At 39.6% G+C, this 72089-nt stretch overlaps 2 protein-coding genes across 2 annotated transcripts; one reads left to right on the top strand and one right to left on the bottom strand.

The window, feature by feature from the left end:
• Positions 1–19085: 19085 nt before the first annotated feature.
• spast (spastin) lies at positions 19086–32936 on the bottom strand. Its single transcript, XM_034184436.1, has 16 exons — positions 32611–32936; positions 32382–32465; positions 32225–32308; positions 26612–26763; positions 26393–26526; positions 26220–26313; positions 26050–26124; positions 25871–25942; positions 25676–25751; positions 25454–25545; positions 25249–25328; positions 25103–25145; positions 20050–20129; positions 19890–19960; positions 19765–19805; positions 19086–19675 (listed from the first exon to the last, which is right to left on the bottom strand). The coding sequence occupies exons 1-16, from the start codon at positions 32711–32713 to the stop codon at positions 19550–19552; spliced, it is 1407 nt and encodes a 468-aa protein (XP_034040327.1). The 5' UTR covers positions 32714–32936; the 3' UTR covers positions 19086–19549.
• A 4254-nt stretch (positions 32937–37190) lies between these two features.
• memo1 (mediator of cell motility 1) lies at positions 37191–63670 on the top strand. The gene is made up of 9 exons (XM_034184437.1): positions 37191–37606; positions 48260–48341; positions 48435–48503; positions 48662–48774; positions 51828–51939; positions 58194–58336; positions 58443–58519; positions 59460–59564; positions 62637–63670. Exons 1-9 carry the CDS (start codon positions 37546–37548, stop codon positions 62766–62768), a joined length of 894 nt encoding a protein of 297 aa, XP_034040328.1. The 5' UTR covers positions 37191–37545; the 3' UTR covers positions 62769–63670.
• The last annotated feature ends 8419 nt before the right edge of the window (positions 63671–72089 follow it).

The following is a 72089-nucleotide window of genomic DNA, read 5'->3' as shown; positions in this document are numbered from 1 at the left end:
AGATCCTCGGTCAAGTGATCTCCTGCATACCACACAGAGCCGGTGTTCTGTCGAGATGAGGTTCGCCACCTTTCGACACTCTGAGCTGTGACGTACCTTCGTGTTGTCCAATAGGAACGACGCGTCGGACCAAAACACGGAAGACTCGTGGCAGAAACCACTGATCTGTACAAAATGGAATGGACCAGTCCGATTGGTGCAGAAACCACTGATCTGTACAAAATGGATTGGACCAGTCCGATTGGTGCAGAAACCACTTATCTGTACAAAATGGATTGGACCAATCTGATTGGTGTAGAAACCACTTATCTGTACAAAACATTAATGTGTGACAGGACTAAATGTTTTTTTGTTGTTGTTTGTTACCTCAAAATTTCTGATTACTGTTAAAAAAAAGTTTAGAACACTTGTAATTAAAATAGCTAAATAAATCAATAAATGGTTCTTTAGAAACCTTTCATCTGTAAATTAAAACCACCTGTTATTTCATATTAGATAATTTCTTGTTTAACATAAGGAACCTCAGACATTTATTTTTAGACAAATAAAATAACATGGAAACTTGTGTATTTTTTAAGTCTGGTAGATTATTTATATCTCATTTCAACCAGAAAAACAAACACTAAATAAATACAAATGTTTATTATAAATGCAAAAGGAAATAATTTAACAATGACTGCAGTGTGATTGTAAAGTAGGATTTCTGTGACATAAACCTCATGATGAATTTTTTTATAGTCATTTAAACTTGTAATTTCGTCAAAATATGTAATTGCCTTTAATGTTATCAGGACAGAGTCATTTCTAAAATATGAATTTGAGCACAATAAGTGGAGAGCTTCTACTTGTGCAAATGTCTTTTGACTTTGATTTGTGGACATTTTTAACAATCTGTTCATTTATTGTTAAAATATAAAATGAAACAGCTTTTTTAAAAATAATAAAATAGTTGCTGTTCAAAGAGCCTTTTATTTAGAAGCAGGTGATGTTCTGCTGGATTCTCGGGACCAGATGAAGGTCTCTTCTGCAGCTTTGAACTCTGGTGGTGTTGCTGAAGAGCAGAGATGTTTTCTTTCGACTGGACTTCATGGTGTTCAGCTCATCAATGGAAGTTTGGTTGTCTGCACAGCAAATGTTCCTGATTGGGACAAATAAAAATATTTCTTTAAATATAAAGAAACACTAAACAGTTTATACATAAAAAAAGGGGGGGAAACGGCAAAAAAAAAAAAAAAAAAGATGGAAAAAACGCCCGAAAAAATAAAATAAAATAAAAAAGACTGAACCATTTACAAATTAAAGCGTTCACTCAGATCAACTGTGCTAAAAAGCTAAGCTAACGTTAGCCGATCATTAAACCTTCACAGTTCAGTAAACGTCACGTTTTATTTTTACATTATTCTCACCTCAGTAAAGCTGCAGAACTAAACTCCGCTGGGCAAACTGGGACTTCGCATATGAGGTATATTAGATAAAAAACCGACACTTTTATTTTTTTTTTTAACTATATGGATTTGAATGACGTACGATTACACCAATCATGCTTGAACCCTCGTGCGCATGCGTGAGTTTTTTCAGTTTTTTCCCACGGAGCAGGACGTCGTGCAGCGCTTCCAGGTGCCGTCGTCGGCCTGTTTCGAGCTGAAAACATCCTAATTTAAGGCTTAATTCACCCAAGACGTCGTGAGAGAACAGAGAAGATTCAGAAGAGGCCGGCATGAGGACTTTATGCGGACATTCCAGTGTTTAAACGACTCGGCGAATTTGCCACTCCTCACTCAAAGACTGCCCACAGGCGAATGACGTAACCGAGGCATGAAAAAAACCCTCGCATGCCCACGAGGGTTCAAGCATGTCTGATGTAATCACACGTGATTCAAATCCATATGGTTTTTGAAAAAAATAATAAGGTCGGATACTTTTCTAATAGACCTCGTATATCCAAAAAGTGGGAGATTTCGGACTGAGTGGGTTTGCTCCATCACCCCGGCGGCCTCTGCCCAGTGATGACGCCTGAAGGCCGGCTTCTCCGTGCGGGTCGGCCTGCTGTCGCGGTTCGATTGATATCCCACCAAGACGTCAGTCCTCCCTCAGTCGGCGTCACTCCGAAAAGTAGCTGAAAAAAGCTTCTCCCAGCAGGGTGAGAATCATTCTACTGCTGTTTTTTAAAGGTTTTTTTGTGGTTCAGGCGATGCAAATTCAAGATGGTGATCGCTGAACTTTATTCAGGTTGTGGAAACAGCCAGAGTGTGACGTAGCAATCTCCGCCCCCTTGCCGCTTCCGAAGCGACGCATCTGCATCTGCATCTGGAAATGCACCGCCCTCTGCCGCACTGACAAGCGCAACCCTCAACCTATCAAATCCCTTGAACACAGACACACGCCATATCCATTTGTTTTAAAATTAATTACTTTAGTTAATTAATTTGGTTTATTTGTTAAATACGTGATATTATTGAATAACTAATATTTTGCTATATTTTCCAGTATTTCTTTTTCTTTCTTTTTAATTTTTTTGATTAACATCCGAGGGGGCGAGGTTGATGACGTGAGGGGGCGTCGCCCCCAAATGCCCCCTCGTGGCGCCGGCTATGCTGCGAGGTGCTGCAGGACACAAAGAGATGAAAGTGCTCAAGGCCTCTTCATAGGCATGAGGCCAGTAAGGCCTGCTGCTCTGAAACAGCAGCGTGAAATTTAACCTCGCTGCAGGTGTGTTTCACCAGAATGTCTCTGACAGATTTGAATCTCTTGTACATGGATACTAATGTGTGATTTTCACGCACATTTGTCAAATACATGACGACACCTTTACCACAGACTGTTGCATGCAGTATGATAACTTGACCTGTTGTCCAGAAAGCTCTGCTAAGACATAAGAAATTATAACTTTGTTATAAACAGTAGAGTATTTCTGCTGATAAAAGAGCTGACAGAGGGTCCGAGATGGAAAGGATGTGGAGCAGATTAAGGTGATAAAGGATGCAGAGCAAATTTATATTTTATGTTACAGGTTACCATAAAATACCCCATAAAATAATATTGATAACCTTATGAGCCTTCTCGTACCCTGCGGTCACAGGGTGTAGGACTGCTTTGTGTTCCCAGGGTTAACAAGAAATTGCCTTGCTACAGAGACTTGGCCTACTGTGCACCTACATTTTGGAACAGTTTGCCAGCCGACATTAGGAACTCGACTTCAGCTGAGTGAAATTTATTTTCTACTTCTTAAAATTAGTTTTTATGTTGTTTTTTTTTTTTTTATCTTTTTCGTATATTTGCTGGTTTGTATGGTGTACTTGCAGTTCATGTTCAACTGTATTTGTTCTTATGAATGTGTAATATTTTATTCTGTTTGATGATCTATTATGTACAGCGCTTTGTAACTTTTCTGCCTGAATGTACTACATAATTTATGTGTGTGTTATTGTCATTGTAATCATTATTATTATTAGTAGTAGTAGTAGTAGTAGTAGTAGTAGTAGTAGTAGTAGTTGTGGTATGGAAATGTGCTGACAAGTAAGGAGGGTGCAATGAGGTGGAGAGAGCATTTTGAGGAGCTGAAGAATGAAGGAAATGAGAGATCAAGAATGAGAAAGTGCAAGGCATTAATGGGTGATTCTTAGACTATGGGCACTTATTATGTCCTTTGACCATATTGTACGAAAAACAGAAAAAGGGGAAATTTCACACTTTTATAGTTATCTTTACAATGAAAGTGTGTTAAGAAATTTGTTCTAGTAGTCTATTGATGACTTTTTCACCCTTTTTCAGCATCATTATATGCAAATATTGCCGTTTTGTGCTTGTCCCACACCCAGACTTTTGATCTTCAATGATAAAAATGAATGGTAAAGAAACGTTTTTTCTAATGTTTTAAAATATCTCTGAATAAAATATCAGTAAAATAATCAAAACATAATTGGGGTATTCAATGTCATACAACTGTTGTGATTTTTTTAAACAAAATGTAGTTGTCCCACACTATTGCCGTAATTTCCACCACAACACTGTAATGTCCCTTTAAACAGTTTGTATGAAAGATTGTTTGGGTAGTTTCTATGGAGATAAACAGTGACATCAGAGCACATGTATATAGCGCCAAATCACAACAAACAGTTGCCCCAAGGCGCTTTATATTGTAAGGCAATGGTGTGGTGGAAATTACATTTACAAGGCCAATAGTGCCCGTAGTTAAAGAATCACCCTAATATGGATGAATTGAGGACAGCCATGAAGAGGATAAAGAGTCTAAAGGCAGTTGGTCTAGCTGACATACCAGTGACGGCGTGGGGATAGATAGATAGAAAGATAGAGACAGAGATCTTTATTGTCATTATGCAACGAAATCCCTTTCGGAAGCCTTCACTATGTGTATGCATAACGACAATAAATGACAATATTTAGGAGCAATAGTAGTGGAGCTTTTAACAAGATCGCTTCATAAAATTATGGAACGTCAGAGGATTCTTCAGGAGTAGAAAAGTGGACAGGTTCTGCTTTTTAAGAACAAAAGTCATGAGCAGAGTTAGTAACCACAGAGGCATAAAGTTGATCATCCACAGCATGAAGTTATGGGAAAGAGCAGTGGAAGCTTGACTTAAAAAAGAAGTGAAAATATGCAGGCAGCAATGTGGTTTTATGTGGAGAAAGAGCACCATGATGCAATATTTGCACTGAGCATGGTGATATGATGGAGAAGTATAGAGAATGCTGGAAGGAGTTGTGTTTGTGGATTTAGAGAAAGCGTACGACAGGGTGCCAAGAGTTGTGACATTGTATGAGGAATTCTGGAGTGGCAGAGAAGTATGCAAGGGTGGTGCAGGATATGTTTAAAGTCTGTGTGCTAGCTATGAGACACAGAGTAGGAATGACAGATGCATTTAAGTTCGAGGTGAGATTACACCAAGGATCGGCATTGAGCCCTGACTGGTTTGCATTTGTGATGGACAAGTTGACTAAATAAATCAGTCAGGAGTCTCCATGGACTATGATATTTGCAGATGACATTGCGATCTGTAGTGAGAGTACAGAACAGGTTGAGTCTAGCCTGGAGAAATGCTCTGGAGAGAAGGAGAATGAAAGTCATTAAGAGCAAGACTGAGTACACGTGTGAATGAGAGGGAGCCGAGTGTAACAGTGGAATAGTTATGAAACCATGAGTGAAACCTCAGAAAAAAAAAGTTTCACTCATGGTTTCATTCATTCAAACAAAACTATTTCTGAACAGTTTATTGATATTAACAGCAACTCTGTCATTTTTACATAGTGAAAATATCGCACATATCTTTTAAGGTGATATGCTAATTGTGAAGGTTTGAGCGTTAACCAACACATGCACCAAAAAGCATTATGGGAAATGAGTCTCCTCTCATCACTCCCCCCACCCCGTCAAAATGCATAGAACACTGCCATCTTCTGGATGGGAGTGTGAATAGTGACCAACATATTTGTGAATCTCAAATGCAGTTTTGCACTCAGAATGTCTCAGTATTGCGTAACTGAGCAATGTGATGAATGTGTGTGATCGGTGACTGACAAATGCTGAGTCACACTTCACAAACAGAATTTTCAGTTTTACAAATGCCCTTTTTTTTTTTTTTTTTTTACAAATGAAAATTATATATTTACAAATACACATTTATTTGTAAAAACCAACACACAAGTTACAAATCAGAAATTTGTGTTGGTGGATCGAAAAACACGTGTGCAAATCAAGGACTATTTGTAGATCACCCTCTGTGCATTTGCAGGTATTAATGAGACAACTTTTACTTCATACCTATTGCTGTATTTTTATGTAAAGACAAAATTTACGTGGGTTTTCTTCCTTCGGTGGGAAGCTCATGATTAGGTGTAGATTTTACCAGTCACATTGAACGCAACATGGGTGAGCCGCTGCAATACATTATGGGAGTTCGCGGTTTGGTTTTTTTTTTATTATTATTATTATTTATTATTGTTATTATTATTATTGTAGTACATGTTGGTTAGCAGTGCTGTTTGTGTTATAGATTTGTTGTGTGAAAAGTATGTCACTTCTTTGCAGCAGCTGGCAGCTGCCCCTTCTGCTGACGGAGAGTTGAGCTCCTCACGCGGCCTTACTGTTGCAAGACACACAACAGACAAGAACTAACATGCATGATTTTAGGATTTACAAACATTTTTGCCCATTCGGCTTTAATCACTATGCCAGCAAAAATGTTAGTTGACTGAAAGTTATCAGAACTAAATTTAGCGGAAGCTAATTGGGCCGCTGATGGTTTTCAAAGTTAGCTGAAAAGTTAATCTGCTAATGAAAAAGTTAGCTTTGTTCATTAGCAGTTAGCGGAACTGTGCCCACCACTGATGAAACTTTGACATTTGGTAAGGATCTTGAGGCTAATCTCAAATAGAAACAAGAGCAATCAGAGATTTCTGACGTCTGTCTTTCATGCCCTAATATCTATCTGTAGTGCAAATTTGGTGAGAATCCATGAATTACTTTTGACATAATCCTTCAAAGTGTATATAAAGTGAAATCGTGATCCGGAATCTGGATCCAGATCAAAATAGGGTTTGCTTTATTTGTGACTATGCTTTCATGACATGAGGGTTCCATTATGGCAAGAAGCAAGCAGAGCATGTCAGCTGTTCTGCTCTGCAAACTATGACTGTGCAACGTGTTTCAGTCCTCTCGGGTAAATGCCAGGGCAGGAATGCCAGGCTTTTGTCTAATGCTCTTATTATCTGCCAAAGCAAATCATATCCAAAAGTCTGGCATGTGTATTACATAACTTTGAAAAGAGAGGGCTGTGAAGGTAGTTCTGTGATCTCAATATCAAAGTGAAAGGCAGAAATTACACACACAAATAATGATGATGATAACAATATAAACACAACTTACAAATTATTTTATCAAGAAGAACAAGCTTGTGTTTGCTTATCTTTCATTCCTTATACCCCCATCAGACTAGAGCATGAATGGTGTACGAACTGACATTCAAACAACATTTGTGCAATTCGTGCTGCATTTGAGCTGTACTCGAATGCCTCGTACAGTATTCCTACAGTAGTTGGCACATTCGTGTGTCGCTTGTGGTGGAAGACATGCGAACAGCGGTGGAGTCAGTCGTACCGCATTATTGCTGCTGTAGGAATGGACAAATGTCATTTGTGCAATTTGACCTGCAGCACTAAATACATGAATGTCGTACGAACTGACATTCAAACGGCATTCGTGCATTTAGTGCTGCATTTGAATTCCTCAGACAGCATTAGTGTGGCACTTAGGGAAATACGCCAAATTGGCAGGCCAGCACGAACGTAGAGAAGAGGCACACTACTGACGTGCTGCATTCGAACTGGGGAATACAACCCCTGGCAAAAATTATGGAATCACCGGCCTCAGAGGATGTTCATTTAGTTGTTTAATTTTGTAGAAAAAAAGCAGATCACAGACATGACACAAAACTAAAGTCATTTCAAATGGCAACTTTCTGGCTTTAAGAAACACTATAAGAAATCAGGGGAAAAAAAAATGTGGCAGTGAGTAACGGTTACTTTTTTAGACCAAGCAGAGAGAAAAAAATATGGACTCACTCAATTCTGAGGAAAAAATTATGAAATCACCCTGTAAATTTTCATCCCCAAAACTAACACCTGCATCAAATCAGATCTGCTCGTTAGTCTGCATCTAAAAAGGAGTGATCACACCTTGGAGAGCTGTTGCACCAAGTGGACTGACATGAATCATGGCTCCAACACGAGAGATGTCAATTGAAACAAAGGAGAGGATTATCAAACTCTTAAAAGAGGGTAAATCATCACACAGTGTTGCAAAAGATGTTGGTTGTTCACAATCAGCTGTGTCTAAACTCTGGAACAAATACAAACAACATGGGAAGGTTGTTAAAGGCAAACATACTGGTAGACCAAGGAAGACATCAAAGCATCAAGAAAAATCTTAAAGCAATATGTCTCAAAAATCAAAAATGCACAACAAAACAAATGAGGAACAAATGGGAGGAAACTGGAGTCAACGTCTGTGACCGAACTGTAAGAAACCGCCTAAAGGAAATGGGATTTACATACAGAAAAGCTAAATGAAAGCCATCATTAACACCTAAACAGAAAAAAACAAGGTTACAATGGGCTAAGGAAAAGCAATCGTGGACTGTGGATGACTGGATGAAAGTCATATTCAGTGATGAATCTCAAATCTGCATTGGGCAAGGTGATGATGCTGGAACTTTTGTTTGGTGCCGTTCCAATGAGATTTATAAAGATGACTGCCTGAAGAGAACATGTAAATTTCCACAGTCATTGATGATATGGGGCTGCATGTCAGGTAAAGGCACTGGGGAGATGGCTGTCATTACATCATCAATAAATGCACAAGTTTACGTTGATATTTTGGACACTTTTCTTATCCCATCAATTGAAAGGATGTTTGGGGATGATGAAATCATTTTTAAACATGATAATGCATCTTGCCATAGAGCAAAAACTGTGAAAACATTCCTTGCAAAAAGATACATAGGGTCAATGTCATGGCCTGCAAATAGTCCGGATCTTAATCCAATTGAAAATCTTTGGTGGAAGTTGAAGAAAATGGTCCATGACAAGGCTCCAACCTGCAAAGCTGATCTGGCAACAGCAATCAGAGAAAGTTGGAGCCAGATTGATGAAGAGTACTGTTTGTCACTCATTAAGTCCATGCCTCAGAGACTGCAAGCTGTTATAAAAGCCAGAGGTGGTGCAACAAAATACTAGTGATGTGTTGGAGCGTTCTTTTGTTTTTCATGATTCCATAATTTTTTTCCTCAAAATTGAGTGATTCCATATTTTTTTTTCCCTCTGCTTGGTCTAAAAAAGTAACCGTTACTGACTGCCACAATTTTTTTTCCTGATTTCTTATAGTGTTTCTTAAAGCCAGAAAGTTGCCATTTGAAATGACTTTAGTTTTGTGTCATGTCCCCCACCTCCTCTGGGGGAACCCCAAGGCGTTCCCAAGCCAGCCAAGAGACGTAGTCCCTCCAGTGTGTCCTGGGTCTTCCCCGGGGCCTCCTCCCTATGGGACGTGCCCGGAACACCTCTCCAGCGAGGCGTCCAGGGGGCATCCAGAAAAGATGCCCGAGCCACCTCAACTGGCTCCTTTCGACATGGAGGAGCAGTGGCTCGACTCCGAGCTCCTCCCGAGTGACCCGAACTGAAATGAGGCGTGTCGTGTTTAAAATATTTGTTTATAGCAGCGGAGTTTGTACATGCACAGATGAATTGTGAAACTTTTCAGATGTTTCATATGAAATCTCAGTCCTATTAATCTGCACACAGCAGATGATTTAGCCCAAGCAGACCCCTTTAATTTTAGATCTGTTGACGTGACTCAGTTCTCCTCACTGATCTGAGCAAAACCGAGCCTGATTGTTAAAGTGCAGACAACTTCATTGTTTATAGATTGTGTATATTTTGGATGTCTATATACAGTAGTGTTCAGAATAATAGTAGTGCTATGTGACTAAAAAGATTAATCCAGGTTTTGAGTATATTTCTTATTGTTACATGGGAAACAAGGTACCATTAAATTCAGTAGATTCTCACAAATCCAACAAGACCAAGCATTCATGATATGCACACTCTTAAGGCTATGAAATTGGGCTATTAGTAAAAAAAGTAAAAAAGGGGGTGTTCATAATAATAGTAGCATCTGCTGTTGACGCTACAAACTAAACACTATTATGTTCAAACTGCTTTTTTAGCAATCCTGTGAATCACTAAACTAGTATTTAGTTGTATAACCACAGTTTTTCATGATTTCTTCACATCTGCGAGGCATTAATTTTGTTGGTTTGGAACCAAGATTTTGCCCGTTTACTAGTGTGCTTGGGGTCATTGTCTTGTTGAAACACCCATTTCAAGGGCATGACCTCTTCAAGTATTTTGACATATCCATACTGACCCATGTTTCCTGGTATGCAATATATAGGCCCAACACCATAGTAGGAGAAACATGCCCATATCATGATGCTTGTACCACCATGCTTCACTGTCTTCACTGTAAACTGTGGCTTGAATTCAGAGTTTGGGGGTCGTCTCACAAACTGTCTGCGGCCCTTGGACCCAAAAAGAACAATTTTACTCTCATCAGTCCACAAAGTACTTCTCCATTTCTCTTTAGGCCAGTTGATGTGTTCTTTGGCAAATTGTAACCTCTTCTAAACATCTTTTATTTAATAGAAGGACTTTGCGGGGGATTCTTGCAAATAAATTAGCTTTGCACAGGCGTCTTCTAACTGTCACAGCACTTACAGGTAACTCCAGACCGTCTTTGATCATCCTGGAGCTCTTGCAAACGAATAGCCAGAATGGCAAAGGTGAGCCTTTGCCATTCTGGCTATTCTTCTATCCATTTTGATGGTTGTTTTCCATTTTCTTCCACGTGTCTGGGTTTTTTTTTTGTTTTGTTTTTTTTGTCCATTTTAAAGCATTGGAGATCATTGTAGATGAACAGCCTATAATTTTTTGCACCTGCGTATAGGTTTTCCCCTCTCCAATCAACTTTTTAATTAAACTATGCTGTTCTTCTGAACAATGTCTTGAACATCCCATTTTCCTCAGGCTTTCAAAGAGAAAAGCATGTTCAACAGGTGCTGGCTTCATCCTTAAATAGGGGATACCTGATTCACACCTGTTTGTTCCACAAAATTGACAAACTCACTGACTGAATGCCACACTACTATTATTGTGAACACCCCCTTTTCTACTCTTTTGTACTAATAGCCCAATTTCATAGCCTTAAGAGTGTGCATATCATGAATGCTTGGTCTTGTTGGATTTGTGAGAATCTACTGGTACCTTGTTTCAAATGTAACAATAAGAAATATACTCAAAACCTGGATTAATCTTTTTAGTCACATAGCACTACTATTATGCTGAACACTACTGTAACACCCAATCCTTACCCGGTCACACTCTCAGACACAAATAAATCAAGACGAGGAAAAGCACATTTCCTCATAAAAGACAGATGATGCTATTGGATACAAAGAGAGAACGGCAGCAATCTCAAAGGAAATTAAGTTAAATTTTTGTGTGCAGACTAATGGAACAATAATAGTGCTGGAATGTGAACTGAAGACTGACCATTGTGTAAAATGAAATGAGGGCCAGATCCAACAATTACAGAAAACCCTTCAGCACCAGGTCATTTTACAATGGACAGTCTTCAGCTTTTGTTAAAAACAGTGAAACTCACATTAAACTCTGTTTTTATTTTGGACTATCTAAGGCACTACAGCTGTAATCTGACTTCACGCTACAGATGAAGTGTGCGACATTTACAGTTACCTCCAAAAATGGCTTCCTGCTGCTCCAGCAGTCTTTTGCTTTAATAATGGAGCCACTTGAAGAAGCCCTTATGGACTGTTTGTTCAGCGAGTGTGAAATCCTCAGTTTCTACCCGCTGCAGGGTGGGCCGTCTCACTGCACATATCAAATGATCACTTATTCCCTTTTCCCCTGAGTGGATGTCGTGGTCACAGCATTAGTGAGCTACTGTGGAGCTCCAATGCACACAGGAAACGCCGTCAATCATGCTGCAGCTCAATAATACTTTGTCTAAAAATCCTGACAAAGTGCCAGCTGCAGGAACGAAGCTGCGCGAAGATTAAACAATGCCAACGAAAGTCCAAATTTCTTGTTTCGTCAGGGCTTCGTTGCCCTTCGTTAAGTGCCATGTGACTGGGCCATTAGAAAATTTGAAGAAATTCTGTTTCAAGCAAATGATTAATTAGGGAGACCATGATGGGGAACCACAGAATCTCGTCTCTGCTGTTTGCGGACGATGTGGTTCTGTTGGCTTCGTCAAATCAGGACCTTCAGCGTGCACTGGGGCGGTTTGCAGCCGAGTGTGAGGCGTCCGGGATGAAAATCAGCACCTGCAAATCCGAGGCCATGGTTCTCGACCGGAAAAAGGTGCTTTTCCCTCTTCAGGTCGGTGGAGTGTCCTTGCTTCAAGTGGAGGAGTTTAAGTATCTCGGGGTCTTACTCACGAGTGAGGGACGGATGGAGCGTGAGATCGATAGATGGATCGGTGCAGCATCTGCAGTGATGCGGTCGCTGTATCGGACCGTCGTGGTGAAGAGCGAGCTGAGTAGGGGGACAAAGCTCTCGATTTACCGATCAATCTACGTTCTGATCCTCACCTATGGTTATGAGATTTGGCTCATGACCGAAAGAACGAGATCGCGGGTACAAGCGGCCGAGATGAGTTTCCTCTGCAGGGTGGCTGGGCGCTCCCTTAGAGATAGGGTGAGGAGCTCGGTCACTCGGGAGGAGCTCGGAGTCGAGCCGCTGCTCCTCCACGTCGAAAGGAGTCAGTTGAGGTGGCTTGGGCATCTTTTCAGGATGTCCCCTGGACGCCTCGCTGGAGAGGTGTTCCGGGCACGTCCCATTGGGAGGAGGCCCCGGGGAAGACCCAGGACACGCTGGAAGGATTACATCTCTCGGCTGGCTTGGGAACGCCTTGGGGTTTCCCCGGAGGAGCTGGGGGAGGTGTGTGTGGATCGGGAGGTCTGGGCGGCTTTGCTTGAGCTGCTGCCTCTGCGACCCGACTCTGGATAAAGCGGAAGAAAATGGATGGATGGACGGATGGATGGTGGGGACCATCATGGTCCATTTCACTGTGCAGTTTTTTTTTTTTTTAATTTTCAAAAAATTTAAAAATCTTTTTTCAAATTGTACTTCTGGATGTTATGAGTAGAATTGTGAGGGGTAAAATGAATTTAATCCATTTTGGAATAAGGCTGGAACATAACAAAATGTGGAAAAGTTTAGCGCTGCAAATACTTTCCGGATGAATACTTTCACTGTACATGTATACCATAAAATGTACTTAGGATGTAAACTTGAGGATTACTTATATTTTGGGAGTATGAGCCATTGTTTTGTTTTTTCTTACTAGTTTGTGAGGTCCTGCAACTTGTACCCAGGTGCGACTTTTATTCCTAAAAATGTTAATATTGACTATTTATAGGGCTTTTCCTGGAAGCAAAGCACTCAACAAAATAAACTCTAATAATAAAAGAGCAAATGCCAATAATTTAAAGTACACTGCAACACCGTACAAATAACCCAATTAATGAGCTGATAATATAAAGATGTGTGACATACGAGTATATGGGCTTTTTTTCTCTTCAAGATGCTTTAAAAACAAACAAAAAAGAAACAGGTGTGACTTACACTCCAGAATATAGTTTATACTTCAGAAATTATAGTTTATTTAACATAATACTTTTTTGGGAAGGAAGGGGGGCACCATTGATGAACCTAGTGGCCAGAGAAGGCAGAGGGGATGCCCATGTTTCACCTGGCTGCAGCAGATAGATGTAGGTGGTTACTTTTCAAAAGGTGGGGATGGACTGGTTACCTGCACTTGGGGAATGCCACACAGGACCATTATGTCATGATTCCACACCTAAAATCCATTCAGTATTTTACAGTATTAACAACAGATCTGAATACACACCAAAGGTCCATCTAGCTTTTTTCTTCTTTGTGAGAAAAGAAACATGTTCATGAAAATTGGTCCCATATCAGGGAAATGGGACGTAACAACCAACCACCTCCTTAGAGAGTTGTTTAAAAAATTAAAAATAAAGAAATAATATAATAAAAATAATACTGTTTACTTGTGACATTTGTTTAAACATCACATATTAAGTGTCACAGTGGGTAAAGGTTGTCAAGATGCAAACAAAAGTTAAGAGAGACAGAGAAACAGTTAAGAGTGAACAGCTAACACTCTCCATTCCTGTCTGCCATCATGAAAGAAGTTCTTGAGTCACAAGTTCAAAAACACCCTCCTTCCAAAATCTGTCCCCTGAGGTGAGACACTAATCTGAGGTGTGGTAGCAGCTCTGTGAGCTGTGCATTTTGTGCCTTCTCCCCCAACCCCCCGGGCTCTCAGAGGAAAATTTTAAGCAATACGGAAAGAAAAATCTGAGGAGAACCATAAAAACAAAATTCATTTCAGGGGAAGGTTTGCATTTCCTTGGATGATAAACATCTGCAGGAAGAGACGATACAGCTGTTGAGCCACACAAACCACAAGCACTACCACCAGCTGACCAGAGGAAGGACCTTTGGGACAGTGGTGGGATTTGGCTCGAATTTTCAGTGAAAGAGTTTCGATTGCCCTGAAATTAAGGTTATGACTGACCTCAAGTATTTATTAAACCCAGTCATCTGCCACCTCCATTCACACTCAGTGCTGTTACGGAGCAACTTAAAGAAGTTATGCCGTGACCTTTCCTCTGAAGCACTTGTACATGCATGTAAGTACCCAAACACACCTAGACTCCTATACATGTTAAACCTGAAAACTTAATCCAGATCGTCACGCTGACAGAGCACACAGTGGAACACGGCCTCAGCTTTCATTAAAAGTACTTTACTGCATTCCACGCATCTACAACTGAAGGGAAAAACATCACATTCACTCCAGATACAGCTCCAGGCCACAAAAAGGATATGTATAATGAAAAGAAAAAGGAGTGTTGTTGAATGTTAAAAAAAAGGCAATAGCTCCACCTAATTTTTTTTTAAGCAAAAGGACCGTAACGTGTGTACTGTTTCTGTAATGTTGTCAGTAACCGATTTCAACAAAAAGAAGCTCATCACTGAAATCAAAATGATAATCTTCTTAAGTATATTTATTGTTGCACAGAGGAATTGGGATGAAATTACAATTATGCTCTACGAGACAGTAATCAAAAACTATTCTGCATGACTGACCTAGTATTTTTAAGCAAAAGTCAATTGTCTGTACATGCATTATTATAGATACCTTCCAATGTTCACAGCAACAAAACAGACACTTCTACAAATACTGTTCCAAATATTACCATTGCTGTAGGCGTCAAATATACTGATCACAAACTAACCTGATGTGAAAATGGAGCAGAACCAGACATTTTCAGACACGTGCTGCCCTCTTGTGGCTACAGATAGTTCAGTACAAATTGCACCAAAACGTTACTGAACTATAAATAAATGTTGAAGGTGCCTTAAATGACTTTTTTTTCCTGACACCAGATGTTCAGTTACATCTACAACCCCTGGCAAAAATTATGGAATCACCGGCCTTGGAGGATGTTCATTCAGTTGTTTAATTTTGTAGAAAAAACGCAGATCACAGACATGACACAAAACTAAAGTCATTTCAAATGGCAACTTTCTGGCTTTAAGAAACACTATAAGAAATTAAGAAAAAAAGATTGTGGCAGTCAGTAACAGTTACTTTTTTAGACCAAGCAGAGGAAAAAAATATGGAATCACTCAATTCTGAGGAATAAATTATGGAATCACCCTATAAATTTCCATCCCCAAAACTAACACCTGCATGAAATCACATCTGCTCGTTAGTCTGCATCTAAAAAGGAGTGATCACACCTTGGAGAGCTGTTGCACCAAGTGGACTGACATGAATCATGGCTCCAACGCGAGAGATGTCAATTGAAACAAAGGAGAGGATTATCAAACTCTTAAAAGAGGGTAAATCATCATGCAGTGTTGCCAAAGATGTTGGTTGTTCACAGTCAGCTGTGTCTAAACTCTGGACCAAATACAAACATGGGAAGGTTGTTAAAGGCAAACATACTGGTAGACCAAGGAAGACATCAAAGCGTCAAGACAGAAAACTTAAAGCAATATGTCTCAAAATATGAAAATGCACAACAAAACAAATGAGGAACGAATGAGAGGAAACTGGAATCAACGTCTGTGACCGAACTGTATGAAACCGCCTAAAGGAAATGGGATTTACATACAGAAAAGCTAAACGAAAGCCATCATTAACACTTAAACAAAAAAAAAAAAAAACAAGGTTACAATGGGCTAAGTAAAAGCAATCGTGGACTGTGGATGACTGGATGAAAGTCATATTCAGTGATGAATCTCGGATCTGCAGTGGGCAAGGTGATGATGCTGGAACTTTTGTTTGGTGCCGTTCCAATGAGATTTATAAAGATGACTGCCTGAAGAGAACATGTAAATTTCCATAGTCATTGATGATATGGGGCTGCATGTCAGGTAAAGGCACTGGGGAGATGGCTGTCATTACATCATCAATAAATGCACAAGTTTACGTTGATATTTTGGACACTTTTCTGATGTTTGGGGATGATGAAATCATTTTTCAAGATGATAATGCATCTTGCCATAAAGCAAAAACTGTGAAAACATTCCTTGCAAAAAGACACATAGGGTCAATGTCAACCAGCAGATGTGATTTGATGCAGGTGTTAGTTTTGGGGATGAAAATTTACAGGGTGATTCCATAATTTGTTCCTCAGAATTGAGCGAGTCCATATTTTTTTCCTCTGCTTGGTCTAAAAAAGTAACCGTTACTGACTGCCACAATCTTTTTTTCTTGATTTCTTATAGTGTTTCTTAAAGCCAAAAAGTTGTCATTTGAAATGACTAGTTCTGCGTCATGTCTGTGATCTGCTTTATCTCTACAAAATTAAACAACTGAATGAACATCCTCCAAGGCCGATGATTCCATAATTTTTGCCAGGGGTTGTAGTTTCAGGACCCTAGTTAAAAAAAACAAACAAACAAAAAAAAAAACAATAACAACAAAAACTGTTTGCTGCTTGTGAAGCTGTTAGGGTGCTGTCCCAGTCTAAATCTGACAACGGTGGGGCACTGAGTGGCTTATATGACTTCACTGTAACAAAATTGTCACAGGCAGAGAGATGTTGGAGGAGAAACATAATTTGGGGCATTGTTAAAGTGAGATTCAATCACCAAATACCATGTGATTTAAAAGAAAAGTTTTTGTGACATCACAATTGAATCACCATTTCTGCAGCGCCCACTGATGGTCACAGCAAAAAAGCAAGAAAGAAAGAAAGAAAGAAAAAAAGACATGTTTGTCACGCCAGTCTGTGGAGACCTCAGACAGGGGCAGCCAGCCTAGGATTAAAACAAAGCTCAACAAACCTTCATTCATTCGCACTGAGCACATGAAACATGCAGTTGGAGCCTTTTAACAGGTCTGACAGTTTCTCTATGTGGGGAAAGCCAGATGTAGGACATATTTCACAAAAGTTACTGAGATCTGCCATCTTGAGAAAAACTAAATAAATGTAAACATGGGAAAGTGTTGTTTCATTCTCTGATAAGGTTGTCATTACAAACACTAATTCTTTGTATAGAACATAGCTGTTGACTGCTACAATGTCTAAAACGTCATTTAGGAGACCTTTAAAACAAAAATCAAAAAGCACCTTCAAGTAGAGCCAAAGTATATTATAGTAAAGAAACCCCGTATACTACAAAGTCTTTCTGTAAAACAGAAAATTTCCCAAATGGGCTTTTAAAAGGCTATTTATACTTTACACTCCAAATTTCAAAATCATCAACAAACAAAAACATTTTTTCTATACTTTCAAAGGCATTTGTGTTGGTTAATATTATGCACACCTTTTACATAATTAGAGCAAATAAAAGAAATCAGTGCTGTACAAAGGTTTGCCAAACGTTTGCGGGATAAAAATGAAGTACAGTAGTGTTCAGAATAATAGTAGTGCTATGTGACTAAAAAGATTAATCCAGGTTTTGAGTATATTTCTTATTGTTACATGGGAAACAAGGTACCAGTAGATTCAGTAGATTCTCACAAACCCAACAAGACCAAGCATTCATGATATGCACACTCTTAAGGCTATAGAATTGGGCTATTAGAAAAAAAAAGTAGAAAAGGGGGTGTTCACAATCATAGTAGTGTGGCATTCAGTCAGTGTGTTTGTTAATTTTGTGGAACAAACAGGTGTGAATCAGGTGTCCCCTATTTAAGGATGAAGCCAGCACCTGTTGAACATGCTTTTCTTTTTGAAAGCCTGAGGAAAATGGGACATTCAAGACACTGTTCAGAAGAACAGCGTAGTTTGATTAAAAAGTTGATTGGAGAGGGGAAAACTTATACACAGGTGCAAAACATTATAGGCTGTTCATCTACAATGATCTCCAATGCTTTAAAATTTACAAAAAAAAACAGAGACGCGTGGAAGAAAATGGAAAACAACCATCAAAATGGATAGAAGAATAACCAGAATGGCAAAGGCTCACCCACTGATTAGCTCCAGGATGATCAAAGACAGTCTGGAGTTACCTGTAAGTACTGTGACAGAAGACGACTGCGTGAAGCTAATTTATTTGCAAGAATCCCCCGCAAAGTCCCTCTGTTAAATAAAAGACGTGCAGAAGAGGTTACAATTTGCCAAAGAACACATGAACTGGCCTAAAGAGAAATGGAGGAATATTTTGTGGACTGATGAGAGTAAAATTGTTCTTTTTGGGTCCAAGGGCCACAGACAGTTTGTGAGACGACCCCCAAACTCTGAATTCAAGCCACAGTTCACAGTGAAGACAGTGAAGCATGGTGGTGCAAGCATCATGATATGGACATGTTTCTCCTACTATGGTGTTGGGCCTATATATCGCATACCAGGTATCATGGATCAGTTTGGATATGTCAAAATACTTGAAGAGGTCATGTTGCCTTATGCTGAAGAGGACATGCCCTTGAAATGGGTGTTTCAACAAGACAATGACCCCAAGCACACTAGTAAACAAGCAAAATCTTGGTTCCAAACCAACAAAATTAATGCCTCGCAGATGTGAAGAAATCATGAAAAACTGTGGTTATACAACTAAATACTAGTTTAGTGATTCACAGATTGCTAAAAAAGCAGTTTGAACATAATAGTTTTGAGTTTGTAGCGTCAACAGCAGATGCTACTATTATTGTGAACACCCCCTTTTCTACTTTTTTTTTTTACTAATAGCCCAATTTCATAGACTTAAGAGTGTGCATATCATGAATGCTTGGTCTTGTTGGATTTGTGAGAATCTACTGAATCTACTGGTACCTTGTTTCCCATGTAACAATAAGAAATATACTCAAAATCTGGATTAATCTTTTTAGTCACATAGCACTACTATTATTCTGAACACTACTGTATGACTAAAATTTACAAATTATAAAGGGGGAAAATGTGTGAGCACTTTTTACCTGTAATAATTACACAATTTATTTTGCATTTGGTTTTGTTGAGGTCTCCTGCAGTACATTAACTGGGTTGTATTTACAGTACTCAGGATTTAACATGTACCATCAATACACCAACAAAGTAAACACGATTGGTTACGATTTTTTGAAGTTGACAATCGAATGTGTAACTTGATAATTGATAAATCCCATCTGAGTTTTCTGATTTTTAGATATGTGAAATTAAATGCTTACACTGAGTTATGTAATGGAACGATGCAAATGAAGGACACAGACTGGTAGTGGTCACAACTGTAACATAACCTCCAGTCTGTTGTCTCCTGTACCACACAACCAGCCGCTGTTCTGTAGTTTCAAAACTAATGAATATGTAATTAATGCAATGAAGTAAAAAAATGAAGAAAATAAATTATGAAAATTCTAGGTTGCCTCAAACATTTGCACGGCACTGTATCCTTTTTTAATATAAACAAATAAAAATGAATGTCTTTATTTTTAAAAAGCAGTCGTGTCACCAAAATCTTTGTTCCATTTGCTATACATATTGAGAGTTGTCGAGTTAACACTGGGCTTAATGCGCTTCAGAGCATCCTCAAAATCTTTCATACCGATATTCCGCATCTGTGAATACACAGAATATTTTGGTAAATATGGGGCATTTAACATGACATGAAGAAAAAAAAGAGTGGACTTCGTGAGCAATAACTCACCTCACTAGCAACCATACTTCGGACTTGTTGTGGTTCAAGCTCTGAAAGTTTAGAAGGAGCACATGAAGAACATCACAGGGAATCCACAATGTGACAAACCACAGAACATCAGGACGTCATGTTACCTCTAATGGGACCGAGTGCAGCATCTTTGGCTAATGACGTGAGGTCACTTCCTGAATACCCTGCAGTCATTCTGTCGAGTCACATATCCAAGAATAACAATTAAAGGTCAACACAGAGAGAAGCTTTAATGGTATTCTGCAAATTAAATGTGAGACTCACTTTGCCAGACGAGACAGGTCATTTCTGCTCAGTGGATTTCCGTGTTTTCCCAAAAGATTTCCCAGCAGCTTGAACCTTGTCTGGATGGACCACAGTTACAGTAGTGTTCAGAATAATAGTAGTGCTATGTGACTAAAAAGATTAATCCAGGTTTTGAGTATATTTCTTATTGTTACATGGGAAACAAGGTACCAGTAGATTCAGTAGATTCTCACAAATCCAATAAGACCAAGCATTCATGATATGCACACTCTTAAGGCTATGAAATTGGGCTATTAGCAAAAAAGTAGAAAAGGGGGTGTTCACAATAATAGTAGCATCTGCTACTGATGCTACAAACTCAAAACTATTATGTTCAAACTGCTTTTTTATCAATCCTGTGAATCACTAAACTAGTATTTAGTTGTATAACCACAGTTTTTCATGATTTCTTCACATCTGCGAGTCATTAATTTTGTTGGTTTGGAACCAAGATTTTGCTCGTTTACTAGTGTGTTTGGGGTCATTGTCTTGTTGAAACACCCATTTCAAGGGCATGTCCTCTTCAGCATAAGGCAACATGACCTCTTCAAGTATTTTGACATATCCAAACTGATCCATGATACCTGGTATGCGATATATAGGCCCAACACCATAGTAGGAGAAAAACGCCCATATCATGATGCTTGCACCACCATGCTTCACTGTCTTCACTGTGAACTGTGGCTTGAATTCAGAGTTTGGGGGTCGTCTCACAAACTGTCTGCGGCCCTTGGACTCAAAAAGAACAATTTTACTCTCATCAGTCCACAAAATATTCCTCCATTTCTCTTTAGGCCAGTTGATGTGTTCTTTGGCAAATTGTAACCTCTTCTGCACGTCTTTTATTTAACAGAGGGACTTTGCGGGGGATTCTTGCCAATAAATTAGCTTCACACAGGCGTTTTCTAACGGTCACAGCACTTACAGGTAACTCCAGACTGTCTTTGATCATCCTGGAGCTGATCAATGGGTGAGCCTTTGCCATTCTGGTTATTCTTCTATCCATTTTGATGGTTGTTTTCCATTTTCTTCCACGCGTCTGTTTTTTTTTTGTCCATTTTAAAGCATTGGAGATCATTGTAGATGAACAGCCTATAATTTTTTGCACCTGCATATAAGTTTTCCCCTCTCCAATCAACTTTTTAATCAAACTACACTGTTCTTCTAAACAATGTCTTGAACGTCCCATTTTCCTCAGGTTTTGTAGTGTGGCAGTGACTGAATGCCACACTACTATTATTTTGAACACCCCCTTTTCTACTTTTTTTTTTTACTAATAGCCCAATTTCATAGCCTTAAGAGTGTGCATATCATGAATGCTTGGTCTTGTTGAATTTGTGAGACTCTACTGAATCTACTGGTACCTTGTTTCCCATGTAACAGTAAGAAATATACTCAAAACCTGGATTAATCTTTTTAGTCACATAGCACTACTATTATTCTGAACACTACTGTACATCCTCAGTGAAGTTATAATAAACAAATTCTGAGGACCGCAGACTTTGTTTTCCTTGTGTTAAAAAGAGGTTAGCAGGCTGGAGAGCATTTTTATTTCATGCTGCTGCCTTGTAAAACAGCCTGTCTGATGATGACAACTTCTTTGTTAAGCCCTGGTCCCACCGAATAATGAAGGATGAATAATGAGCCACATAGCATGTTTTTTTTGGTATGAGTCCAGTTATTCAACAATTGTGTGAGAATAGTGGCTCTGAGAGGCAGAATATTCGGCTAAAGAGGCTCATCTCTGAGCATGACGCTAATTTCAGAAAGTTAAAAATTTGACAACAACAGCGTGGGGCAGATTGTGTACGAGGTACTACAATGACAAACGAGGACTTTAGTGGCATGTCTGTGGTGAGGACGAGGCTGTTAAAAGCCCGGCTACAAGGGCCGGAGAGGCCATTTTGGACAGGCTATTTTGGCTCAGCCCTCTTGTGCACTACAATCCCACCTGCTTTGTGCGCCGAACGCTATATGTAAAATTATTTTGTAGTGGATTAATCATTTTCTGTCAGTTCTGTCACCCTCTAATAGCTTCTGGAATCAGAGGACATTTGGAGCTTTTTCCGCTCTCTGTCTCGTGCACTGAGGTGAAGAACATATTTGGAACAGCCTAAAAGGTAAGTGTTTGTAATGTTTTAATAGCTTGGTAAAACAGTTGCATGTTCATTCCTTCTTTATAAGGAGCTGTAAAAGTATGTTTATGACAGATTTAACATCTTGTTTTAATGGATCAGAGTGCTCTGTGCGCACTGATGCAATGACTCGCACTCAAGACGAGCATTTACACAGAACGGGAGCACGCAAAAGAGTGATTTTGCAGACAATAATGGATGAACACAAACTTGTAAGTTGGATCATGGTGTCAAAATGACTGTAAGCCATGGAACAAATAAAGCCAGTGAGAAGAAGTGCAGAGGCGAGTGTCCAGGAACGCAGAACGCCAGCATGCAAAAGAGTGATTTTGCAGACAATAACAGAGGAACACAAAGTTGTAAGTTGGATCACGGTGTCAAAATGACTGTAAGCCGTGGAAGAAATAAAGCCAGTGAGAGGCAGCACAGAAGTAACTATCCAGGAACTTGTGGTTCGGTTGTAGCTGGTCTGGTTATGCACGTGTTTTGTTTTGTTTTTTTGTTTGTTTGTTTTTTTTGGGGGGGGGGGTGTGATCTACACAGGTGTGGGTGTATATAATTAAAGTGGCCGCTCACTGTGGTGTCTTTTTTTCTTTTTTTTTTGGTCTGGGTGAACATGCAGAACTGCTGCATTTAATGACTCTGGAACTGCAGCCACAGTTCCAACCCGATGCACATCTGTGCACATGTCTTTTTTTGGACTGCGTTTAAAAAAATGTGACATCTTGAATGGATGCTGTGAATTGAATCCTGCACTTTAAAGCGATAAGTGTGGGAGGGCTGGAGGTTTGAACCAAACCCATGCCTAAATGTGCACCGACGCATTACATGGCGCTACGTAGATCATATGTGGCTTGACTTGGATCATACGCAACAACTCGAGCCATTCGAGGCTGGATGGGGCTCAAATGACAGGTCAGTCGTGGCTCATTAGAGGCTGATACCTGGGACATTTGAGGTACTTAGAAGCACATAGAGGCTTCTTTGTAGCAGATACATGATAGATTTATATGTGGACCGTTATTCGAATAGTCAGTGACAAATCCATACGTGGCTCATTATTCATAGCTTTATTATTGGTGGGGCCAAGGCTTAATCTTTTAATGCCAACATCAATACAAATCTATTTTCTACAGTTTACTGTCAGTAATTTCTTTTGGCTTATTTTTTGCTCAGGGTCACCACAGCAGATCCAGTATGGCTCAGGATTTTTGGCACAAGGTTTACACCAGATGCCTTTCCTGATGAAACTCCAAAAGCACACAGAGAATGGGGCACAGGTAGTCTTGAATGGGGAACCTTCATTTTTGAAGCAAACACACTATCTGCTTGTGCCACTGTGCTGCAATAATTGCTGTGCAATAATTTACAAAAAAAAGAACAATAGGTATTAAACACCAAACAAATTACACAATATTCAGTGACTATCCTTTAACTTTAGAACCAAATTATCTTAGGTAAACTAATGGTTTTGCTATAAGATGTTGATACTTCCTTATTTATTTGTTATTATCCTGTATTTGTTGCCTTTGCCACGTATCGGGCTATAAACTTACACGTACAAAGTAATCAGATTTTCTTAATCTGAACATGTCTGTACTGTGTTCTTTCATAACAGACAAATCTATAATATTTCTTTTAAAACTTGGAAGCTTCACATTTGCTCTTTTACTGACAGACTGAAGGAGAAGGGAGACACCTACACTTATACAAGAAACACAAATGTGCAAGACTTTTGCACAGTGGCCAAGCGGTTTGTGTGCCTGTTTTGAGAGCAATCAATCAACATTTATTTATAAAGTCCTTTACAGCAACCAAAATGTGACCAAAGTGCTTTACAGTAAAATAAAATTATCACACACACACACACACACACACACACACACACATATACATATATATATAAAATCACATAAAAGCAAAACGTCATAACGCCACTAGGTATTAAAAGCCATTTTAAATCAACAAATCTTGTGCTTTGATTTAAAAACTGCTAGGTCAGAAATAGTGCATAAATCTGTGGATAACTTGTTCCACAGTTTGGGACTGCAGTAACCGCAAAAGCCTGATCACCCCAAAGCTTGTATTTTGACCTCAGGACTGCTAAATAAATTTGACCAGATGACCGCAATGCTCTGCTGTAACTGCAGAGAGTTAAAATTTCAGACAGATAAGATGGGGCAAAACCATGAATGGCTTTAAAAACCAAACATTATAAAATCTTTGATTGTGTTTATTGAAAAAAGGCTTCACTTTACACAGAAGCTAAAAAAAAAAAAAAAAAAAAATGTGTTTTGACAACAGAGTTTATCTGGTGAGCAAACCTCAAGCAGCTGTCAAATCACTCCCAAATTCTCAACAGCAGGGTTTAAATGGTTAACAATGAAAGGACAGATTGTGCTTAGCTATGAATGACTAAACTCAACATGGACAGTGAAAATAGAATAGGACCAAATGCAGAACCCTGTGGCACTTCACAAGAAAGAGCAGCATTTGATGAGGATAGGCCATCAATTGTAAAAGAAAAGCTCCTATCAGCTAAATAGGCCTTTAACCACTTAACTACAGTCCTATGAATGCCAACAAAATGATATAAATGAGCAACAAGTACTGCATGGTCCACAGTATCAAAAAAAACCTACACTAAAACTTTGTGCCAAATCAACATTCACACTCATATCAGTCAGATCTGCTATGGTGACTCCATGGGAAAGGTAGAAGCTGAAATAAATTATTTTTACTGTACAATTCTGCAAATTATACTGACAGTCATGCAGACAAATGACTCACTGCAATCATATGTCATGACTCACTGCAATCATATGTGATGTATTCCCTCCAACGGGGAGAGAATTATCAACAACACTCAGTCAATATAAAGGGTCAACAATTTTTACCTCCTCATCTGGCAATGTCACATACACCCTTTTTGCAAAGCGCCTAAATGATGAAAACAAAAAAGAAAAATGGTAATCTTTCAAAATCAATCAATCAATAAATAAATAAATAAATAATGTGCAACATGAGGAACTGCATCGGATACCTCAGTACTGCTTCATCGAGCTCCTGAGGCCTGTTGGTCGCTCCCATCACAAGCACTCTGTCATCTCCTCCTGACTGCACCTGAAACATGGCAACAAATACTGTTAAAATAACAGGGGTGGGCTCTCTGGCTAAGAGATTAAGTGTTCTAACAAAGTCACAATCGAATTTGAGAGGTCAAAGTGCGACAGTGTCGCTGCATTTACCCCATCAAACTCAATGAGGAATTCTGTTTTTAATCGACGAGTAGCGTCATGTTCTCCCTCCTTCCTTTCACAAAGCAAGCTGTCAACTTCATCTGAATTTAAAAAAAAAACAAAAAACAAAAAAACAAACAAACGGGTTTATCAAATAGCATGAATGAGAAGTTTAGTTCAAATAAAATAACACTTATGTGTCCACACTTTCGACTGGGACTGTACACAGACCAATGAAGATGACAGACGGCTGTAATTCTCTGGCGACCGCAAACAACGCTCGGACGAGCTTCTCACCCTCACCAACCTGGAGATAATACACACACACATTATTTGTGTGTGTGTGATGCACATATTATTGAAACACACACACACAGCAACAACAACAACAACATCAAAACCAACAACAAATAGCACTTCACTTACATATTTAGAGGTCAAACTAGCAGCAGTGATGTTGAAGAAGTTGGCGTTTGATTCTGCTGCGACAGCTTTAGCCTGGTAAGAGAAAGAAATGCTGATGTGGACTGAAGAGCCATCAGCTGCATCAGTACAGCCTGAGTTTTATGAACTAAAGTCCTGCAATTCAAAGACTCTGTACTCACCAACATGGTTTTCCCATTTCCAGGAGGGCCAAATAAAAGCAAGCCACGTGCTGGTGCTCTCAGGCCAGTGAAGAGCTAAATCCCAAAATGTTGGGGGGGGCGGATACAAGATGATCAAACATGCATGACGTGAGAGATTTGACAGCATTTCAATGTTTCCGAGAGATCACCTCTGGTCTTAAAGCTGGAAGAATGACAATCTCTTGGAGCGCTTGCTTGGCCAAGTCCTGTCCCGCAACATCTTCAAAGGAAACGGACGCCCTGCTACGATACACACAAAAAGACCATTTAACTCCCATTCTGTAAATCTCAACATAAGTTAGCAGTCATTTCATTACAATACCTGTCCACAATTTCATTGAGGATCATGTTGGCCAGTTTGCTGTCTACGTTCTTAAAGTTTTTCATATTCCTCCTTTCAGGCTGTCTCAAAACTGCAGGTCTGCTGTTTTGACCTTTTGCTGCCCGGGGCGTCACCTTATACAGAAAACATCACACAAACAAACAAAATCAGACATTTTAAAAATAAACCGTAACGCTAGAAGTATTTACTTGAAATCACCTTTCCATCAATGGACCGAGGAGGTCTGACTACAGTAGAGGGTTTGGAAATACTGGACACACTCTGACCGACAGGCTGGCTTTTGGGAACAGACTTTGGCTGGTTTGCGGCCGTCTGAGGATCACTGTTCTTTTTAGATGTCAGTGTCGCCTCTGTGAAACAAGAACATCTTTAGCTTCGCTATAGTTTCAGTATTACAGACATCTTTGACGGCTCGACTACAGAACATGTTCTCGCAAAAACCATTTTAACCTTCTTACTTTTACGAATGCAAAACAGTGAAGACATACTGTGATGACGAAGTAACATCTTGGACCATTTTGTGACAGAATGCACAAATGTACAAAACCAGCCAAGAGCATTCTTCTTTAGACTGACTGCTGTTGCACAAACCTTGGTAATGCTGGATTATCACCACCATCAGGGAATCCATACTACCTCATCAAAGAGGAAAACATGCAGGAGCCATTTATCCCAACAGTAAACGACAGGCCAATATTTAACAGTTGAGGTTTCTTCCTCAACATCATTACAGGGAGGTTTTCCTCATCACTGCTGTCTGTGCGCTTGCTCAAAGGGGTTTGAAAAGGTTAGACCTTACTCGTGTGAAGCACCTTGAGGCAGCTTTGTTGTGATTTGGCAATATATAAATAAAATAAATTTAAATTGAACTGAACATGTGCAAACATAGGGGCGGAGAAGTTGCTAGCTGGTATACAAATAATGAACGTTTATGAGTTCAATTGTACGAATATTTCATGAGGTGAAAGCTAATTTTATCTCTCTTGCCATGTTTCATGCTTAAACATTTGTTCCATTGAAAGAATGTAAAAACATTCATTATTTGTTTTACAGTAGTGTTCAGAATAATAGTAGTGCTATGTGACTAAAATGATTAATCCAGGTTTTGAGTATATTTCTTATTGTTACATGGGAAACAAGGTACCAGTAGATTCAGTAGATTCTCACAAATCCAACAAGACCAAGCATTCATGATATGCACACACTTAAGGCTATGAAATTGGGCTATTAGTAAAAAAAAGTAGAAAAGGGGGTGTTCACAATAATAGTAGTGTGGCATTCAGTCAGTGAGTTCATCAATTTTGTGGAACAAACAGGTGTGAATCAGGTGTCCCCTATTTAAGGATGAAGCCAGCACCTGTTGAACATGCTTTTCTCTTTGAAAGCCTGAGGAAAATGGGACGTTAAAGACATTGTTCAGAAGAACAGCATAGTTTGATTAAAAAGTTGATTGGAGAGGGGAAAACTTATATGCAAGTGCAAAAAATTATAGGCTGTTCATCTACAATGATCTCAAATGCTTTAAAATGGACAAAAAAAAAAAAAAAACAGACGCGTGGAAGAAAATGGAAAACAACCATCAAAATGGATAGAAGAATAGCCAGAATGGCAAAGGCTCACCCACTGATCAGCTCCAGGATGATCAAAGACAGTCTGGAGTTACCTGTAAGTGCTGTGACAGTTAGAGATGCCTGTGTGAAGCTAATTTATTTGCAAGAATCCCCCGCAAAGTCCCTCTGTTAAATAAAAGACATGTGCAGAAGAGGTTACAATTTGCCAAAGAACACATCAACTGGCCTAAAGAGAAATGGAGGAATATTTTGTGGACTGATGAGAGTAAAATTGTTCTTTTTGGGTCCAAGGGCCACAGACAGTTTGTGAGACGACCCCCAAACTCTGAATTCAAGCCACAGTTCACAGTGAAGACAGTGAAGCATGGTGGTGCAAGCATCATGATATGGGCATGTTTCTCCTACTATGGTGTTGGGCCTATATATCGCATACCAGGTATCATGGATCAGTTTGGATATGTCAAAATACTTGAAGAGGTCATGTTGCCTTATGCTGAAGAGGACATGCCCTTGAAATGGGTGTTTCGACAAGACAATGACCCCAAGCACACTAGTAAACGAGCAAAATCTTGGTTCCAAACCAACAAAATTAATGCCTCGCACATGTGAAGAAATCATGAAAAACTGTGGTTATACAACTAAATACTAGTTTAGTGATTCACAAGATTGCTAAAAAAGCAGTTTGAACATAATAGTTTTGAGTTTGTAGCGTCAACAGCAGATTCTACTATTATTGTGAACACCCCCTTTTCTACTTTTTTTTATTAATAGCGCAATTTCATAGCCTTAAAAGTGTGCATATCATGAATGCTTGGTCTTGTTGGATTTGTGAGAATCTACTGAATCTGCTGGTACCTTGTTTCCCATGTAACAATAAGAAATATACTCAAAACCTGGATTAATCTTTTTCGTCACATAGCACTACTACTATTCTGAACACTACTGTATATAACAGCTAAAAAATAGATCTTTGTCATTTGATATTTTATTCACTTATAAACAGAAAAGGGACTTACATTTTGGTGTTCCACTGCTGCTAAAGTCCAAATTGTGACGTGTAGTCCAGTGATGCTGTGCGCTGACTTCAGACTTCCATTAAAAAAAACAAAAAAACTTTGTGTTGACCCTCTTTCCAGCCAAAAATCACACCAGCTTTTCATATGAACAGTTCTTCATGCATCCAAGACAGCTTACAGTGGAGTGGATTTTGTTTGTGTGTGTGTGTGTTACAAGAATTAGCAGCGTCAGTTAGCTCAATCAAATCGTCATCTCGGTCAAGTCGTTGTCCCCAACGCATGCGCGCGCGCACACACACACACACACACACTTGCATCCTAAGTGCAAAAAACAAAACAAACAAAAAAAAAATCACGTCAGAAATTAGTCCAGCTTTTCATTCTAACTTCCTGCTGACAGCACAATAGATTTGCTTTGTGTGTGTGCGCGCGTGCATATACGTGCGCAGAGTGCAATTTTACCAAACGCATGGAAACAAATTTGCACTCTAAATGGAACCAAACTGCACTCTAAATGCAATGCAACACAAATGGGACCAATTAATCCATGTCATGTGACACACAAAGCATCAATCAAATGACAAGGATCCACTCAGCCATTATATAATATGCCATACGTCAAGGTGTCACAGCACTGGATCACGTCTAGGAGCATGTGCTGGTGCCACAAATAATACACTATAGAACCAGTCTGAGCCCTGGTTGGCAACCACCCAGGGAAGCCACTGGACCAACACCACCTCTAAAATGTAGCCATCCATCCACTGCACCCAAGAAAAATGTGGTGTCCCCTTGGCCTTTCCCAGTTGCAGAGGTCCTCAACACTGAGGCATCTGTGCACTGTATCATGCAGAGAGAAGCGTGATAATGGGCATAATGTTGCAGCTGACATTCCAACGCATGTGAACTGTGGATTAATTGCAAAGTTTACATAAGTGTGATTTTGTGTCATGGTGACTTGCTTTTAAATTAATAACTGTATCACTTTCAATGCAGTTCCAGTAAAACCACAGTGTGCGTGGAGGATGAAGCAGCTGTACATGCACTTGATGCAATCGCAAACACAGCCTGTTAAAAACAGCCTCGTGCCCCACTTGCTGCAGGCTCAAGACATGTCTGGATCCAAAAACCTGACAAACTCTCCAAAATTAAAGGAACTGGACAAAGTGCCGTTGTCTCTTCCCTGTGCAGCCGTGAGGCCACTGAACAGAGTGTTGTTGTGCTTGAAGTGCATGCAGAGTGGAGCTTGCCAAAACTTGACAGGTCTGGAAAATAAAGAGCATTCTCAACTTTTTCTGAGTGTCTGCTCTGCAGGACCTCTGACCTGGATTACTTCAGATAAGGTGTCCCTTGTAAAAGAGATCTTGATCTCAACAGGACTAACCTGGTTAAATAACAGAATATTTACAGAGGAATCTTTCAAATGGTGAAGCAAGCACCAAACTCGGCACAAAATCCTCCTTAGACATTACTCTTTTGAAAAACCCAAGTGGCCACTGAAATTTTCCAACAGGCGGACGGACAGGTATGGGTCAACTGAAGAATTACACAGAGGACAAAATGTAAAAATGCTCCCATCATATTGAAAACTATCCCACAATATTTGTCCAATCATAAAGATTCCAAAAAAGGTATAGTTTGGACTATCTATGACTGAATTCTATGGACTTACGGGGTAAAAACAGGAAGAATGGCAACAAAGGTCAATTTCAGTTTGTACAGGAGTCAAAAGTTAAATTTGCTCCAATTTTGATTAAAAGTGATGCAAATTATTGGTTGAGTATTAGGCTTTAAAAAGGAATAGTTTACATCATGTGTCATGCTTAGTTATCATGTTACGGGGTAACATATGTCACATATCATAGAAACCAACGGACGTGACGCCTGGCATTCACACCAAAGAGTTCAATCTTTGTCTCATCAGAGCAGAGAATTTTGTTTCTCATGGTCTGAGAGTCCTTCAGGTGCCTTTTGGCAAATTCCTGGTGGGCTGCCATGTGGAGTGACTTCCATCTGCCCACTCTACCATACAGACCTGATTGGTGCAGAGATGGTTGTCCTTCTGGAAGGTTCTCCTCTCCACAGAAGAATACTGGAGCTCTGACAGTGACCATCGAGTTCTTGGTCACCTCCCTGAATAAGGCCCTTCTCCCCCGATTGCTCAGTTTAGACAGGCGACCAGCTCTCGGAAGTCTTGGTGGATCTGAACTTCTTCCATTTACATATGATGGAGGTCAACGTGCTCATTGAGACCTTCAAAGCAGCAGAAAACTTTCTGTACCCTTCCCCAGATTCGTGCCTCAAGACAATCCTGTCTCAGAGGTCTGCAGACAATTCCTTTGATTTTATGCTTGTTTGTGCTTTGACATGCACTTTCAGCTGTCAACTGTGGGATCTCGTGTGTAAACAGGTGTGTGTGCATTTCCAAATCATGTCCAACCAGTTGAATGTACCCCAGGTGGACTCCGATTAAGCTGTAGAAACATCTCACGGATGATCAGGATGAAACAGGATGCACCTGAGCTCGATTTTGAGCTTCATGGCGAAGTCTGTGAATACTTAAGTACATGTGATTTCTTAAGTTTGTTTGTTGAAGGAAAAAATTAATTTAATCCATTTTGGAATAAGGCTGTACCATAACATGTGGAAAAAGTGAAGTGTTGTGAATACTTACTGGATGCACTGTATATGGGCAGCCATTGCTTTTAGTCCCCCTCACACAGAAGGGCTAAACCAGTGTGGGGTGTTAGTGGCAATCAACTCAATGGCATTCACCGCCAATACTGGCGATTGCTGGAAGGGCGCACCATGACCTGTGTGTGTGTGGTGTTCAGTGGTATTTAACATGGCGTGTAAAACTTTAGTATTGTCTGTTGCTTCCTACCCAGTGTTTGATCAACTTATCATCATCATTTTACCATGGATTTTGAGTTTCTGAATGATGTGGTCCTTTCCAGCTTGATCTGATCCAGATCATCTGAATTCATCAAGTAAATAAGTCTCTTCAGCTTCTCTCTTGTTTTTTGAGGGTCACCACAGCAGATCTGAGGTGGATCTGCATGTTGATTTGACAAGTTTTATGCCTGATGCCCTTTTTCACGCAACTCCACATTACATGGATTGCAGGGATGTCCTTGAAAAAGTGCACTTAACCGCTTGTCCACCACCCCTGCCACTGAATTCATCAAGTATTTAGATCCAATTATTGAATAATTGTGACTCACCTAAAATTGACAGCCTCTCCTTAGCCATTGCGAGGTTGTTGACCATTTTTCCTTGAAGCCTCCTCTCCCGATCATACTGCTCACCTGTTCACAAAACATACAGTGAGTATTTTTGGGCAGCACACCTCCAGCAGGTGGACTTTTGGTGTCAAGTGACCTTGTCCTGTTATTTGGACCTTAATGCCGCTCTCCAGAACTGCGATTCCTCTCTGGTACCACTTTACAGCCTCCTCCTTCTCTCCTGATGGCACAAACACACATCAGCAAACAAACAAACAAACAAACAAACACACACACACACACACACACACACACACACACACACACACACACACACACACACACACACACACACACACACACACACACACGCCTACAAAACAAACCTTTGTCGTCCTCGTCGATCTTCAGTGCTTTAGAGAGACACTCAAACGCTCGGTTGTGGTAGTTTTTAACACCTTCGCAGTTGTCTTTACTTTTAAAGCTCATTTTAGCCGTCACCCGTGAGCAGTTTTAGCTCGAAGTTAGCTGCTAATTATCCAGGGCAGACTGACGTTTAGTTCTTAAATGTTCTCATGTCCCGGTTTAGCTGCAAGACGAATTTCATTCACGACGTTTTTGCTACAAATAACGCTTCATCACAAAAGAAAACCTCTGCTCAGTGCGATATAAACATTTGCACGATTCGCACAGCTTACTTCCGCTTTCCGGCCAAGAGTACGTACGTGCGTCGAGAGGAGTGACTGGCGACGTTACGTCTGGTTTCGAGTGCGGCGCATAGAGATAAAAAAATAGACTAGAGTGGACATTGAGCTTCTTTTCCCCATATTTTTATCCGCCATCTTATATGGGGAATTTCTTTGGCGTTTTGGGCATACTCCCACGCGCGCCACTAGCTTAGTTGATAGCAAGCTAAACGTGGATGCTCTCATTATGGCCGAACAACTATTCCGTTTCTGGATATTCTGTGTTAGTACGCGCCCGCGGCCGACGTGTTTCATGAATTCCTACGCAAAAGTAGTTCCTGTGAGATCTCATCTAAATTAATTCTAACATTTACCAGTAATAAAATTATAAACATAATTGAAGCTTTAAGAGTGGCCGTAATAAATATTTAAGAAACTTAAAGTTCATGAGAAACTTCACCTGTTATCACTCAAGCACATTGTAAACACTGACAAGAAGGAGTTTGATGCAGAAGAGTTCAGAAAGATACGATTGGAATGTTGTGATTACCATTTACAGTTGGCGATGAAAGACTTGGGTGTTAACTTTGTGTTAAAGTCAGAACAAGAAGCTGCACTGAACGAGATCTATCTGGGAAAAGACACATTCTGTAGGTTGTGGCTCCGAGCAGCAGTGTGGTGAAAGTAGTCCGGCAAGCTCAATCTGTGGGCGAGCTATCCCACAATGCCAAAATAGCAGAGATGTCACTCCAACGAGAGTGGCACTCTGAGCAGGGTGGTGTTTTGGGGTGAATAGAGGTTATGTTAACTAGAGTGTGGATCCACGGGCTTTAGAGTCCGGTAGCATCCAGATGGGGAGCTTTTCCTTACCGCTGTCACCTGCGTGCTTGCTCTAGGGGTTGGTAAAGTCAGACCATACTTGTGTGAAGCGCCTTGAGGCAGCTTTGTTGTGATTTGCTGTTAAATAAGTCGAAATTGAATTGTTTTAAATTAGGTAGCTGACATTTTTCAAGGGTGGTAATAAATTATGCAAAGTTTTTATAGTGAGTTGGAATGGCGTGTGAGTCCAGTTTATTTCCTGTTAATTACATAATATATTTGTGTGTGTATATATATATATATATATATATATATACACCGCCTCCTCCTATTTGATGACGCATTGGGGCAAATTTTTGCAGCGAAAGTTTCTGCCCAAGCAGAGCGACACACCGGGCGATGGTGGCGCGTCCATCGCCACGCGAGGGATGCGAATTTGTGGCGTCGCGTGGCGTCCAGTGTAAACACAGCATAAGACAGCTTCAAATGGGGTCTCTCCGTCTGCATCGTAAGCTCCGTCAGGCCTCACGTGTCCACTGTGTGCAATGCACTTTTTCCAGCCGGATGAAGAAGTCTGTCACAGTCTCACCAGGCTGTTGTCTGCAGGCTTGGATCGCTGCCATGTCCACTGTGGCTGGACATTTGGCTTTGATGTCATCACAGACTGCTTTGACGTGCATTTCGTACTGACTGCTGTTATCCCAGGTGACTGTCTTCGCTCTCAGTCTTTGTCCTGCTTGTCGTTCAACCACAGCCTGGATTTTCAGATATTGTTGAACTGGAACAAATATCTTTAAGAGGCTGGTCAGTTCTTCACCTGTCGGTCTCCAGGCTTTACAGAAAGCAGTCAGTTTTACAGAAAACCCTTCTCCACCTTGGCTGAGTGGAGGGAGGTAATCCTTTGCCACCATCAGCATTTCTGTCCACGTGGCGGTGAACCAAGACATTTTCACTGTTAGCACCAGGAAACTCAATCATCAGCATGACAACTGGAGTCACTTCAGGTCGCGGTGCTGCGGCTGGTGGATCTGATTGGGGTTGACGGACTTTGACCTTTGACATTTGGCCAAGCAAGGCTCGGGTAAAGAGTCCACAGTTTTAGGCCCACTCCTATGCCAGTCATTGCCTGCATTTCATGTATTCACTGGCTGTGACTATACGTCTGCTTTTGTGAGAAAAGGAAAGAAGCGTCCCTTCGCAAAACTCGAAAAAATTAAGGACATACAGTGAGTCTTCACCAGTCTTGTATCTGAGGGGGCCACAGAGCAGCCTTACATGACTTCTATGTATGGACTAAAGCTAAAGGAGAGAGAGATGCCTCTCAACAAGTTCAGACACAAGGTATTCCAGAAGGCCTATGGCCCAAAAGCCACAACCAGAAATCCCTTAGAGAAACTGAAGGGTTTGGATGCAAGTGGACTTCCATCATGTAAATCAGAACTGACCTGTCATGCCAACCGCTCGGCTTTCATTGCCACCATGTGGGAAAATGCAGACAAGAAAGTGATTGTCCAACATCCTTCGAAGCACAATGGCTGGGAGCTTGAGAATGATACATACATCATCTGGCTCGTGGGTCAGCAGCTTCCTGATGCCTTGGTTCCAGAGGAAGGAGCTTTAGCCAGTGTTGGGGATAGTGATGATGACTGTGTGCTCTCATCAGATGATGAGGCAGGGGATCTTCTCTTTGATGAGGAGCACCTCGCTGATTCTGATTAAAATGTTCACACTGTGAAAGAGCTTTAATTTGATATGAGGTGAATGACTCTAGAGCACATGTCAATTTCGATTGTTGTTTGTGAGGTCAAAGAAAGAGAAGTTTAATTTTACATACTGGATAATTCACCTAAACAAATAGCACCTGGCTGAATAATTTCAAAACACAAAATGTGTTGTTCATCAGCTAATATTGTGGAAATTGTTGATTAATCTGCTTGTTTTGTGAAGATCATTTATTTTCTGAATGTTAACTGAGGTACTGAAAGGCTAGCTGATCATTTTAATGATAGCATTTTATGTTTAATTACAGTGTATTCCTTCAATAAAACATTGTTGAGCAATGATTTTCTTTTTCAGTAATCTGTCAATTGCGTTTTTGAGTGGCTCCCCCTTTCTTAAATAAGCAAACCCACAAAAATGAAGTTCTTAATTTAGCAATTTTGATTTTGGTCATTCCAATCATTGCTTTAGCCAAAGTTTCATTGATGGGTGCAAATTGCTAATTAACCCCTTAATTACTACTAATTAGCAGACTTCTTAAGTGGTCTTTCCCACTGACAATATGTTCTTAATGTATGTTTTTTAAGTCAGTACACCAATACCTTTAAATAGAATGTCATATTTTATTTGGGAACAAATTACTAATTCATAATTATATTAGGGTGACTTTAAGTGGAAATGGTAAATGGACTGCATTTATATAGCGCTTTTCCATCTGCATCAGACGCTCAAAGCGCTTTACAGTTATGCCTTACATTCACCCCGATGTCAGGGTGCTGCCATACAAGGCGCTCACTACACACCAGGAGCAATAGGGGATTAAAAACCTTGCCCAAGGGCCCTTAGTGATTTTCCAGTCAGGTGGGGATTTGAACCGAGGATCCTCTGGTCTCAAGCCCAACACCTTAACCACTAGACCATCACCATGTGGAACCCCCTTCTTAAGTAAACAAACCCACAAAGATTAGATTCTTAAGTAAGCGATTTTGATTTTGGTTACTCCGATCTATGTTTTAGCCAAAGTTTCATTGATGGGCTCAAATTGCTAATTAACTCCTTAATTACTGCTAATTGTGGGTCTTCTTAAGAGGCCTTTCCTGCTGAATAAGTTTTCTTAAGTTATATTTTTGGGATCAGTACACCAATACCTTTCAGTAGACAGTAATATTTTATTTGGGCACAAATTTCCAATTTATAACTTTTTGGGGTTCCTTTCAGTGGCTCCCCATCCTTTATCCCACATTTACAAAATTTAAGAATGCCGTTTCTAAGCAACACCACATGCTCACCTCAAACCTTTTGGGCAAAAATTGCTAATGAAACCCCATTGGGCTCCCAGACTAGAAGCACTTGAAAGACTACTAACACGTCCCAGTGGAGTTAAAATAAAACTATAAAAAATGTGCTTGTAGTGTATTTTTTCTTGTTTAATGAAAACCATTTAAGAATAGCCATTTTTGTCTTGTCCCTTTCATTCATTGTTTGTTTTCAGTATCCAGGGTTTTCATGTATCCCATAATCCCTTGCGCGCCAAACAACATATAGAAAATCCACGAGGTTTTGCGGGATTTGAAACCTAAAAAGGGCGGATGCTATTTCATACATCCGTGCACTTGGTGGCAGTAATGCACCAACATTGTTCCCAATGGCCAATTAATCTCAAAGAAGAGGTGCCGATCCAATCCCTGTTTTGTGACGTCACTCTCTGATATGGTGTTTTTTTTTTTCCACACACGCCCCTTACCTTGCTCGACAGTAATCCACAGCTCTCTGGACTGTGGCACTTTTTGGTTTCGCCTTCTCTTCCTAGCTGTTTGATATTAAAGATAATTTGTATGTTGTGCCTTTTCATACGTGTTCATAAACTAACTAGTTGATGATAGCTGTTCTTTCCGGCTAACTTGCTGTTACCGGTAACAACGGTACGCTCAGCCTGCTAGCCAGCTAACGCTAGCTCAAGCTTTGTCTCCACAAACAAGTTAGCTAGCAGGCGGGGCTGCTTTGGGGTTGCTAACACCGGCTTGTACAATTTTATTTAATTTATTTTTTTGCCTGACAAGAGTTAAGAAAACCAAGATAGGAGGCTTGGGAACTAAGATGTCAAACCGAGTGGTGTGCAGGGAGGCAAGTCACGCCGGGAGCTGGTACTCTGCGTCAGGTAAGTGGCAACGAGGGCACCGGCCCCGTTAGTTAGCTCGATGGTAGCAGTTAAAGAATCCACGCATAGAACAGTGTTTATGTTTTCATTTTTGTTTGTATAACGTTCATTAACGTGGAAGCAGTACCTGAATAATACATGGATTTTCATTCGTGACGGATGAAAAGTCGGTGAGCTAATGTTTAGCTCCATGAATAGTTTGAGCTTATTCAGCACTTTGGATGGACATGTGTTTAAATACAACAACAAAGGGCTGTCTGCTGCTCGGCCTTTCTTTTTGTCATGCAGTCAAAAAGGTACTTGCCAACTTCTCTGCCTACCGCTTAGATAACCACTTGTCATTCAATAATGAAATATTTCCCGAAAGACAATCTGTCAGTATTTATTTAACTGACAGTATACCACTGAGATGAGCCATCCTTTATTAATAAAGGCACAAAATATGAAGCTGGTAGCTTGAGTCAAACTATATGTAGTAAGGGCTTGAAATATAAGGGTCGGCTGAAAGGTTCTGCCTCCAGTGTGATTATTTTCAGTAACAAGCAAGATATTGAAGTGAAACATTCTTACTGACTGGCACTACACCAGACAGTTTTTTGCTTGCATTTTCAGGCATGTGCATCGATGTAACACACGCACAGTAGTCTGTTAAAAAGAAAATGGTAACATACATGTATGTGCATTTGAAACAACATACAGATACTGAAATCCTCATTGTAAAGAGTTACTCATTGACAAATGAGTGTTGTTTGTGAATGCTGTGTGGATGTCTGTGCAGTCACAGAGTGAACAAAGAGTTTGAAGAGTAAATATCCAGCGAAGACTAGCCTGCGTGACCAGGCCCATAACAGGTGCCCTGTATCAGCCATAGAAGTGCAGTGGCAGGTGTGATTTCACAGTCCTCGCAGAATTTTTGGAACAGGGCAACACTGTCAATGCCGGCCAATATGTGGATAGTGTACAAAAGCTGCGAGCATGCTTGAAGTGGGTTCATCCTTGAAAAGACACAATTTTTCATCATGACAATGTTCATCCACACGAGTCAAAGAATATAAGATCCGCTGGAGTGGCTCAAATTTTATGAGATCTTACCACACCCTGCATAGCGCTGGGATCTTGCGCCTTCTGTCTTTTTCCCTTTTTCCCCACGCCGAAAGAACATTTGAAGAGACACCATCACACTGATGATGCAGAGATGCAAACAGCTTGTATTTCAGGTGCCAAGAAAATACACTCAATTTTTTGACTTAGGTGATGCAAAAAGATATCCAGTGTAGGCATGTGTGTGGAAATGAAAGGTGACTACTTAAAAAATGAATGCCACTTTCTAATAGTAAACATTCCAAGCTTTAAGCAGATATGTGATTAATGTGACTACTTGTTTACTATTGAAATATTCGTGTAGGAGGCAGAACTTGTCAGCCGACTCTCATACTTCATGTTTAACGACAGATGCACAATCTGATCAGGTTAACCACATTTGGCTGACTCTGAGCAAATGTCAGAAATTCATATGCTTCATAATTCATAATGTAATCATTAGGGATGGGTATTGATAAGATTTTCTCAATATCAATGCCATTATTGATTCTGCTTATCTGTCCAATTCTTTATCGATTCTCTTATCAATACCTCCTGTGAATTTTCTGTGGACAAAAAGTAGGCTTTACAGGTTTTCTATGTCAACATTTTGTTGAGTCTTAAAGTAATTATGAAAGTAGTCACTGGATCCTTGATCTCTGGGATAGGTTCATCCAGGAGTCAGCAATCTCTTATGGCCTAGTTCAAAAATAATGAAGCCTAACTGCTGATTTGCATTGCATGAACAAGCCATTATTTTATTTGGCACCATCCAGATTTATCTGAGTTGCCTATAATCTCTTTGACAGGTACTGAAAATTTCATGGAAAAATTCCGCACGGTTCCAGAGATATGCACGAAATTTACCCCAAAAATAGCACTTTTTTCATCAATTTTGTGTGACATTGATATTTGGCATTATCATTTAAAGTTGAATGTTAAAGAAATAACCTTGTATTTTGTCAGTTTGTTTGTTTGTGCTTCATACTAATACACAGTAATACATTTTTGTAAAGGTAGAAATGTTATTTCCTAGAAAAAAAACATCATGTTTCTAACGCAAGGTAAAACTGTCGTAAGCGTAACGCTGAGAATAAGTCCTCGATTTATTTGTGTCAAAACCTTAGCTATATCTCTTACTCTGCTTCAATAGAATAATTATATTACTTGTTCAATAATACCAGGAACTAATGGACAGAATTTCTTTGTTTCAGGCTTCTGCAGACTAAAGAAGATACCTCCAAATGTTGTCGCAAGCGTTACGCTCTAGCACATTATAGTGTATATATGCACTGATAATTTCTAGCAATGACTGAACCGAGGCCAATAGAAATATTGGCCTCAGGGCCAATATGATATGTTATATGATGATATGTTATATGATTAATATGATGATGTTATAGTATGATAAAACCAGCTCTCAGGGAGCTGGTTTTATCATATAACAAAATGGCTGAGCGTGCCCGCTCCGTCTACATACATCAGCTGGTGTCTGTGAATAAGAAGAATCCCAGAGTGTTGTTTGATACAATCAACTCTCTTGTATGTCCTGCTGCTTCAGTTACTCCTGTGTTTTCTGAAGCTGACAGCAATGCTTTTTTTGATTTTTTTCATTGACAAAATCAAGTTGATTAAGGATAAAATTCCACCCTCCCTGTGTGGTACTTCTACTATTATTGAGCCTGTTCCCAGCATTTGGTCTTCATTTAGGGCTGTGACACTTGCTGATATTTCGGCATTGGTGAGCAAGATGAAACCTTCCTCTTGCTCATTGGACATCCTTCCCTACAGGCTCTTTATTAAAGTATTTGAGGTAATTGGTCCGTATGTTACTAGAATGGTAAATCTTTCTTTGTCCACCGGTGTGTTTCCCAGTGCTTTCAAGCATGCCATAGTGTTGCCTCTACTGAAAAAAACAGGTTTAAATCAAATGGAGCTAAGTAGTTTTAGACCTATTTCTAAGCTTCCATTCCTGTCTAAGATCCTCGAGAGGGTGGTTTCAGACCAACTGACACTCTTGAAAGTGTCCAGCGACAGTATGATGTCTGTTGATGCTGGGAAATCCACCGTGTTGGTTCTTTTGGATTTGTCCTCTGCCTTTGATACTGTTGACCACCAGGTCCTGCTGAATAGATTGAGGGATAATGTCGATCTGTCGGGGTCAGTTCTTCAGTGGTTTTTCTCATATCTGTCCGGGCATAGCTTTAGCGTTTTTGCTAACCAGATAAGGTCAGAGTCTGTGGACCTGTTATGCGAAGTCCCTCAGGGTTCTGTATTGGGCCCCATTTTATTTTTATTGTACTTAATCCCTTTAGGTAGGATCATTCAAAGATTTACTGATGTCTCTTACCAGTTATTTGCGGATGACATCCAGCTTTACTGCTCCTTTAAGCCATCTGAGTTTAAGAGGCTTGATTCCTTCCTCCATTGTTTGGCGGAAATAAAACAATGGCTAACGAATAACTTTCTTCAGCTCAACGCACACAAAACAGAGACATTGGTTATTGCCCCTGATGCCCATATTCCAGGTATTCAGCAGTACTTGGGAGACCTGGGCCAGTCTGCTAAATCATATCTTCGAAACTTGGGTGTCATCTTTGGCAAAGACATGTCTTTGGTACAGCATTGTAAACAGCTGACGAGGAATTGCTTCTTTCAATTAAGAAACATCTCTAAGCTCAGGAAAATGGTGTCTCGAAATGATTTAGAGCTTATTATTCATGCTTTTGTGTCAACACGTTTAGACTATTGTAACAGTTTGTTTTCATGTCTAAACAAGAAGGAGTTGCGTCAACTGCAGTTAGTACAGAACTCTGCAGCGAGAATTCTGACACAAGCTAACAGAGGACTCATATTTCCCCAATTTTAAAGGAGCTTCATTGGCTGCCAGTGTCCTTCAGGATCAATTTTAAAATTTTGGTTTTAACCTTTAGAGCTCTACATGGCCAGGCGCCTCCCTATATCTGTGACCTCATCCAGCCTTGTGCCCCTGCCAGGGCGTTGAGGTCTGTGGACCAAAATTTGTTGATGGTTCCTCGCACCCGTTTTGCAACCAGAGGAGAGCTATCCTTCCAGGCTGTTGCTCCCAGGCTTTGGAATGGTCTCCCGCTCTCTCTGCGCTCACTGGACTCTGTCGACACTTTTAAAAGCCAACTTAAGACCTTCTTTTTTACACAAGCTTTTGCTTAGCTTTTGGGCTGCTTTATCCTATGTTATGTTTTTAAATGTCTCGGCCATTGTCTGATGTATTGTGTGGTGTACTGTGCTTTTATGTTGTGAAGCACCTTGTGGCTCTTGTCTGTGAAAGGTGCTATATAAATAAAATTTACTTACTTACTTACTTATTGAAACTCTGATATATAACCATACCTAAAATGATAACATTTCACAAAAAAGACCACTTTTAAATTTTGATGGTTATGTCACACTTCGGCTTCATTATTTTTGAACTAGGCCTTATTTAGGACATTGTTAGGGATGTCCTCATGTATTGTAATAAATATTCCAGAGCAAGGCAAGAGCTTCTCTCAGAATTTAGAATAGCCTTGAAAGAAGTTTCTGTTGGAAGTATTTTAGACATAGTATCGGCAGGTTAGGTGAATTGGAAACTTTATAGTTGTCCAAGTCTCCCTTGTAAAAGACATCTTGAGCTCAATGGGACTAACTTGGTTAAATAAAGATTAAATTAAATTAAAGTGGGAGAGGTAAGTGTTGGCTTTTAAATACTTGAAAGACACTGGACTCGAGAGGATTTAGTACTGCTATAATGGACGGATGCAGAAGGTAGTAGCAGTGCAACAATAAGGGTGCTGACTGCCGTTAAAAGCCACAGAAGAAGAGAGGGTTTGTTTGATTTATATCACAGGAGCGCGTTTTGAGGTTGGAGCGCATTTCTGCATTCACAAAATGCCTCAAGAAGCCACAAAAAATGCATAAAAGTACTTAATTTACTCATATTTGTTGTCATTCTGAGCAAATTGTTGGACTCGAACTAATTGATTGTGCAACTAATCTAGTTTCCTCAGCAGAGGTGCACAAGACAAAAACAAATGTGTTTTCGTAATGGCGGGTGGTCGGAGTTATCTTCAACCACCAGCTATCTCCGGCATAATATGAACTGGAAAACCGATAAGGGAATCGTTAAGCAAAAAGGCTGTTGATGTCGGTGGATTGAATTTCTTATCGATTCTTATCAGGAACCGGTTTTTGATACCCATCCCTAATTACCGTACAATACCATACATGTGTTGTAGTTAGCCTGATTTTGGAGGCCACGATGCCCTGCGCTCCTCTTCCTGTGCACTGCTGTCCCTTCCCTTGCCTGCACCGTTCCCGAGTTCCATTCATCCTGCCTATTTCCCTCCACCTTCCCAAACTAGTCAGCAGGGTCAGCTTAATTATTTGGATTGTCATCTGTTTTGGAATAAAGAGGAGAACTGCTTATTCCCATTTTGTCACACGTACCCCTGCTGTTGCTGTCTGCATGAACAGCCACAGCTTTCAACAGAAACTGTAAGACTTCAGAATCTGTCATCTAGTACAAAGTTTTTGATTCTTATCAACATATATTTGAACATAACATCTCAAAATATATTTTTGATCTGCAGATGTTCATCAAATGCTATCCTTTCTCACGATGTGTTTGTTTTGTGAAAACTCCTCCATAAATCCATGTGGACGGCAGTGAAAGATACATCTTTACCAAAAATACAAATGATATAGCTAAAGGAACTGAATGAATCTTTACCCCTTTTCTTGTTGTTTACCTTTATTGAATATCATTTTCTCCCAATCTCATAACATGTTTGGAATTTTTCTTTTAATCTCAGACAAAAAAACTAAATTTATGACAGGGTTTTAAGTTTTTTTTTTTTAAACTTCAAGAATAAACTTGTAATATTACGAGAATAAAATTGTATTTTTCTGAGGGAAAAACTCATAATATTACGAGAATGTACTTATACAAGAAGCGATAACACTGCAGACTACCAGTCAGTTCCAGTCATCTTCTTCTCCATGAAAGAGGCGATTTCGGGAGCTACTAATCGCTGTAACAACAGACGAAGTCCCTGTGGTTCCTCCTGCGGAATAGACACATTCTCTTGCATATTCTTTTCAAAGTTCTGATACTAATGATAATGTGCTGCAGATGGGCCAAAAGATAAAGTATTTCGGGAGGCGGTGGCATAATGGTTTGCATGTTGGCCTGAGATGCCTGTGATCCGGGTTTGATTCTCGATTGCAGCCAAGCTTCCAACTGGCTCTTTAAACAGGAGTGCTGGGGAGGCGTGGGCCCTTTTGGAAACAAGCTTCGGGTTTTTGTTGGCTACCCACATTAAAAAAGAACCTCTATCTCTCATCCTTCTTTGTAAAACCTATACTGAAGTACAAGTTAAAGCGCGCCACAGTCGTATGAATTAATTAAAAAACAAAACACAAATTTAAAAACAATCCCACTAATCCATGGGGGGTTAAATTTTTTTTCCCATCACCTTTTGTACAATGGAGTTGAAATTAAATGATCAAAATGAGCTTTTGTATGTCCAGTGCAGTCGAAGTCAAGTCTGGGAACATGCCCTGGTGCTACGCTTCACCTCATCTGCGACACCACTTTGGGTCCTGGATGGTAACTACCTAGTGGCAACACTCGAGCCTGAATTTTAGCCCCAAGGCAGAAGTCACATTTCTTGTAGTTCCTTGACTGGCTGCTTGAGGCTAACTCCAAAACAGAGCACCTTCCCATAGGACTCCATGGTAAAATGTCCAGCTTTAGAGCAGAAAGAAACATGTTTACAGCCTGGTACAAAAAACTGTTTTGGTCTTTATAGATAGTTTCTGCCACCATGACGGTGGGGGAGGGAGGTGATGGGGTTCTTCTAACTTTGCAGTTTAACCCTCTGAAGTCGTTTGATGCGCAATTGTGTATACGCGTCAAAAGTCACATGACCAAATTCAGCAGTCCTCCCATCAAATTCCCCACACTTTTAGTTTCAGTTTGAATGTTTTTGAAAGTGGAGACTTCAACCTACATACCAGATTTTAAATTTTGTTGATCGGGCCAGGATGTTAATGTGTGAAGCGCTGCTCCAGGCGATTGCTTCGGCCAGCACGTGCGTTTGTGAATGAGAGGTTTTCTCACTGTTTTTTACTCTCTGTTCGTAACCATGACAATCTTAAACAAAACCGTGATTTTTCCTTTGGCTTTGGTGGAAAAGAAAACCCCAGCTGTTTGTTGCAAAATGCACGGCCAGTGTATGTGTGAAGCACCGCTCCATGTGTTCACTGTGTACGGCACGTGCGAATGAGAGACTTTCTCACACTGTCTTCTCTCTTATCGGTACAATTACAGTCTCAGACAAAACCACAACTTTCCCTTTGGTTATGCCTTTCCCAACAATTGGCTGTACTTTTCCGCCAAATGATATCTATAGTCTTCACAGACCCAAGTATTTGGATGTGGATGCACACTGCCTTCATGTACGCGTGAACGTGTGTCTGTCTGACACCTCTGTCTGCCTCTTTTAACAGTTCTGGCTGGTGCAAAAAAAAAGTATTACCTTTTTTTCATTGGTTAGAAACGGTATGACATCAACAATAAAAAAAAAACAAAAAAAAAAACACCTACCACACGTGGGAGCAGATGTCAGTCAGAGAAGAGGAAAAAAAAAAAGCCTCTAAGGGCCCAGTGCTACCTCTGGTGGACAACATGAGGAAGTGTCAGGCCTGTTTTCTTTAGCACATGACCTTTTGATGGATAGTATAATTTGTGTGGCATCTGATTATCATCATCTGATAGCTCTTCAAAAACGCCTGAACCAATTTCCTGCATTTTAATGTAATAGTTGCGTATAACTTAGTTTATATACAAATTTGTATGTATGTTTTTGACATTTACAATACAACCCCTGGCAAAAATTATGGAATCACCGGCCTCGGAGGATGTTCATTCAGTTGTTTAATTTTGTAGAAAAAAAGCAGATCACAGACATGACACAAAACTAAAGTCATTTCAAATGGCAACTCAATTCTGAGGAAAAAATTATGGAATCATGAAAAACAAAAGAACACTCCAACACATCACTAGTATTTTGTTGCACCACCTCTGGCTTTTATAACAGCTTGCAGTCTCTGAGGCATAGACTTAATGAGTAACAAACAGTACTCTTCATCAATCTGGCTCCAACTTTCTGTGATTGCTGTTGCCAGATCAGCTTTGCAGGTTGGAGCCTTGTCATGGACCATTTTCTTCAACTTCTACCAAAGATTTTCAATTAGATTAAGATCCGGACTATTTGCAGGCCATGACATTGACCCTATGTGTCTTTTTGCAAGGAATGTTTTCACAGTTTTTGCTCTATGGCAAGATGCATTATCATCTTGAACAATTATTTCATCATCCCCAAACATCCTTTCAATTGATGGGATAAGAAAAGTGTCCAAAATATCAACGTAAACTTGTGCATTTATTGATGATGTAATGACAGCCATCTCCCCAGTGCCTTTACCTGACATGCAGCCCCATATCATCAATGACTGTGGAAATTTACATGTTCTCTTCAGGCAGTCATCTTTATAAATCTCATTGGAACGGCACCAAACAAAAGTTCCAGCATCATCACCTTGCCCAATGCAGATTCGAGATTCATCACTGAATATGACTTTCATACAGTCATCCACAGTCCACGATTGCATTTCCTTAGCCCATTGTAACCTTGTTTTTTCTGTTTAGGTGTTAATGATGGCTTTCGTTTAGCTTTTCTGTATGTAAATCCCATTTCCTTTAGGCGGTTTCTTACAGTTCGGTCACAGACGTTGACTCCAGTTTCCTCCCATTCGTTCCTCATTTGTTTTGTTGTGCATTTTCGATTTTTGAGACATATTGCTTTAAGTTTTCTGTCTTGATGCTTTGATGTCTTCCTTGGTCTACCAGTATGTTTGCCTTTAACAACCTTCAGATGTTGTTTGTATTTGGTCCAGAGTTTAGAAACAGCTGACTGTGAACAACCAACATCTTTTGCAACATTGTGTGATGATTTACCCTCTTTTAAGAGTTTGATAATCCTCTCCTTTGTTTCAATTGACATCTCTCGTGTTGGAGCCATGATTCATGTCAGTCCACTTGGTGCAACAGCTCTCCAAGATGTGATCACTCCTTTTTAGATGCAGACTAACGAGCAGATCTGATTTGATGCAGGTGTTAGTTTTGGGGATGAAAATTTACAGGGTGATTCCATAATTTATTCCTCAGAATTGAGTGAGTCCATATTTTTTTCCCTCTGCTTGGTCTAACAAAGTAACCATTACTGACTGCCACAAATTTTTTTCCTGATTTCTTATAGTGTTTCTTAAAACCAGAATGTTGCCATTTGAAATGACTTTAGTTTTGTGTCATGTCTGTGATCTGCTTTTTTTCTACAAAATTAAACAACTGAATGAACATTCTCCGAGGCCGGTGATTCCATAATTTTTTGCCAGGTGTTGTATATATTTGCATCCTAAGTTAGAAAAATGGTTTGTTACGCATATTTGTGATTTTCATAGTAAAAACACTAACTTTTTTGCTATTCGGATTTTATTTTTTTGTGTATAATAAGGTTTATTGTTTTAATCCAGTATGTCAGAATTAAAGAAAAACTGTAAAGTCACACAGCATTTGGGTTGAAAAAAAATTACACCAAACAAAGCAAGGTAAGCTTTTTTTTTTTTTTTTGAAGGTAAATTATGAAGGTAAAACCAGAAGTAGTCAAAAACACCTAGTTATACCCAGGACTCCAGAGGGTTAAGATGTTTTAAGCACTACATTTCTGTGTGATTATGGGTATAGTTGCTTTGAGTGACAGTTGCTGAGTTCAGCGTCTCCTCCTCCGACTGCAACTCAGTCCGTTTGCAGGGGCCACTTGCTGTTGCGTTGTTGCTGTGCCTGTTTTTTTTTTTTTTGGAGTATTTTATTACAAACACCTGGAATAATTTGGCTTGTGTGGTGTCTCTCTCGTCTTATTTACTATTGTATGCTAACTGTTGTTCATTCGGCTGCTCCCAGTTTTGTTCGGGGTCGCCACAGCGGATACAACCAGTTCCGCATTGGTAATTGGCACAAATTTTACGCCGGATGCCCTTCCTGATGCAGCTCCAGTTTTACCTGGAGAAACACACACAGCCACTGGCGTTCCAAAGAGGTCTCCCATCCAAGTACTAACCAGATCCTGCTCTGCTTAGCTTCTGAGATCTGATGGGATCAGGATGACACAGAGCAGACCAACTGCTATTGTATGCTAACTGTACTTTTATCAAATCAACAGTAATGATAATAACATGAAAGCAAACAGAGCTCTGGTATCGGAATAGTATCTGTATCGGCAGATATCCAAATTCAGGTATCTTGATCGGATCGGAAGTGAAAAAAAAATATGAATCGGTAGATCCCTAATCACAGTTGGGGTATTTCCCACAATTATCTCAATTTGACATTTTCTTCAAATCGGTCAGCCTTATATGAAACCACAGAGAGAAGAGTAAGTTTCCGATTGGCTGATCTTTGTTTTGTTTGTTTGTAACCTGTTTGTGCTTTTCCAGGATCCCAGTTGAATGCACAACTAGAGGGCTGGTTGTCCCAAGCACAATCCACAATCAGACCTGCTAGAGCCATCATAGCACCGTATGTACATATGGACAAATGGGTGATTGGTTTGACTGTATCAAATGGTGTTTGTAGGTGTGGTGCTGTAATTTTCTTCCTCTTTTTATGCAGGCATGCTGGTTATACTTATTGTGGTGCTTGTGCAGCACATGCCTACAAGCAGGTTGACCCCTCTATTACGTAAGTCACTCGTGTTTATTTGTTGTGTGTTGTTTTTTTTTATTCTCTCTAACTTAAATCTGTCACCATACAGTGAACAGATGTTAATTTAGACAATCAATGGTGTTCTTTCTGTTCCTCTGAATAGCTTCAGAAAAATAGCAGTTTTTTCCATTTAGTCGTAGGGTGTTCATCCTGGGACCTTCACACCATGTGCCCCTCTCCCGCTGTGCCCTGTCACCTGCAGAGATCTACAGAACACCCCTTTATGACCTGAGAATCGACCAGAAGGGTATTTGTTTCTCCTCATGAAATTGTGATATTTGATTTCTTTTGGGTGTGCCTGCCTTTCTTTAAAAAGTTAACAGGAGCTAACTGGAACATCATGAAGGTATGTATTTTCAAGGTTGACGTAAGTAGAGAGTAGCAAACACGACTACAGTTGGGACTGGAGTTAAGTTTCTTTCATTATGGAAGGTAATTTAAAAAATAGCATTTGAAGTCATGTAGGAACTAGTATACAAATAATGAATGTTTGAGTTCAATGGTACAAATATTTCATGAGTTGAAAGCTTGAACAAGGCGAAGCCGAGTTGAATGGTTTATTCAACTCGGCTTCACCTTGTTGAATGGTTTCACTGAATTAAATATTTGTTCCTTTGAAAGAATGTAAAAACATTCATTATTTGTTTTACATACCGTATTTTCCGGACTATAAGTCGCACCGAAGTATAAGTCGCAACAGCCACTTTATCCATTATAAAGAAAAATAAACCATAAATAAGTCGCACTGGACTATAAGTCGCATGAACATACAGGTATGTTAACTTAACATGAAATGTTCAGATGATAATATTGTGACAGCTACCGTTTTTGGATGCATATTTCACCAGTCGCAACTTGTAATCTGCAGAGTATGATTTTCTTTTTGGTGGCATTTTTTTGGGCCTTCTCCATTGTCTTAAGTTATCAGTAATGTTGAAATTTATATTTTTCTATGGTAGTCAGAAGTCGCAGGAACAGTCACACAAGCCTTGAGTGCCCTCTCGTGAGCTGCATTTTACCTACGGATATGTTTGTATTTTTCAGACCACATTGCAAGCCGAACCATAACCCGCACCATCGCTGAACGCTTCTTTTCTAACGTATTACCCGCTGTGGACCATAGTACACACCAGGTGTCAGCTGCCGATGTTCGTGCAGCACCTACTTGCGCAGCTCATGACCATTTATAAGTCGCTCTGGAGTATAGGTCGCACCCCCGGCCAAAACATGTAAAAAAAAAAAAAAGGTGCGACTTATAGTCCGAAAAATACGGTAATAGCTAAAATAGATCCTTGTCATTTGATATTTTATTAATTTATAAACAACAGAAAAGGGACTTACATTTTGGTGTCCCACTCCTGCTGAAGTCCAAATTGTGACGTGTAGTCCAGTGATGCTGTGCACTGACTTCAGACTGCCATAAAAAAAAAAACCTTTGTGTAGTTCCTCAGTCCAGCCAAAAATCATGTCAGCTTTTCATTTGAACAGTTCTTCATGCATCCAGATGGCTTACAGCGGAGTGGATTTTGTATGTGTGTGTTACAAGAATTAGCACTGTCAGTTAGCTCAATCAAATCGTTGTCTCTGTAGAGTCATCCCCAACGTGTACATACACGCAACCGGGTCAGAACTTGTGCGCGCATGTACTACCAAAAAACAGACCGTGCACATCCTCAGTGCAGTGAAAAATATCACGTCAGAAATTAGTCCAGCTTTTCATTCTAACTTCCTGCCAACAGCCTCCACACAGTGCAGTGGATTTGTTTTGTGTGTGCACGCGCCTGTGCATGTGCACATGCGAGCATGTGCGTGCGTGCGTGTGTGCAGAGTACAATGGTACCAAATGTATGTAACCAAATTTGCACTCTAAATGGAACCAAACTGCACTCTAAATGTAATGCAACATAAATGTGATGAATAATCCATGTCGTGACATACAAAGCACCAATCAAATGACAAGGATCCACTCAGCTGTTATGTAACAACGAATATCTGTTGAAAAGTGTTCTAGTGTAACCTCTTGTTCCAGATACTAGCTCTAAAATGCAGATGTCGTGGTCTTTTACAGTGCTGTGCTTTTAATAGTCCTTTTGAGACAGGACTGTGTTGTTTCATCACTCTCTGTAGATATTTGGCTTTCCGGTTTAAAGTGCAGGTCACACCAAAAAATGTGGACAAATAATCACAAAAAATGATGGAATGTTGATACTTAAAAAAAAAAATCCTGAACAGTAAATCAATGATAAGTGCACAGGTGAAGGATAAACAACAGCTGTCTGAAGCCTGCGCTCTATTTCAGCCCTCAGCCGTGGCCGTATTCTTCACCAGAATGGGACCTGCTGATTCAAGCCCAAATCAATTGCAAACACAGCGGAGGTCGAGTTGTTTTCAGACTTTTTTTTTTTATGTCAGCTATTTTTTTTTAAATTTCCTTCTTGAATACAGTTACTGTAATGTACATTAGTAGCGCAACACGTTATTATTAAATATTAAACCATTCACACAAGGTGTAAATAATATAGACTTACCTGTCTGTTTCAGATCATCTTCACAAACTGATGAAAACTTATCCACATTTGGAAAAAGACATTTGAAAATAGTTGAATTTTTGTACTGGCTGAAGAAAAGTCCATGATGGATCGAGCCTCTGCTGTGAATGAATTCTCCTCCACCGCAGCCCGCTTTGTGCTGCAAGTTGTAAGACTCTCATATGCTCATAGCGTCTCAGTCAGCGCGCAATGAAATTATTCCATGATCCGCAAAACAGTAAAATAATATAATGTGTAAATACTCCGTTTTGCCTCTGTGTGGAGTGAAGAATCCATACGACACCATGCGTGCACGCTCATCAATTTAAGTGTTCCCTCTGCCAATCAGAAGGATTCTGCCGGCGAAAATTAATCATTCTGACACAGAAAACATGGTGCAGCCCCGACCCGAACCACTTGGTGGAAACGGGGCTGTCAGTAGCCTGTAAAAATCTGTAAATTAATGGGACTATTAAATTAATGGTTCTCGTGCTGATGTCACTTCCTCCTTCTTCTTCAGTGTTGGTACTCGCTGGGAAGTTTCTGGTTTTTAGTGACGCGCAGTTCAAAAGCTGAATATTTATCTCTTCAGTAACTGCGCACCAGGAAAGGATAAATTTGAAACTGTTGTTTAATTTTAGACTTAAATACTCCAAAAAAAAAAAAAAAAAATCACATATCGTGTCACCTACACTTTAAATGTTTGCTGCAGGATTTACTTAATCAGGTAATATGCTTTTGATGATGTGCAAATTAAGGCTGTGTTTTGCAGTTTATGCTGACCTCTGGAAAACTGGGATGTTTGAGAGGATGAGTCTGCAGACAGATGAAGATGAGCACAGTATTGAGATGCACTTGCCTTACACTGCTAAAGCCATGGAGAGGTAACACACAAATGACAGTCATTGGACAATCCATCTGATACCCTATACCTTCTAGGAAGCATGGGTCACTGTATGGACATTTTGTTGTTTTTTTAGGGGGTAACAAAGTACACTTTTTTTTTTTTCCTGTTCAGTCACACCTTTCTATAGGTGGTGTGCAGGTGATGCCACGAATCACTTGATAATGTGGTCACGTGGCTATGCTGGACGGCAACTTCTTCATTGCATGAACGGCAAATGTGCTTTTTCACTTTATTTACGGCTGTCTACACAACCCAACATGGTGTTTCTTTGTTGTGCATAGGATTGTGCAAGCTGTCAAAAGCAGGGCTCTGGGGTACATTTTTTTTTATCGTTTTCCCGCTGATAAAGAGCATGTGAAAAGTGACCGTCTTAAAGTTCTCCATTGCGTCTTTTGCAATTTTCCTGGATTATGCTTTTGTGGAGTAATTTTTTCTATAGTCACTCGACCTCCAAACCAAAGGGAAGCTGTACAGTTTCCTCCATTAATTGCTGGTCATTTGAGCGACTTTGTAGTTTTCTGACCCCATGTTGTGAAGTTGATCATATTTATGGACTTTTTTGCCAAACTTATTTCTTCCATCATCAAAATGTAATCAGTGTGCGCACGGCAAAAACTATTAAAATATGACAAGAGAGGAAGTAGTGAATCGGTTAAAGTAAATCACAGCCTTTTGTGGTGTCCGATTTATTTAACAGGTGCACATCAGACTGTGGTCCTGTGTCCATGCACAGTTTGAAGGGAAAAAAAAACGGTGGCTGGCCTTTTAATAAAGAAGATACGGTCCCGCTTTCTGTGAATCGATGAGTGTCAGTGCTGAACTTTAATTTTGTGCTTCTGTTACTGTGCACATCCAGACGCCTCTGTCCAGTACATGTGAGGGGTTTTTAATGGAAATGACTGGTCATTTTGTCTGATGTAAGTAAAAATCCATTATACAAAATCCCTTATATACTGTGTTTGTTATATGGAAAACCATACAAAACCACTGGAACTTTTGACCAGTGAGTGCGGATATCCGGTTTGTGCGATGATGGTTTTACTACTCTGGCTTTTATTACAGAGATGTCATCAGACTTATGACCACATTCTGCACCCATCCAGCTGCGAAGAAGCTGCAGGTATCCAAACTTTTATATGTCTTCAGGGCTTCTCCTGTGTAGGGTGATGGAGTGTTGATAAAGTAGTTTAAAATTTCTGGATATTGCACATCTGGCTTCCACTCAGAATGATAAAACTGGTGAACTTCTCCAGGGAAATGTTGTAGGGATCCACATTGATTCTCTATTTTCTCTAATGACCTCTTTCCATGTTCAGGATCGAGCACTTTAGCTATATGGGACAATTTAGCTTGGCTGTCCACTGACAATCCACCATTGGCCATGCTGTGTGTACACAGAGCTTGCCGTCCAGTATGGCCGAGTAAACAAAACCGCGTGTTTTGTATGACGTCACTGCACACCATTTATACATAAACCAGAATATATTTAGAGAGTTGAAGCACGGAACACGTGATGTGCATAATTAATGCAGCTTCCTGTTTGGTTGGAGTCAGATGTTTTCTTGGTTCACAGAAGCGATCAGGCAGCATAAAGCGAAGTGAGTATAGGAGCTGCATGTGCCATCCAGATGTGTTTAGCAAAATCCTTAAACATAAAACGGGTTAGTCATGTATTGTGTAAAGGTATACCCAGCAGTGTTACCGTATCATGTGGTAGGCTGTCACATTTCCAGCATTTGGGTTGAGGCTTGTCTTCAGCAGTTTCAATCAACTAGCTAGGACAGCTTATCCCTATAATGATTATTTCCAGTTGAGACATTTTGGCAAAGTGTACTGTTTTTAATTGCATTTTCCATAGCTGCACTTGGGAGTGAGTGCTCACACTAGGGGATTGAAGTTTTTGGTTTTTAGAAATGCTCAGCCATCTGTCGTGCTGACTGAGTGCTGAATAAATTTAAATTGATCATGCTATATTTAGCTGTCATTTGTGTTAAGTCACACAGAAATTAAGAAATATAATTGTTACAACATGAAAAATAAGTACAAATGGTTGAAATGCTTCAATTGCAAAATGATTTCATCATAAAAATTGAGCTTGATGTACAGTCAACACAGGTCTGCTTGTAGTTAGCTTCTTTTTGTAGTACATTGGGTATCAACTGTAATCTAGTCATTCTTTCATCATTACCTGTATCAGGGATACCCGATTTGGGGCCACATTTGGTCTGCATTACCTTTGTCTTAGCCACCATGTCACTTCAAAAGATCACAAGATTAAACGTGAACATTTGTATTCATTTGAAATATTAGATTTAAAATGTGTGCAGTTCACACAGTAGCATTTACTTTTGGCTTGTAATCCTCGGTCCACATTAATTTGTGGCTCTTTAAATGTAAACTGTCAAAGAAGAAAGAATAAATGGTCAGTTCTAGGCCAGTAAGAGTGTGTATAGTTTTTCAGTTATGTAGAATTTCACAGTATATATAGTGTGTGTGTGTGTGTGTGTGTGTGTGTGTGTGTGTGTGTGTGTGTGTGTGTGTGTGGTGTGTGTGTGTGTGTGTGTGTGTGTGTGTGTGTGTGTGTGTGTGTGTGTGTGTATAATGTGTGTGTGTGTATGGTGTTTCAAAGAGGGGAAGCTCATTGTTTGCTTACTTCATAAAATTTGTCGTTATTTATATGTAAATTCAAATATGTAAAATGCTTATAACAGTCCCCATTTGCACAAGCATTTCACAATTTATACCTCTCTTACATACAGTGTTTTATGATGGCACAATCACATTATAACAAGTATATTATTAATGTTTTTAAACAAAAATAATCATCAAAAATTTCAAGAAGCACATACAACCTTTGTTATTAAACATACATAACAGCGTAACTGTTTGATTGTTCAGCAGATGGTGCCATATGTAATTGTATCAAAAGCTTTGAAACACTGAACTATTTCTTCATATTGATTCAGTGGTTCAAAGTGCTTTGGTTTCTCAGTCACTAATTTTCATCAATAAATCACATCAGCGACCACTAATTATTACCACATGTGCCCTCATAGTTCTTATAATCATGAATACTTTGATGTTGTATTGCGAACTGGGACGTTAATTAACGTGCGATGACCTTTAAACACTAACTTACTGAAGAACGAAGCAGAAAGTAACTCACCTGGATCTTCTCACACAACGTCTACTCCGGTACCTGATGCTTGCTTCTCTGTAAATGTTCCTTGGCATCCATATCACCAGTTTCATCCATTTCGATTGGCTTTCCGCAGATTTTGACTCAGTTTGTTTGGCTGTAATAAAAGGGTTTTTTTGTTTGTTTGTTTTTTTGTTTTTAAGATTGGTAGCACTGTATAAACATATATCTAATGTGCACCTTTCAAACAGACTGATTTATAGCTCACACAAAACACTTTGGCATAAATGTAAAAATGCATACTATGCAAAAATATGCAAATTAATTCTCACATGCCTATATCTCAAAATAGCTGTCAATCAAAACGGGATTCAGCTTTTCGACTGTGCGGAGGTCCAGTGTCCAGGCCTGGGACAAAATCGTGGCATTTATCCAATGACCATCGAGGTTTGAGGCAATGAAAAAACTATTATATGCAGTCCCATTGAAGTGAACAGACGCTCTGCTTTTACAGGAAAATGCACTGTCCACAGTCCGTATAAGAAAAAGATTTATGAGAAGTTAACAAAATAGTCGGTCGATTTGTGATAAGTAGCTGATTCTGAATAAACTTGTCTTCAAGATGAACGTGTTGTAATGCATTTGTAGTCAATGAAATGTTAAAAAACTATGTTAATCATGAAGAAATTGCAAGCATGGGGCACAGCATTAAGTAAGCCTGGAGCCGGCCATCCTAAAAAACTGTGATGAGTGAGGGAAGTTACCAACACACCCTTGACACCTTAATGGGAGTTACAAGCTTTAGTGGCAGTGATTGGAAAAGCTGTGCATACGTACAACAGCTGTAGCCCTGTGGCTTCACCAGCAACAGCTTTATTGTACAACTAGCATGTTGCCCGTGGGGATCCACAGGCTCTGGATTGGGTCGTGTTGATAAAATGGGTAGCTGAGATTTTTCAAGGGTGGTAATAAATTGTGCGAAGTTTATATAATGAGTTGGAATGGTGTGAGCCTAGAATGTTTTTAGAACCTTAGACCTCAACAATTTTAAGAAGAACTCAACCCTTTTATTTCCTTTTAATTACATAATTTTTAATGTTTGACAGCACGTAGGCTCAGCACTGTTGCCTCACAGTAGGAACGTCATGGGATCAATTCCCATCTGTGGCCTTTCTGTGTGGAGTTTGCATGTTCTCTCCGTGTTTGCATGGGTTTTCTCCGGGTTCTTCCCACTTTTAAAGACATGCAGGTTTGGTGAATTGGAAACTTTCTAATTGTTCAGGTCTCACTTGCAAAAGAGATCTCAATCCCAATGGGACCAACCTGGTTAAATAAAGATTAAATTAAATTAGAAATTTACTGTCTTAATGTATTTATAAATTGCTTAGGTTCTTGTTATCATATACACACTATTATTATTTATTATTGTTATTTTGTTATTATTCTGTCATTTGATTTTTAATTGGACCACAATGGAAATAAGTGTGTTCACTTTCTTGCGTCATCCATGTATTTCTTAATATATTTACAGTTATATTGTGTACTTACATTGAACTTAATAAAGAAAAGGAAAACATGCACGCTTTTAATATAAAGATGATTTATCACCCTTGGTGGAATGTCATGTGATGTAGTTAGCAATGTTAGCTAATATCAGCTAATATCCATAGCTTCTCCAAAAATATTAGTCCTATCAACTTTCCATTTTCACAGCATTCATCCTTGACACAAAATACATAAGCATGCCAAACGGCAAATGTCCTTTCTCCCTGTTTCTGCATCGTCAAAGCCATACGCATGCACACTAAGGCCACTTGGCTATTATAATATATATTTCAGCAAAAACCATTGTTAAAGAAGACATGGATATGTGACTTTATTGATACTTGAAATGTCACTTTTTTCCTTATGTTGTGTTGCTGAATATGCTGTGAACAGATGGGAGAAAAAACAGTTGTGTGCTTTAGGTTGAGGCATTTATTAACATGAGAGCATTTTTACACAGCAGTTAAACTAATGAATGGTACTTTTGTGAAGTACATCTTTAGTTTCAGACGTTTTGCATGGCGCTAGAGTCATCTCAGCCTTTAGGATACTGATTTCTACTATGTTGAGGTTTGAGTTTTCAGAGAATTTTTTTTGTGAAACAAAACCACTTCAGCCTTTGCCTTGACACTGCATTTCAATAGCAAGTTGTGGTTAATGTACCAAAATTGCTTTAATTCAGTAAAGGTTTGGGGGTGGGCGGTACAATGGGTTCATAGTCGTTACCAGTGTGATGTTGCATCACGATAAGGATTGCAAAATACAGCCAACACACAGCAATCACAGTGGCTTAGTGATTAACACTGTTGCCTCACAGTGAGGAGGTCCTAGAGTCGCTTCCCACCTGGTTGTTTCTGTGTGGTATTTGCAGGGAACCCCTGCGGGTGCTCCAGCTTCCTCTAACTTCCAAAGACATGCAAGTTAGGTGAATTGGTGACTCTAAATTGACTGTAGGTGTGAATGTGTTTGTCTACATTTGGCCTTGCTATAGTTTGGTGGCCTGTCCAAGGTGTACCCCGTCTCTCTTGACTTTGAAAGCACAGCTCCTCCTAAATCACTTACTTATGGATTTCAATGCAACTTCATACAGTGGTAGTGTACCATATGAAGATGTACAAAAATATATATATATTATTAAAAAAAAAAGAAAATAATTATTAGATTGGTAGTCCTTTTCAAAGTGACAGTCACAACTTGTGATGCTCTGGAGGTGGTCACCGGCACTGGTCCACTACTCCCAGTGTGATCAGATCATTTTGGAAATATAATGTCTGTGATTAGGATTGGTTAAAGGTAAAGAATAAATTCCCTCTGGGAATTAGCGAACTAGAATTATTATGAAGGAAAGGGTTTGTGGTCTACTGTGTTCAAGAGGAAAATTTAATCATATTTAATTACATGTACACATATTGACCAGTTTAATCGAGGTGCTTCATCACAAAGTATTTACTTCCACTAATATATAATATATACAAGCAGCTAGTATAGAGGACTTAGGGGTTTATTTTGTGAGCTTGATCACAGATTTATTTGTTGTGTTTTTGCAGCCACAAAGATGAGTTTAGTATTGTCCCTGTGCTCGTGGGTGCCCTGAGTGAGTCTAAGGAACAAGAATATGGTAAACTGCTCAGCAAATACCTAGCAGACCCATCCAATCTTTTCGTCATCTCATCTGATTTCTGCCACTGGGGTAGGAAGAAACATCTAAACAAAGCACTGAAATGGTCATTGTTCTCAATTTCTGAAAGTGTTTGTGCTCACAGGATAATTCTGTCCTTATATCCTTTTTCTTGAAGGTCAACGGTTCCGCTACACATACTACGATGAATCTCAAGGGGAGATCTATAGATCTATTGAGCACCTTGATAAAATGGTAATCACAGATGTTTTGGATTCAAATATGAGGCAACATGGGATTTAAATATGAACATGGAATTGCTCACATTTTCTTATTGATTTGGCTAGCCTTACCAAAAATAAGTACTTAAAGTTTATTCAGTCAAGTAAATCTCGGGTTTACTTCATTACACTTTATAGTATGCTTGTAAGTGTACAATTTCAATACTTTTTATTCATTTTCTGCCACTTGTCTGGGTCGTGGTGGAAGGAGACCAAGCAGCTCATTCCATGCTTCCCTTTCCTCAGCCAAGTCCTCTAACTCTTCCTGCAGGATCCCAAGGCATTCCCAAGCCAGCTAGGAGATATAATCCCTCCAATGTGTCATGGATCATCTCCGGGGTCTCCTCCCAGTTGGACGTGCCTGGGGAGACAACCAGGGGGGCATCCTCACCACATGCCCTAACCACCTCAGTTGGCTCCTTTCAGTACGAAGAAGTCCCTTCTAGATATTCACACTTCTTACCCTGTTCTGGAGTGTAAGCCCAGATACTCGATGGAGGAATCTTATTTCTTGCACTTGTATCCGTGACCGTCTTCTTTTTCGTCATTACCCAAAGCTCATGACCATAGGTGAGGATAGGAGCATAAATTGACTAGTAAATCGAGAGCCTTGCCTTCTGGCTCAGCTCTTTATTCCCCATGACAGCCCGGTACAGCATCTGTAAAACAGACACAGTCCTGATCATCTATCAATCTCATGCTCCATTTTACCCCAACCTGTGAACAAGACTTAGAGATACTTAAAAGTCTTCCACTGGGCACATAACCTGCTTTTTCAGTGTTAATGGTGTGGCTTCTATTAAGGACTTACTCGCTGGCAGTTTACCTGTATGGCAGCAGTACAGACTTTAAATAAAATAAAGACATGTTTACATCATTTTGTTGTTGTTTATCCCCCCTCTCCATTTGTACAGGGGATGGGCATTATAGAGCAACTGGAGCCCATATCTTTCACCAACTATCTAAAGAAATACCATAACACCATTTGTGGCCGTCATCCGATTGGAGTGCTGCTAAACGTAAGTGTGAAAGACAGTCCTGAGCTTTCTGTAGAAAAGTTGAGACTTTTTGTTATGGCAGGATTCACGGTACATAAAATATGACATGCAAAGAGTCAAAGTGTCTTTATTTGTCTCCCTAAGGAGAAATTTGCCTTGGACAGGGTCTGCTACACAACAACACATCCAGTACATAGCACCCATACATCAAAACAACAACATAGTAAGTCAGGTTAAAATATAAACACACATTATTAACATCTTTGTGCAAATTCCGCAATACATAACCTTATGCTATCTTCCCTGAACTATCTGCTGATTTATGAGCTTCACTGATAATGGAATAAATGAATGTTTATATCTATTTTAGTAACAAAGAGGAACCCTGTACCTCCTTCCTGAGTTAAGTAAAGTATATTCAGAGTGCAGTACATGAGACGCATCTGTTAAAATATTGTCAGCACATCTGAGAACTGCCTGTTCAAACAACTCTTGGGGAGTTACAGGTTACAGGTAACCACCATATCCATGATTTTGCCAGCTATCTTAGTCAGATTTAATATTTGAGTTTTTGATTTAACCGTTAAATGACAAAACCAGCTAGTAATACCGTAATCGTTGCTCTGTAGAAAATCAACATAATATTCCTACATACACCAGTCAGAGTCGACGAAGAAAGTGCATGCGCTGGTGGATTCGGGCACAAATGCTTGACACTTGCATGTGCCAGCGTAAGTTGTTATCGATGTAAACCCCCAAATATTTATACGAATCCACCTGCTCAGTGTTACGTCCATGTATGGTGACCACACTACCGTCTCCAACAGCCTGAGGGTCCACCAACATCTCCACTGTTTTATTAGTATTAATCTGCAATTGATGGACATCACACCAGTTCACAAACCTGTCCACTCCAGATTTGTGACAATTTGAATTAGTACTAGTGTTTAGCAGACTGAGTATTACATTGTCATCTGAAAATTTAACAACATACTGGTTTGACTGATAGCTAATGCAGTCATTGGTATAGAGTGTAAATAAAAAAGGTGAACTAACACAAGAGACACTTATTTCAGACAGTAACTGTATCAGTAAACGAGGTTGGAAAGCTGTGTTTGTTTGTGGGGTTTGACTTTTTCTGGCAGTCTGTAGGTACACGCAGGCATTGTTAGCCCCCATCCTAAGGACACATACAAGGCTCTTTGGTTGAACAGACCAAATGAGCATCAAGTAATTACACTGAACAAAAATATAAATGCAACACTTTTGTTTTCACTCCCATTTTTCATGAGCTGAACTCAAAGGTCTAAAACATTTTTGATATACACAAAATGCGTATTTCTCTCAAATATTGTTCAGAAATCTGTCCAAATCTGTGTTAGTGAGCACTTCTCTTTTGCTGAGATAATCCATCCCATCTCACAGGTGTGGCATAGCAAGATGCTGATGAGACGGCATGTTTATTGCACAGGTGTGCCTTAGGCTGGCCACAATAAAAGGCCACTCTGAAATGTGCAGTTTTGCTTTTCTGGGGGGTCTGGGGGGATTCAGAAAACCAGTCAGTATCTGGTGTGACCACCATTTGCCTCACACATTGCAACACATCTCCTTCGCATAGAGCTGATCAGCAGCCAGACGCCATAGAATGTGAGCGTTTTTCCTCCGGTCAAGACGACAAACTCCAGTCAGGTCGGGACCCTGATGAGGACAATGAGCATGCAGATGACTTTCTCTTACACGATTTCTGACCGTTTGTGCAGAAATGTTTTTGTTCTGCAAACTGATTGTTGCAGTAGCTGTCCATGTGGCTGGTCTCAGATGTTCTTGGAGGTGAACATGCTGGATGTGGAGGTCCTGGGCTGGTGTGGTTACGCATGGTCTGTGGTTGTGAGGCCAGTTGTATGTACTGCCAAATTCTCTGAAACGCTTTTGAAGATGGTTTATGGTAGAGAAATTAACATATAGTTCATGGGCAGCAGCTCTGGTGGACATTCCTGCAGTCAGCATGCCAATTGCACGCTCCCTCAAAACATGTGACATCTGGAATTGTGCTGTGTAATAAAACTGAACATTTCAGAGTGGCCTTTTATTGTGGCCAGCCTAAGGCACATCTATGCAATAATCATGCTGTCTAATCAGCATCGAATAGAATTTAAAAGAATTTAAAATTCTTCTTCTTACTTATAAGGTTTTGAATAATCAGGTCCCATCTTATCTTAGGGACCTCGTAGTACCATATCACCCCAATAGAGCGCTTCGCTCTCAGACTGCAGGCTTACTTGTAGTTCCTAGGGTTTGTAAGAGTAGAATGGGAGGCAGAGCCTTCAGCTTTCAGGCTCCTCTCCTGTGGAACCAGCTCCCAATACAGATCAGGGAGACAGACACCCTCTCTACTTTTAAGATTAGGCTTAAAACTTTCCTTTTTGCTAAAGCTTATAGTTAGGGCTGGATCAGGTGACCCTGAACCATCCCTTAGTTATGCTGCTATAGACGTAGACTGCTGGGGGGTTCCCATGATGCACTGTTTCTTTCTCTTTTTGCTCTGTATGCACCACTCTGCATTTAATCATTAGTGATCGATCTCTGCTCCCCTCCACAGCATGTTTTTTTCCTGGTTCTCTCCCTCAGCCCCAACCAGTCCCAGCAGAAGACTGCCCCTCCCTGAGCCTGGTTCTGCTGGAGGTTTCTTCCTGTTAAAAGGGAGTTTTTCCTTCCCACTGTAGCCAAGTGCTTGCTCACAGGGGGTCGTTTTGACCGTTGGGGTTTTACATAATTATTGTATGGCCTTGCCTTACAATATAAAGCGCCTTGGGGCAACTGTTTGTTGTGATTTGGCGCTATATAAAAAAAAAAAATTGATTGATTGATTGATCTTGCTATGCCACACCTGTGAGGTGGGATGGATTATCTCGGCAAAGGAGAAGTGCTCACTAACAGATTTAGACAGATTTGTGAACAATATTTGAGAGAAATAAGTCTTTTGTGTATGTAGAAAATGTTTTAGATCTTTGAGTTCAGCTCCTGAAAAATGGGAGAATGTTTGTACTGTGTGAATTTGAATCAGGTGACCAGGTGTCTGTTTCTCTTTTACAGGCTGTGGCTGAGCTAAGGAAGGCTGGCTTAGAAATGAACTTTTCTTTTCTGAACTACGCCCAATCAAGTGAGTGCAGGAACTGGCACGACAGCTCTGTGAGTTACGCTGCCGGAGCACTCATCGTTCATTGAGGTCAATTTTCGCCAGGGCTGCTGCAGCGCCACCACCCTGCTCTTACTATCTATCACCATAACCTGACCCTGATCCCTGTCACCGCACCAGAGTTACTCCCACTAGTCGCAGGAAGGACTTTGACACTTGAAGCCAATACAGTAACCTTTCTCCAGCTCTGCTGCCTTTTTTCCTCCCTTCCCAGCTCTCCACTCAGTTTGAAGTGTGTTCCAGAGCTTTCGATTGAAACGTTTTGTTTGAAGTGCAGTTTACAGATTACGTTAAAACAGTGAAAAAAGATGGAAGCAGTGTGTATTATTTTGGCTTGGAGTACATGTGGGGGAGCATCTTGTTTGGGTTATTATAGGATTGTAGTCCTTTTAGTCCCACCCAAGTTTTATTTATTTATTTATTCCCTGACACCCTCACGCCCTAAAGACCTTGGCTACGAGTTGTAACAATACAATCTTATATTTGGAGTCGTGGCAATCTGTGCTCTTGCAATTTGCCTCAGAAAAGGATTGAAAATAAAACTGCAGCTCTGAATGGTTTCCGACATGTTTACATGTTGCCAGATGAATCTGGATTGCTTCAAGATACATCCAACTTCAGTTTTGAGAACTTTCATAGGTAGCTGCCACCACTGCTCAACATATGTTGTAGTTGCTAACAAAGGGCTGCACCCAACAAAGTTAACTAACCCCTACTGTTCAAAACCAAAAACATGATTACTCTCATATTAGTCTATTTAAGTGTATCCTTTATTCATATTTTATTCCCTTTATTTTTTTTTTTTGTAGTTTTATTAGACATGGTTGTATTTACTCAAATATTGTGTATATTTGAGCAAAAGCAGTGTCGTCATTCATGCTCTGAAGCCATCAACCTAGTTTATCCAATAAATTAGTGTGAGTAGCATCAATTTAAGATTCCCAGTATGTGCTCGTAGCATTTTCCAGGACTAGACTGCTCTAGTGATGGCTCTGTCGTCAGAGGACTGAAGTTCATCGCTTCAAGCCCCAACTTTAACTGGCACCTGATGCCCTCCTGCTCACCCAGCAGTTAATAGGGTACTTAGCTGATTTCACTTAGGGAGATATATAGCTGCGAGGAAAGGAACTGGCCACCCTACCTCATTCTGCCATGGCCCAGGACATGTTACTCCAACTGGTGCGTCCCAAAGCTCAGGACTGAGTATGGGACTTACCATACCTTAGACTGCAGTTGTGGATCCTACTGAAATTCAGTGCAAGGTGGATATTATGTCACTTACTGAAACACTGACACCTCAAGTCTTTTGTTACGCTGCCACTTTGAGTCCATAGTACGTGGTTATTGAATTGGTAGTAAAGGACATTTGAGTCAAATTTTTAATGAAGCAATCTTCTTAATGAAAATAGTGGCTCTGGGTTACAATAATCACAAAATTTTGGGAGAGATCTGGTTATTTGGCAGAACCATTATTAGTAGTAGTAGTATTAGTATTAGAAGTAATAATAGCATTGCATCTTTGCACAATTAAGCAAAAACAATCTTATTAAAACTTGAATAGAGTCAGGTCTGTTCTGGGTAATGGAATTTTTTTAATTCAGTGAATTTTAGGGTGGAGCCAACCCCCCCTTTTTTTTTTCTTTTTCTTTTTTTTATAACTGAGGACGTTGCCAGGACTATGCACTTTTAAGTGCTCTTGTAGTTTACACATGGAATTCTCAGACATCAGTTGTTTTGACTTTATTTTCCGAAATTACTTTGGAAAAGCTGCCTAAATTTATGTTCATTTTTAATTATGAGTTGATGCTTCAGAAATCTACAATTGTTTTAAGATTGGGGAGTTTTTTTATTTGCCTCCAACAGAAATGTAGATGGGTGGGTGGGTGAGTTAGTCAGTCACAGCTAGATTGTGTAGACAAAATTAAATCACCAAATTAAAATTCCAAAAAAGAGCACATAAAAAAGGAACTGCTGCACTGAACTTTGATGCCCTAGATCAATCCCAAAAGCAATGATTTGCCTTTTTAATATCCCCTAGATGTCTCTGCCCCACCCCTCAGATTAGCATTTGCCAAGAAACTAAAATAGCAGTCACAGTTTTTTTTTTTTTTTTTTGCTGTCAAATGAGTGCTAACTTGAAACACTGCTTTGAAATAACCTGAAACCTTTGAAACGCCCATATTTTGAGTTCATGCAACAAGGAAGACATCACAGTATGAGCTCAAATGTAAAACCGGTGACGCCGACCGAACGGTCCCCTCTAAAACTTGGTCCGTCCTGCCTTCACTGCGCATGTGTCATTTTGGCCGTCGGCAGCAATTCACTGATTATCGCCTCTTTTCTGCTTAAAACTGCACTCCAGTCTGTCTCGGCGACAGATATATGAAGCTTTTGTACCACAATCATTTCCACATAAATTCAGCATTTCATAATAAGACTGGAGAGCGATCAGAGCGCCACAGCAGCGCATCTCAGACGGGCTCTCTGAGTCTGACTCTCTACACCCAAAGTGATCAAAGAGAATAATGTGATTATTAACCATCAGATGACAAAGTAAAATGCCTTAAGTCATTCTAAAGTCAGTTTTAAGCAGAAACGAGGCGATAATCGGTGAATCACTACTGACGCTCTAAAACGACGTACAGTAGTGTTCAGAATAATAGTAGTGCTGTGTGACTAAAAAGATTAATCCAGGTTTTGAGTATATTTCTTATTGTTACATGGGAAACAAGGTACCAGTAGATTCAGTAGATTCTCACAAATCCAACAAGACCAAGCATTCATGATCTGCACACTCATAAGGCTATGAAATTGGGCTATTAGTAAAAAAAAAAAAAAAAAGTAGAAAAGGGGGTGTTCACAATAATAGTAGCATCTGCTGTTGACGCTACAAACTCAAAACTATTATGTTCAAACTGCTTTTTTAGTAATCCTGTGAATCACTAAACTAGTATTTAGTTGTATAACCACAGTTTTTCATGATTTCTTCACATCTGCGAGGCATTAATTTTGTTGGTTTGGAACCAAGATTTTGCTCGTTTACTAGTGTGCTTGGGGTCATTGTCTTGTTGAAACACCCATTTCAAGGGCATGTCCTCTTCAGCATAAGGCAACATGACCTCTTCAAGTATTTTGACATATCCAAACTGATCCATGATACTTGGTATGCGATATATAGGCCCAACACCATAGTAGGACAAACATGCCCATATCATGATGCTTGCACCACCATGCTTCACTGTCTTCACTGTGAACTGTGGCTTGAATTCACAGAATAACAGAGGGACTTTGCGGGGGATTCTTGCAAATATATTAGCTTCACACAGGCGTCTTCTGTCACAGCACTTACAGGTAACTCCAGACTGTCTTTGATCATCTTGGAGCTGATTAATGGGTGAGCCTTCGCCATTCTGGTCATTCTTCTATCCATTTTGATGGTTGTTTTCCGTTTTCTTTCACGCGTCTGTTTTTTTTTTTATTTTATTTTTTTTTATCCATTTTAAAGCATTGGCGATCATTGTAGATGAACAGCCTATAATTTTTTGCACCTGCGTATAAGTTTTCCCCTCTCCAATCAACTTTTTAATCAAACTACGCTGTTCTTCTGAACAATGTCTTGAACGTCCCATTTTCCTCAGGCTTTCAAAGAGAAAAGCATGTTCAACAGGTGCTGGCTTCATCCTTAAATAAGGGACACCTGATTCACACCTGTTTGTTCCACAAAATTGACGAACTCACTGACTGAGTTCCACACTGACTGAGTTCCACACTGAATGCCACACTACTATTATTGTGAACACCCCCTTTTCTACTTTTTTTTTTTTTACTAATAGCCCAATTTCATAGCCTTAAGAGTGTGTATATCATGAATGCTTTGTCTAGTTGGATTTGTGAGAATCTACTGAATCTACTGGTACCTTGTTTCCCATGTAACAATAAGAAATATACTCAAAACCTGGATTAATCTTTTTAGTCACATAGCACTACTATTATTCTGAACACTACAGTATGTGCGGCAGCAGCAAGTCACATTCAGACATGCTGCTGTGGTGCTCTGATTGGTCCCCCATTTATCATGAAATAATGCTGAATTTATGTGGAAATGATTGTTGTACAAAAGCTTCAGATATCTGTCGCTGAGATAGATGATGACTGGAGTGCAGTTTTAAACACAAACGAGGTGATAATCGGTGAATCGCTGTTGACGCGCCGAAATGACGCATGCCCAGCGAAAGCAGGGGGGACTGTTTAGTCGGTGACACTGGAAGTCAGGAATAAATACGTGTGGCAGGAATGGTGTCAAACCCTTTCATCTGTACTGCAAATTGGTGATAGCCAACTCGAAAGACTGCTTTAAAACAGTTAAAATCCAGTGAAGTGACCATGTTTCAGATATTGTTTTGGAGTCCACATGAAAAGGAACACATGCTTGGTGCTATCTGGTGAACACTGATATCTGCTAGACTGTTCAGGATTGTGCATCTATATGAAGTTATTAATATTAAAAGTTCAGTTTTTGTGTATCAACAGCTGTGATTTTTATTGGAATATCTGCTTTGAGTCTAACAGCATCTCCCCCTCACTGCCTTTATCAACCCATTAAACTGACAGTTAACTTTTCTTTAGATTTTTCTTTAAACTAGATCTAAATTTTTAGTAGATGTTTCTTAAAATCTGAACATTTTCATTATAGACCGCAAACCACTCAAATGGAAACATTATACTATGTGGTTTCTCAGCAAACCTGTAACAAAAACAACAAATCTGAGTCCTAAAGCCTAATGGAGTCATAGTGGCAGTATAATTCTAGGCTTTTGTGTCTACCGTCCTGTTTGGTTTTATTACTTTGATCAATTTTCCCTGACAGATGTTTCAGATGATGAAGTCAAATATTTGTCTCTTGCACCTTACAGATCTCTCGTTTCGGTCACTCCTTGCTGACCTTTTCAGGAAAAAGATAACTGGTTTCAGCAGAGCATCGTAGGCGGCGTTGTTCTTAAACTTTACGTTGCAGGATCTGGTCGAACTAAGTGGGCACAGACTGAAATTCCCCCGGGCTCATCTGACCTCTGACGTTAATTTAAGGGAAGCTAATAAAGCATGACACACTGTGCTATTGTGCCTTTATCACTGTTGCACATATAAAGCGTATTTTCACTTTTAGTCTTATTTTATTTAGAATATGTATTACGTGTTTGTTTTTCCAAATGTAACCTCCTTGCCCAACAATGTCTCCAGCTCGCACTCTGAGTGTGTGACCTGTCCGATCTGTTGGCCTGTCATGGCACCAACTGTTATGTTCTTTCTCCAGCAAGGGGTGGTGTTCTGTTTTCTCCACCTCACCTCATTGCTGCAGAGAGGCAGGCTGAACCTCAACACTGTTCGTTCTCTGTTCATGGATATTTGTTCGACTTGTGGAAATGTTGGTTTTTATGTTTTGTTTTTTAGTGTATTTTTTTCTTTGCATAAGAGTTTGGGAGCATACAAGTCACTAACCTAAAATATGACTTAAAAGATCTCCTAAATGGAGTATTTTGATCTCAGGTTCCACTGACAAAGCATCCCAACAGGCTCTTCAAATAAGGCCGAGGATTTATGTTACAAAACAAATAAAAATGTACTGAAAAGCTCAACTGGTGTGTTCTTCACATATTTAATCATAAAATAATTGATGTATTAATATTCATATTGTCCCTATAAGATAACAGATTAGTACTTCTGTATGTGTTTCACACATTTTGAATATATGTCTAGGTTTTAAAGTGGAGATGTAGGCAAATGCCTCTAGAATGAGGGAGCTGGTAGTTTGCAGGAATTTAATAAAATGATAATCACACTCATGGTCCTTTAACAGAGCTAAAAACTGTAAATTAGTGATGGTGTCAGCTTCAGCGGTGTATCAAGAAAAAGTGACTGACATTGCATCCAGTGAGTCAAGATTTCACACACTTGCAATGCAAAAGGTGGAGAACCACACCCAGCTTTTACTGGGTCAGGCTCAAAACTTCTTAGTTGTCCATTGTATGTGTTGGATTTCATCGTTAATTTCAATTTATTTAATTTATATAGCGCCAAATCACAACAAAGTTGCCTCAAGGTGCTTCACACAAGTAAGGTCTAACCTTACCAACCCCCAGAGCAAGCACACAGGCGACAGTGGTGAGGAAAAACTCCCTCTGATGATTTGAGGAAGAAGCTTCAAGTAGACCAGAAGGCATCAGAAGAACTACAAGTACAGTAATAATTTGTCAGCATTAAGTAACAAGAAAAACAGGAAAAAATACTAAGGTGATTGCCGGCCACTAGTCCTAAGCTTCACTAAAAGACCCACACTTTAAAGTTTAGGCTGTGGCCCGCTCTCTTTACTGATAAAACTAAAAAACAAAGTTATTGCAGATCATTTCAATAATAATAATAATAATAACAATAATACCGGACATTTTGGGTGCCCATGCTGGTGCACAGGACAGGAGGCTTGCAGAAGGCATCAGAAGAACTACAAGTACAGTAATAATTTGTCAGCATTAAGTAACAAGAAAAACAGGAAAAAATACTAAGGTGATTGCCGGCCACTAGTCCTAAGCTTCACTAAAAGACCCACACTTTAAAGTTTAGGCTGTGGCCCGCTCTCTTTACTGATAAAACTAAAAAAACAAAGTTATTGCAGATCATTTCAATAATAATAATAACAATAATAATTATCAACATTGTTCATAAATTAAAGGGGGAAAAACCTGATAGCTTTAGTATGTTTTTGATTTTTAAAAAAAAAATATCATTGTATTATTCAACCTTTAACTTATATTTGCAATTTGTCACTAATGAGTGGGAAATTCCCTTCTAAAATGAAAATAGCTAAGGCGATACCTTTGTTTAAATCTGGTGACAAGCATGTATTTTCAAACTAGGCCGATTTCTTTCTTATCACATTTTTCTAGAATCCTGGAAAAATATTTGTAAAGAGGTTGAATGATTTTATATCCAAACATCATATACTTAATGAACAGCAGTATGGTTTTAGAAAATGTTGCACCACTTCTCTGGATATAATTGAGTTTGTTGAACAAGTTACAAATGCAATAGAAATGATGCAGTAAGGGTTTTCTTTGATTTACAGAAAGCATTTGATACCATAGATCAAATTACAGAAGTACGGCATTAGAGGATTAGTCCTGGATTGGTTAGCTGGTTATTTATGTAATAGGTATCAGTGTGTCCATTTTGGAGGGACAAATTCATAATTATTGAGGATTACATGTGGGGTGCCCCAAGGGTCAGTCCTTGGGCCGTTACTGTTTTTGTTGTATGTTAATAATATAAGATTGGTGTCAAAGTCTGTGCGTTGTATTTTGTTTGCTGATGACACGACTGTGTTCAGTAGTGGGGACAATTTGGGACAACTTTTGGAAATGATGGAGAGGGAATTACTAAATTTTAAACACTGGTTTGATTCTAATAAATTGTTAGTTCATTTTGGTAAGACAAAGTGTATTGTATTTGGAAATAAGCCCAGGAATTTAAATAGAAACTTATCATTGAATGATGTTGAAATTGAAATTGTATCTGAAACTAATTTTTTTGGCATTTTTATTGATGAAAAACTCAAATTATGTTAAATCTAAAATTTCTAAAGTTATTTCAATTTTGTATAAAGCACAATATTTTCTCCCCCAACATTCGTTGGTCATACTGTAGCATTCATTACTTGTCCCATATATGACCTATTGTATTGAGGTTTGGGGAACACCTATAGACATGCGGCCTACAGGAGTCTTGGGCTATAGCGACCTATAGTCTCCAGCATATAGAAACACCATATTAATCAATTCTGGCATTTTACTCAAATTTAGTCGATAAATTATCTGATAGAAAAAAATGTGGAATTTGGATGAAAAAACATTGTTTTATTTTGTCTGCATATTTTTAATGCAAGATAATGTTGCCACTGTACTAGCAAGGAGACATGACTTTTTGTTCACCTGTAACCATAATATACAACCCCTGGCAAAAATTATGGAATCACCGGCCTCGGAGGATGTTCATTCAGTTGTTTAATTTTGTAGAAAAAAGGCAGATCACAGACATGACACAAAACTAAAGTCATTTCAAATGGCAACTTTCTGGCTTTAAGAAACACTATAAGAAATCAAGAAAAAAAGATTGTGGCAGTCAGTAACGGTTACTTTTTTAGACCAAGCAGAGGAAAAAAAATATGGAATCACTCAATTCTGAGGAAAAAATTATGGAATCACCCTGTAAATTTTCATCCCCAAAACTAACACCTGCATCAGATCTGCTCGTTAGTCTGCATCTAAAAAGGAGTGATCACACCTTGGAGAGCTGTTGCACCAAGTGGACTGACATGAATCATGACTCCAACACGAGAGATGTCAATTGAAACAAAGGAAAGGATTATCAAACTCGTAAAAGAGGGTAAATCATCACACAATGTTGCAAAAGATGTTGGTTGTTCACAGTCAGATGTGTCTAAACTCTGGACCAAATACAAACAACATGGGAAGGTTGTTAAAGGCAAACATACTGGTAGACCAAGGAAGACATCAAAGCGTCAAGACAGAAAACTTAAAGCAATATGTCTCAAAAATCGAAAAATGCACAACAAAACAAATGAGGAACGAATGGGAGGAAACGAGTCAACGTCTGTGACCGAACTGTAAGAAACCGCCTAAAGGAAATGGGATTTACATACAGAAAAGCTAAACAAAAGCCATCATTAACACCTAAACAGAAAAAAAACAAGGTTACAATGGGCTAAGGAAAAGCAATCGTGGATTATGTATGACTGGATGAAAGTCATATTCAGTGATGAATCTCGAATCTGCATTGGGCAAGGTGATGATGCTGGAACTTTTGTTTGGTGCCATTCCAATGAGATTTATAAAGATGACTGCCTGAAGAGAACATGTAAATTTCCACAGTCATTGATGATATGGGGCTGCATGTCAGGTAAAGGCACTGGGGAGATGGCTGTCATTACATCATCAATAAATGCACAAGTTTACGTTGATATTTTGGACAATTGAAAGGATGTTTGGGGATGATGAAATAATTTTTCAAGATGATAATGCATCTTGCCATAGAGCAAAAACTGTGAAAACATTCCTTGCAAAAAGACACATAGGGTCAATGTCATGGCATAGGGTCAATGTCAATGAGCAGATCTGATTTGATGCAGGTGTTAGTTTGGGGGATGAAAATTTACAGGGTGATTCCATAATTTATTCCTCAGAATTGAGTGATTCCATATTTTTTTTCCTCTGCTTGGTCTAAAAAAGTAACCGTTACTGACTGTCACAATCTTTTTTTCTTGATTTCTTATAGTGTTTCTT

This window comes from Thalassophryne amazonica, chromosome 13 (genome assembly GCF_902500255.1).
Source record: "Thalassophryne amazonica chromosome 13, fThaAma1.1, whole genome shotgun sequence".
Taxonomy (NCBI): Eukaryota; Metazoa; Chordata; class Actinopteri; order Batrachoidiformes; family Batrachoididae; genus Thalassophryne; species Thalassophryne amazonica.
Note: the sequence above shows the minus strand (reverse complement) of the source record. Positions and strands in the feature narration are given on the sequence as shown.

What these genes read in the sequence shown, in the direction of transcription:
- spast (XM_034184436.1), bottom strand. Translation starts at nt 32,713, where the DNA reads ATGAGCTTTAAAAGTAAAGACAACTGCGAAGGTGTTAAAAACTACCAC. An exon ending in GGTCCAAATAACAGGACAAG is followed by an intron (nt 32,309 to 32,381) that starts GTCACTTGACAC and finishes TTTTGTGAACAG; the next exon opens with GTGAGCAGTATGATCGGGAG. An exon ending in TTCCAGCTTTAAGACCAGAG is followed by an intron (nt 26,125 to 26,219) that starts GTGATCTCTCGG and finishes TTTGGGATTTAG; the next exon opens with CTCTTCACTGGCCTGAGAGC.
- memo1 (XM_034184437.1), top strand. Translation starts at nt 37,546, where the DNA reads ATGTCAAACCGAGTGGTGTGCAGGGAGGCAAGTCACGCCGGGAGCTGG. An exon ending in ACTGCTAAAGCCATGGAGAG is followed by an intron (nt 51,940 to 58,193) that starts GTAACACACAAA and finishes GTGTTTTTGCAG; the next exon opens with CCACAAAGATGAGTTTAGTA. An exon ending in TTGAGCACCTTGATAAAATG is followed by an intron (nt 58,520 to 59,459) that starts GTAATCACAGAT and finishes CCATTTGTACAG; the next exon opens with GGGATGGGCATTATAGAGCA.